Here is a 72089-nt window from a genome sequence, read left to right on the forward strand (position 1 = left end):
CAAGGGTAGCCAAACGGCAAAAACTACAACAACTGCAACTTTGTCGAACCACTCATTTAAGACACATGCGATAAATGCCCCCATGGCAGGCATCCCACACCAAGCAAGGAACACTGCAGACGAAAAAGGGGTTGAGGGTAGTGCGATGGCCAACGGCATCAAGGACCCACAAGACAGAAAGGGCCCACACTACACCACTATATTACTTAAAACAAATGCCACTCAAGAAATAAATGCACGCATTGCATTACCCTCGAGACCTGTCAAGCCCAACCTAACTCCTCCTTTATCTAAGAAGTTCAGGAAAATCAGGATAAGGACTGACCTTATCCAAATGCCCCCAGATCATGGAGAATTCTACAACCTATATCCTGAGAAGAAACACAAAGGACACAAACGTGGGCTACTAGGTCTTGCAAGGGTTTCGCAAACAGCAAGACATGGATTGTCCCCTTCCGAACGCCTCAGGACAATGACTCATCTTCTATCCCACACACCGTGGAAGAGCCCAAAAGCAACGGGGTGGGATTTATTTTATTTATTTGGAAAGATTTGTATAGCGTGAACATGACCCTAGAGGGTATCAGAGCGCTTTATATAGGGATGTGACATATATGAGGTGGCAATCATGGCAGAATCATAGCAATTGACAAAAAAAAACAATAGTTAAGTGACGACATAGTCAAGAAAATAGCAATAGTTACATAACGACTTAATGATGTGCACAAGAAATAGTAGTAGGCTAAGGCGAGAGAGTCATCAGCATGATAGTAGATGTGGTGACTTAGACCCCCCAACTGGACTTCAGGATAGGCAAATGTTCTTCAGTAGCGCTTTCATGTCCTTTTTGAAGGACAGTGTTGATGAATTCAGTCTCATTCCATTGGAAGGGAGTTCCAGATTCTTGGCTCGGTTCCTGAGAAGAAGCAGTTGTATATATTTTTTTTTATTTCGTTTAAGTAGGAAGGTGCTGAAGCTCCTGGAGGTATGGGTGCCACCCGTCAGCGCAAGTGTTTTTTACAAGGTAGAGAGGTGTGTTGAAGTAAAGGGCCATGAGGGTCATGCAGGCAAGTTTTAGGTGTATCCTTGCTTCTAAATTAGCCAGTTGAGAGTTTTCAGATCCGGGTAGATGTGGTTGTACTTTTTGGAGACTGTGCTGAGCCTGGCTGCCGCATAAAATGAAGCTCTGAGGGGGGCCAGCCTGTATTTAGGCACACCGCAGAGTGTTGCACTGCCACATTCCAGACGTGAGATGACTAAAGCTTGTACTGCGGACTTGAGGTCAACAGGGGGAGGAAAGGTTTTAGTTTCCTTAGGATGCTCAGTTTGAGGTTCTCTCCTTTGGTAGAGGTACTAATGTGATCCAGCATGTTCAAGTTCCTATCCAGTACTATACCCAGGGATTTTGTAGAGTCAATGATATGCGGTGTGCAGTTGAGAGCAGACAGATTTTTTTATGTATTCCTCAATGATGAGTGCATGCTTGGGCAGGGAAATAAGGAGGAATTCCATTTTGAGGGCGTTTAGTTTGAAATGGTTGAGGGTAAGCCAGTTAAGGGTTTTGTATAAGGTTCTGTTCAGTGACTTGATCATCAGGTGAGGAGATTTTTACGTACAGCTGGATGTCGTCTGCATACATGTGGTATTGTATGTTAGATGCTTTGAGGATTTCGGTGAGGGGTTCAACGAATAGGTTTAAAAGTGTGGGTGAGCGCGAGGAGCCTTGGGGGGACCTCTAGGGTGCAAGGACTGGGATGGGAGAGGGGTTGGTTTAATTTAATTCTCTCTGTTCGGTCATGTAGAAAGGAGGCAAACCATTTTAGTACTGCACCAGAGTGCCCCATCCTATGTTCCAGAAGGCTCAGGAGTTTGTCATATATGACCGTATTGAAGGCTGAGGAGAGGTCGAGTAGGATTAGTAGGCAGGACTTATTCCGTTCAAGTAAGGTACGCGTGTCATCAACTATGAGAGAGAAGGCTGTTTCAGTGCTGTGATCCTGACGGAAGCCCGATTGAAATTGAACTAGTAGCTGGAATTCCTCAACGTGGTTACTTAGTTAAGTCTATACACATTTCTCAATTAGCTTAGCCAGAGTAGGGGTGTTAGTAATTGGTCAGAAGTTATTCAGATCCTCAGGGTCCGCAGTAGGTTTTTTGAGAATGGAGAGCACTAGCATGGACTTTAGGCAGTCAGGGATCTCAAATTGAAGTAGGGTGGCATTAACGATCTTGGTCCAGAGCAGAACTAGAGGCCTTATCATTTCTTTGAAGAAATATGAGGGAAGGGGGTCGTTGAAGTGAGTTGAGGGTTTCAGGGTAGAGAGAAAGTTGAGAATGGGAGTGTCATTGAAGGTAGAGAATTGATTCCAATATGCATTGTTTTTAGGGGAGTGTTAAGTAGGGAGAGGTGACAAGGAGTTAGGTGGGAGTCTGGTGAGGATGATAGTTCGAGAAAGGCCGACATTAGATCAGATTCAATCTTGTTGGATTTTTCGCGGAGGAAGACAGCAAAGTCCTCGTAGTTAGGTTGGGGATTGGCAGTGATCGTCGATTGAGTGGATGTGTTATTGGATTGCTGTCTGATCAGTTTAAACAGCATTTTGGGGTGATTTCTGGCTTTTTCCAGTTGACTTCTGAAGAAGGTCGCTTTTGCAGTTCTGAAGTGTTTGTTGTACCGACTCCTCCTTGCTCTCAACCGTTTGAGGAGTTTGACAGATGGAGAGGACCTCCAAGCTCATTCCCCTAGTCTTAGGTTGCGCACGTCTGAGTTTAGGCAGTCATTTAACCAAGGATTGGAGTCTTTGTTGGATTTTCATTTTAGTTGAAGGAGGGCAATTACATCCAGTACGTTTAGCATGGAGTAGTTGTAATGATCAGTGAGTTCATGGACATCTGCCATGAGCGTGGGTGGAGGCAGGGACAGATTACTGCATGATATGAGGTTGTCCATGTTTGCATTTTGCATCAATCTTTTCCAGTGTTTCAATTTCTTGGGTTTAAGTCTTTGGGTGTTCCATTGTTCAAGTATGAGGATCTGACCAGTCACATGGGGCTATCAATTCAATCCGAATGGTGTCAGGGTTGGAGATGATTAGATCAAGGGTCGATCCCACGTTGTGTGTTGTGCTGTCACAGAATTGAGTCAGGTTGAGGTCAAGTAGGATTTTTTTAAGACTGTTCACAGCCAGGTCATTCGGGTCATACCAATGAAGGTTGAAGTCTCCCAGGAAGATCTGGGGGCAGTGATGACCTAGATTGGATGAGATGGTTACCATGATTTGTTCAGTCAGAAGGAGGTCATTTCCTGGTGGATGGTAGAAGATGTGTAGGTTGCATAGGGGTTTTTGTTTGCTGAGGATGTTGATGCTTAGGTACTTACAGGATGAGATAGAAGTGGACAGAGACTGTTTCACTGAGAGACTTTTATGGTAGATACAGGCTACGCCTCCCCTATACATTTAGCTCTGTCAAGTCTGATAATGTTGTGGGTAGGAGGAACTAGGATGTCCAGGACAGGACCAGAGGAGACATTAAGCCAAGTTTTGGTTAGAATCAGGAGGTCAAATTCCTGATCAAGGATGAGGTCAGCAATATCTGTGGCATGTTTCACTGTGGATCTGAGGTTGCGAATTATGCATTTCAGGTGAGTTTTGGAGTCAGTGGGAGTAGACTGTGTAATGTGAACTTGAATGAGGTTTGCAGAATTTAGTGCATTGGAGTTATAAGTGGGGGCTCTGTACCGATTTAGAGTAATGGTTTGAATAGTCTCCGGAGTGACTGTCAGATGACTAGGATCCTTAAAAGAGGCTAGTGGCATATCTTGAATAGGTTTGGATCCGACTGGGCTGTCTGGTTGAGTGGTGCTGTAGGTTAGAAGAAAGGGGAGGATGTCCGGGTCAGAGAGATGGCTCTTAAATCGAATGGGTCTGGCTATGGCGTTCGGGTAGGGAGTAGTATTCCAGGACCGGATGAGGGATGTATGCTTAGGGACCCTCCTCATCTAAGCAGGAGGAGTGGGTGTCTTAGGGTAATGGTTGGGCGTTTGCAGGTAGGACTGAGTGGTCTTGTTGGACGATAAATCTGAGGCCAGCTCTGTGGTGATGGCTATGATCTTTTAAATGTAATTTTGGAGTTTTTATAGCTCCCAGTTGATTTTGTTTAGTCTGGCAGCTGCATAAGGCTGAGTGTCAGTGAGCGTGGGGGGGTTGGGAGAGGGGTCAGACCCAGGTGTGGTAGAGGTAGGGAAAAATATGCTAGGATGGTAATGTGAAGGGTTGATCCCGGAGGGGGAGGACTGTCGGTGTTGGCCATGTGGGAGAGGAGGGGGGCTAGATGTTTTGGAGTGGTTAGTAGGCTTGGGAGGCAGAGGGTTTCGGTTTGTGGGATGTGAGCTGTGAGCTGTTCAAGGGAGCAGGAGAAGTCATTAGGTGATGTAGGAGGATTCCTTGAGGAGCCGGAGGTATGGGCGAAGGACTAGAGTCCCATGATGGTGGGGGAGGGACATTGTTATCGGGAGAAATGTTTATGTCGGCATTGAGGAAGAGAGTGTTGTTCAAAGTCTCAGGTTAAATTGTATGGTGCTTGGAAGTAAGAATGCAGGCTACATGGTGGTCCTGATAAATGGATGAGGGATTAGAGTTCCCTGGGGCTTTGGGAGAGGCACTGTTGCTATGGGAGTTCTTAATGACGGCGAAACATTCATCAAATATTTCTAGGTTACGATTTGCGGCTTGTATCAGGACATTCCCATTATTATAAATGGTTATGGTAGCCGTCGATTTGAACGTGGGTGAGGAGACTACAGAGAATCTTAGGCCATGAGGAACTTTCTTAGTGGAGGAGATACTGAGTAGTGAGTAGAAGGTATTTCTCCATTGTGTCCTTCGTTTAGAGTAAAAGAACAGGTCATTTGTGATAGTTCCTTTTTTGAGGCAGGAATAAGGGTCAGAGATTAGGATTTGGGGGTTTTATTTAAAGAGTCTGTGTTTAAGAAATGTGGCTGCATTTTTTGATTGGTTCGGTGGTTCGTTGATTGTGTAGCTTTTCAGACCTAGCCTCTTAAGACTGGCGTCCCGACTGCTCGATGCATAGGATGCCATGGTACATTAAGATGTCGAAGGGATGCATTGAGGAGACTCAAGAGTAGGGTAGCAGATGGGTGGTGGAGTCTAGTGAATCCTCAGTGGCGTAAGTGGGCATTGGTATTGTCTGAATAAATGGATCTGCAGGCAACAGGAGGCTTACGGAGGAGCCCGTTAACCCTAATGATGGTGTGAATCGGGGGTAGCAGTAGTGATAGTGGAGTGCTGTGACAGTGGCCCAAGTTGTGGGTGTAGGACACCAAGAGGATGTTGAGGGCGTATGTGCGTAAGTAAATGTAAATGTAAATGTACAGGAATTTATATAGCGCAAATCACCGAGCGGTTTCCAAGCGCTTGCTTAGGGAACCCGTCCTGGTATTCCCCTGTGAGATAACCCCAGCAGGGTATCCGCAAGGTGAAAGCCAGGCATCCCGCCGCGAGGGGCCGTTGTGGAGATTAAGCAAGCTATTGCCCAGAGTCGCAGAGTGTGAACCCGTGAATCGAGTAGGCACCGGAGCGAGAATTGTCGAGTCCATGGACATTTTAGGACTCAAGACCCCGCCGAGCCGGGAATTGAACCCTGGTCCCGGGCTGACCTCGGCTTCCAGGTCTGCCTCCTCTAACCAGTGAGCCACACTGTAAGGACAGTGGTGCTTCATGGTGAGTAAACTGGGAGGGCAAGGCTGACTTGGACAGTAGTGTTTGTCTATATTAGGCCACGATGAATTTGTGATTATGATTTGAGTGTGGCCTGCAGCTCAACTAGGATCACCTGGGTCTGGAATAAAAATCTCAGGGTTTCCATCCTCTGCCGACCACCAAGCATGTTGGGCCTCAAGGTATATGATGCAATTGTGGCTGCAATGGGGTAGATCTCCAAAAAACTGCCCCAGAAGGCTAACAAGTACCACCTTGCTTCATCCAAAATATCGCTACAGGGGACAGGAAAGTATCTTAAATCGAGGGAGCATACTCAGACTTTTGAGGCATATCCCCACCTTGGTAGGAGCCCCACCAGCTGAAATAAAATCAGTTCAATTAATCAACCCCAGTCCTGGGCAATACTGTGACTCTACTAAAGTCACCTAGAAATAAGCTAACAAAATAATGCTTTGGCACAGAGCAGTTTGGCTTAACTTGAGAGGCAACGTATTTGAGCAACACTTAATTTTCAGTAACTCAATGAAAACATCACATAAAGACTACACATAGGTTTCGAAAAATGGAGAATATTTATCTGAGTAAAACAAGAACAAAGCAACAAAACTCAATAAGTGGAAGTCGAGATATTAATTTTTAAAGATCAAATATGAAAACAATGCTTAGAAGTCACTAGAGGTCAAAAAGTTACTTGCGGTTTAAGGGACCATGCAAATTCAAAGTTCAGGTCAACTGCGATGGTGGGAGGGCAATTGGCTAGACTCAGACAGATCCAACTGAAAAATTAACTTGGATGGAGCTTCTGTTGATGTCAAAAGTCTACTTCGTTGTCATTGAGCTGTTCAAAGAGGGTCCCGTGACCTCATTGAGCTTCGTTGAAGTGAATGCGATGCTTAGTCTTTGAGCCGCACAGAGCATCATCATCGAGCCGTGCAGTCTGTAGATTCATAATCGTCAAGCAGCCTCTGCATTGTTGTTGAAGTGCAATGTGGCGAAATTCTCACAACGTTGAGGCAATGCATTGGTTTTTGTAGAAATCAGCTGCAGAACCCACTTCTAAGACCCAGGACTGGAGGGGGCACCTCATGCAGAATTCAGCAGCACCAGAAGGATAACAGGAAGTCTTTTGTGTACCTGAGACTTCAGAAAACTTAAAGCAAGCCGGCAGGGGCTTGTAGTCACTCTGGGTTCCAGTGAGATGGGTCCACTCCTTGCCCTCAGCAGGGTGGAGATCAGCAGGCAGCAGGGTAGCTTAGCAAAGCAGAGAAGTATTTCCTCAGAACAGATGATCACATCAAAGTGTCAATCCTTATAGCAGTCTCTAATCCAGCAGAGTTCTTCGTAGGTCCAATAGTACTGATTTGTAGGGACATATCCCTGGTATTTGTAGCCAAAAGTGCCTTTGATGTAGGGGGTGACTTCAAAGGAGTTCTCTGAAGTGCACAAGGATCCTTTCCAACCCAGTCCTGTCGGCCAGGCTATCTGTAGGGGGGGGGAGCAATCAGCCCTTTGTGTGAGGACAGGACACAGCATATTCAGATGGAAGTGTGAGCCACCTCTCCCTATTCCTGCCCAGAATGACTATCAGACTGCATATGAATCCTGTGTTTGGAACTATCAAGATGGAATGCACAAAGTGTATTGGAGACAGGCTGCAGGCACATAGAGCAAAGTTAAGAGCAGAGAAATAACCATTTTCTAAAAGTGACATTTCTAAAAATGTAATGTTAAATCAAACTTCTCACTAGAGAGGATTTAACACTACTATTCAAAGATATGAAACATGATGTAGCTACTCCCTTCTGATCAGGAATTACAGCTTAGAAGGTTTTTTAAGCAATCCTCAATGCTAACCTATGAGAGGAGTAGGACTCACAGCAGTGAAAAATTAATGTCTTTTTTTGTCACTGCCAGGACATGTTGAACCTAAAATGACATGTCCTGCCTTTTAGTTACTCCAGGGGTGACTTATGTGTAATAAACATGGAGTGTAAGGCTTTACAAAGGGTCTCAAATGCCAAGTCGAGGTGGCAGTAAACTGCACACACAGGTCCGCCAATGGCAGGCCTGAGTCCGATTTGAACGACTACTTGTATAGTTGGCACGACCAGTGCTGTGAGCCCACTAGTAGCATTTAGATTACAGGCCCTGGTTATATGGGATACCACTTTACAAGGTACGTACAGGTTAAGCAAAATATGCCAATGAGGTGTCCACCAACATTACCATGTTCAGGGGAGGATCACATGCACATTAGCACTGGGCAGCAGTGGTAAAGGGCTCAGAGTCCTAAGGCCAACAAAAAGATACAACAACAATTAGAGGGAAACAGACATAAAGGTGGGGGAAGACCACCCTAAGGATGACAGGTCTAACAGGGTTGTTGCAAATTAAAGTCACTAATTAAGAAATATTACTGAATCCTTAACCAATATTGCTGGATGGTTGTGTCAAGCTGTCTGAATTACAAGTCAGTAATGTGGTTTGTTTTGGGGTCCCTGTTTACACTTCTGATGAGCGTGCAGAAGTGGAGATAAAGGTAACCTTGCTCTCTGTTTGGCTGGATTGATATCCATCTTTTCCTAGTGCTATTGTCTCTTATCCATTATGATACATGAATCCAGTTGAACAAGCATAATACACCATAGGAGAAAATAAATAGTTTAAGTAATACCGTTCATCACTAAATATTGTCTCTGAAGACTTTAAAACGTCATCTCTGAGGGACGGGTTTGCAAAGTCATACTGTGTGCCCTGTGCACCCCCATTTTCTGCTGACTGGTACTGGTCGTAACTGACTCTGACTGTCTCTGGCGTATGTCTAATCTGGCCAGGACCAGTGCTATGTAGAAAACACAGTGAATCGCACACATGCAATAGGGTGCACTATGTATTAGGGTACACTTACCATTGGAATGACCTACCCTATAAATCCCTAGTAGATAATAGGGCAGGGGGATTAAGACTACCTATAAGTCCCTAGTACATATTAGGGCTTGGCATATTAGAAGCCAGCAGCACTTTCTGCACTTGCATGTGTGCATTGCTGAGCATCTGAGGTAATTTTAAAAGCAGCTCTGTCTTGCAGCACAGTTTTTAAAAGTTAATTAACTGCAAACTCGACTTTAATAGTAAGGGCACTTAAAAAGTGATAATTTGTTTAAATGTTCATTACTCCCACGGTCTCCACTAGGTGTCCCAGCAATGGGTGGTCATGTAATAATGAGCAATGTCCATATAAAAGATTGTTTAAATGTCATGTGGATAGAGAAATTGCACATTTTACTTCTCCCATTGTAGTAAAGAGCCTCCCAATATAAACTTTAATGCTATGAGTACTATGGAGGTAGGATCCACAGTATTTTTGCATGTAAAGGACCCACAAGGAATTCCCTAGGTGTCCCAGGAGTAGGGCCATATAACTATAAGCAGGGCCCTTATAAAATATGTTTTATACACCCTGATGATAGAGAAATTGCACATAGCAGATGTCCTTGTCTGTGAGCCCTTATTCAGCCTTCCTGCAGTTTTCCCTGATTGGTCAGAGTTTACTTATTTATTTATTTTTGATATTTGTTAAGCGCGAACAAATGCCCGTGGGCGTCTCGGCGCTAAGACTCAGAACGTGACTCTCCGATGCTGGTTCTTTAGATGGATTACTGGTTGAGCAACCAGGTTTATAGCCTTTTGCGGAATAGCAAGAGAGAATGACTTGACCTGATCGAAGATGGAAGGGTATTCCAAAGTCTGGCTGCCGTAACCATGAACCGCCGGTCTCCCCAGGAGACTGTCTTAGTGCGAGGGACCACTAATTGATACATTGTTGTGGATCTGAGTTGTCTGGGGGGACAGTAGAGTGTTAACTGGTCTTTAAAAAACTGTGGACCCTGCTTATGTAAAGCTTTGAATGCTATGCAAAGTGTCTTGAATTGTATCCGATTTTTAATCGTTAGCCAATGGTACTTCCGGATTGTTTCAGCGATCGGCTTGAATTTGGGGGTCCTGGAAAGCAGTCTTGCTGCGGCGTTTTGTATTGTTTGCATTTTGTTAACAACCCGAGATTGTGCATTGGCAAATAGGCCATTGCAATAATCCTGTGAGGATAGCACCAGAGTGCTTACCAAGGTTTTTCCGGCACTGTCTGTTAGGAACAGGATTATTTTTCTTATAAGTCTCAGCTTGTGAAATGCTGTTGCTGCTATTTGATTGGCGTGAGCAACAAAGTTGAGGTTTTCATCGAAAACAACTCCCAAGTTCCTAACCATGGGGACCGGGTTAGGTAGAACTCCAAAAGATGAGGGCCACCAGGCGGGAGACCAGCCTGGAGAGAGTTTTCCAAAAATGACAACCTCCGTTTTCTCGGAGTTAAGCTTAAGGCAATTGGAGGCCATCCAGTCTCCAATTGCAAGCATGCCTTTTTGGAAACCTTCTGCCACCTTTTCTCCATCATTATTAATGGCAAGCACTAACTGAGTGTCGTCTGCGTATGAGGTAAGGCTCATCCCGTGCGATTTGATGACTTTGGCTAGGTCCGACACATAAATGTTAAAAAGTGTCGGACTCAGGGATGAGCCTTGAGGAACCCCACGAGGCAGAGACGGATTAGCCGACTGGAAAGGTCCTAGGGTGACAGCCTGTGTTCTTCCGGATAGAAAGGATGCAAGTAAGTTATTTGCTTCCTGTTGAATACCCATTTTTTCGACACGGTCGATCAGAATAGAATGATCGACCGTGTCGAAGGCCGCGGATAAGTCCAGCAGCACAAGCAATGCTGTTCCTCCCTCATCACGGATGACTCTAATGTCCTCAGCGGCTTTAATCAGGGCAGTTTCTGTGCCGTGGAATTTACGGAACCCAAATTGAGTATTATGCAACTGGTGGTGTTCCTCAATATATTCGGACAGCTGCTGATTCATGGCTTTCTCAGCCACCTTTGCCAAGAAAGGGAGGCTGGCTATCGGTCTATAGTTTTTTATTCATCTTTGTCCAGATGCAGTTTTTTTAAAAGTGGTTTTAAAAGGGCATTATTCAACGCGTCTGAATAGATTCCTGATCTGAACATAATATTACATATTTGTGTAATTACAGCTATCAGTGAATCCATGACCAGGGTGAGGATTTTAGGAGGGCAGGGGTCCAGAGCTGATCCTGTTTTTATGGGTTTGATGAAGTCCCTTAACAAGATTAGACAAGCTGCTTTGATTTAGTGATCATTGACTTGCCCAGGGAGAGGCTATCTGCTGGAGAAATCTCTGCTACATAGGAATGGGTATGACAATGCCCCCAACTCCCCAAAAATTAGCCAAAGGCTTTCTGCCTACCCAAGGCAGATTCCAGAACTTTTAATCACAGAAATGTGAGGAAAATCTGTTTTTTTTACAAAGTTTGATGTTTGCAATGGATTCTGGGTAACAGAACATAGTGAGAGCCACACAAGTCACCCCATCCTGGAATTCCCTGGGTGTCTACTTTAAATAAATGTAGAGGACAGATCCATGATCATTTTCAACACTGTCCTGTCCGCCAGGTTAACAGTGAATAAACTGCAAACTAGAGGTTTGGTAGGTTTTCCTAGGTGCTGGCTCAGCAGGATCAAAAATTCACAGCTAAGCACATTGTAAAAACAGGGTCCATTTTCACTGGAAAAATGTTGTGTCCACGTTGCGAGTTGGCTTGTTTCCTGTCACAGGCACAAGGTACCATTTTTATCAGGACACTTAGGGGAAGATAGCATTGTAGAACAAGTGTTATTACCATTGACTTTCTTTGCATTTCTGTCTTTCAAATGTAGGACAATGTGTAAAAAAGAAGTCATTTTGAAAAGTGTCCTCTAATTCACATGCTTGTATGGGTACCCACAATTTTGGAGATGTGCAAAAAACCACTGCTAATAAACTCTATATTTTGTTCCCATTTCGGAAATATATAGATTTACTAGGTACCCTATTTTTCACTCTTTATAGTTTACCAAATGAATTCCTATATACCTGGTAAACAATGAAGAACCATTGCAAAGTGCAGCTTATTTATTGGCTCTGGGTACCTCGGGTATCTCCGCAACCAGAAGGGGCCGAAGGACTTAACAGTATATTTCAATTTAAAAATCTGACATACTTAGAAGTTACAGGTGAAAATGTTGGCACAGATGGCTGTTTTTTTCAACTCAATTCCAATTTATTTAAATTTTATTTTCTTTAGAAAAACCTTGAAGGATCTACACAAATGACTCTTTGCCGAATTCAGAATTTTGCTTACTTTTCAGTAATGTATAGATCTCTGGGATCAATTATTGGTTTCACACCCATTTCTACCAATAACTGGAAGGAGGTTGAATGCACATAAAATAGGGTATGCCCCATTAAAATGCCACAACTGTGTAGAAAATGTTAGTTTTCTGGCAAACATCTGCCTGTTCCTGTTTAAGAAATCCACATCTGGGATATGGACACCTGCTTGTGTGCTCACTGTCTTCTGAATACTGATGTTCATTGTTACAATTTGTAGAATAGTGCTGAACCCTTTTGTGTTTAATGTTGTCATATGATTTGCTCCTAGTTGAGGAGCATAGAGGGGAGTGCTCCTTGGTTCTTTTCACTACATGATACATCAAGACACTTTTCATTGTCAGGTGCGGTCTCTTATAGCCTCTACCCTCATTTAAAATTGCATTCAAGTATTGGCAAAGCTGATAGATCGTGTTTTAAAGGAATGTTGTAAGGGAATGTGAAGGATTGCAAGTAAGTAGCCTGGAAATGGATATGTATTGGTGTAGAAGCAAAGAAGTGTATGATAATATTAGTGTAGGTTAAAAGGTCAAGTGACAGTTGCACTGTCAAGCCAGCCTTTTAGAATTCATGTAGGTTAGTTACCGCCCTCTACCCATCTGAGCTGCTGCCAGGGAAAACACCATAAATTATCTGTTACGCAAGGTGTTTTAGTAGCAGTACCATGTCATGCAGTTGCCCCCGAAACTTCAAGCTCATGCAACTGGATTAAAAAAACAAAATGATCATAGCTGCATGGAAGGGCAAGCTCTTTTGTGTGGAAGCACACAACTTCTGCTGAATCATGTACTCCTGGCTCCCAACACGTGGGTGGAGCCAACGCCCCTCTCCTGTTGATTACCACATACTTGTCTGGCCACAGCTGCAATGTCAAGCCAGACAATAGAACGTAGACATAATGTTTTTTTTCAGCAAACACAGTGCCAGCAAATATTAATGACATGCCTCAATCGGGTACAGTGCATTTTACCCATGATTCGACTTTCTGTTTTTAACTGCTCCGAAAAATATATACACACCTTAGACAGATTAAAGTCTGCCTTTATTTGCTAAACAATTAGTCCACAAACGTATTACTAGGTATGTTTTCTATGCTCGCATTGTATGCATGATGAAGTGTGTCTCATTCCAATGTGGCTGACAGTAATAAGAAACCCCAATCACTTCATAGTGGTTAAGACGTTAACCGTCAAAAGAGAGCAAGAAAGAAATAGGAGTTTTCCCTCTTTGATCTCTTCGCTTCCTCAAAGCATGCATCTGCAGTGCTCCCTCATGTAAAGAAGTGACATTTTGATGAATAGGCTGGTGGAAGAGCACACGTAGCACTTATCCCAAAAACAAATAGGTGTTAGATATTTCAACTGTTTTAAACGTATTCCAATTGAAACATAATTAGTTGTTTAGCAACTCCGGCTGTTCGAGCCCACAGTTATCACACGTCGGGAATAACAAACAATTTGTGCAATAATCGTTCAAGTACAAATATACTTTTTTTGTATTTACAGTCCTGTTCTGTTTGTACAATAATAATTCCTGTCCCCCAACGTATGAACAATTTCTTTGAAACAGACATTGTATATGCGCATTACTGAACGACAAGACATGCTTTTCTTATATGGTGATTGATTCTGTTAGTCATATTAAGGTATTTGTGACAATATTCATAAAAAGCAACATTGACATCTAGTGGTGTACTGCAGACATTTCTAGTATCATTTCGACTTAAAATTCCTAATCAGTCTGCCACAAATTCAAACGGCAAACTATCCACAATCTATTACATTTTTTATTTTTAAGAAAACGTTACACAACACGCTGTGCATACGATTGTTACCAACATGAATACACATTTTTATTAACAAAATAACTTAGATAGGAGTCCAACTAAATATCTGGATTCACTAAGATCAAGATGAGTGTTTGTCAGAGTTACATACATTTCATATTTTAGCAAATTGATAAAATACATATTTATGACATACCTTTTCCAAGGAAGAAATGCATAGGATTGTTTGTTATTCTGCATCCAAGTAGATTCATAAATACTGAATAGTAACTGTGGCATATGAGCTTTTCTTTACTTGATTTGCATGAAGAAACAGCAACTGTCTAAATAAAGGTGAAAAAGAAATGACATAGATATATCTGCAATAGTATTAGATATTATCTTTTGCCGAACTGGTACAGGAAATCATCAGCAATTCTGCGGTCATTTTTTTACATATATGTTGCTTTTGTTACCTATACTTCAAAATATAAGTTTCAACTTACAATCAGTCATGTGATTGGAAGTCCCACATACTAAATAATGTCATTCAAAACATGTTGTCCCAGACTACCTAACTGCTTTTTGCAAATGGAACAGTATTTTGTATTCTGGCCCATGTAGAAATAGGCCGTTTCGCAAAACACAGAATTGCAGCCAGTCACAGAAACAACAGCCTAATAAGTATTCATTAGGCTTGTCGCAATTTTCAAACCCCTCTGCTATTGGCCGCCATTACAGGGATCATGGTCTGTAAAGGTCAGCACTGCAGGCCACCATGTCTGTGATTGTGTATACATAAATAAATGGCGTTCAAAAGTTGGTAATTAGAATCAGTAAGTAGGCATCTACCACTGGCAATAAGGCCACTAACACAGCCTAGGGCTCAGTATAGGTCCCAATAAACTATTCCAATGCTCAATCCTGGATAGCTTGGCTGGAAGCAGGCAGGCTTAACTTATGAGACAGGTTTGTAAAGCATTTAAAAACACCAATTCAGTCAATAATACACAACACACAATAGAAATCCAAACCAATATATAAAATAGAAAATGATTTCATCTTCACAATGATATCAAAATGAGAAAACTCCAATGTTGGGAACTGGAGATTACAATTTGAAATGATTTAACAATCTATAGTGCCTAAGAACCTATAGAGCCACTCTGGGACATCTGGTTGTGCTTAACCGGGATGAAGTTAAAGTTTGAAGCCGACCGCGATGGAGCCCTGCTTGGATACCCCTCGCGATTGGGCTCTGTCAAAGTTTTACCTTCTGACTGATACATTTTCTGGAGCTTTTTGTGCCTGGGTTCCTTGAGGTAATTCACCAGTCCGGATTTGGTGAAGGTTTTCCTGCTTGCTTTTCAGGGAGCTTCTGGTCAAACTCTGAAAGTCGGACCTCTGAAGCTTTTCAGCAGTAGGAACCAGCAGGTCAGGCTGGCTCTCACGGTTGAAGATGGCAGGCTTGGCTCTCGTAGTTCAGCCGGTCTTCTTGTGGAGCTTTTCTCCAAAGTTGATCCAAATTTCTGGAATTTCTTCCTGAAGTTCAACTTGATGGTCCACAGTGTCCAAAATACAATCCATGGGAATGGAACCTTCAATATGGTCCTTGAAAGATGAAATCACAATTCCAACAATGCACCTGGACAAAACCCTTACAAATCCAAAGGATGCACTCCAGGCAGTGGGGTCTTGGTGGTGATGGATCAGGTAAACTCTGGTAACCTGTAGCTTGCAGGGAGTCCTTTCTTTACTCCTCTTGAAGTAAGGTACATCAAAAAGGCTGTAGTTCCAGATAATGCAGCAGTCTCAGTCAGTCAGAATGCAGGGCCTGATGGTGTAAATCAAGTTTTCAACTTGGCAAGACATCTTCTTTTAGTTTCAAGCAGTAGATCTGAGAGGCTCTGCTCTTCTCACATATTTATTCAGTGTTCTCTGGGGACAAGCAGGAAAACACTCCTGGCCAATGAGACTCAGGGCAACACCCCGTAGTGTTGTATGGCATTTTAGGATCCGAGCGAAAATTGCTGATTCATACCCTTATATAGATATAATTCACATTGCCCTTTTATAGACATAGAAATCATACCCATATTTAGACATAACCCATCCAGTCCAAAAAGCCACAATGATTTCTTGGAAAACTCAGCTTCAGCAATCAGGGACATCCCCTTACTTGAATATTGATTTGTCCTAGAAATCATGGCGTTTTCAAGGAACTACCATTCCCTTGGGGGTCTTTGATGACGTTATTATGTCTGACTTAAGGCCAAACAAGGCACCTTCAAGGTATAAATATGCCTACCCTTGCCCTAGCAAACACACGGTGGTTCGGAGCAGCTCGACCATCTACTTCCCTGACGCAGCTCGCTACAGCAAGTGCCGAAGGAAGCCGGCCCTCCAGCTGACGCACTGACAGAGAAGCTGTCCTTTCTCTTGCTGAGAATCCAGCTCCAGTGTTTCCATGCTCCCCTCGCGGGGTGTTGAGAAATCGAGTCCGAGACAGAGATACCAGACCTCCTTTACTCTGAAACCAAGGTACGGAGCTGATTAGACCCTAAGTGAAATCTTGGTTAGGTTCTTGGCAAAGAAAAACTAAACCTATGCTACACCTCACTTACTTCTTCCCGCGTAATAGACTTAGGTTAGGTACCTTGGGGTAGGCGTATTTTAGGAGCACAAGTTGAGTACTGCCTTTGTTATTGATGTATGTAGTTATCTATGGTCTAGGAAACATGCTTTTACAGTTTTATTTTATAATACTCTTCTTACTGTACGCATTATACTTTGCAACCAGTCTTACGATTGTAGCAGTTCATTTTACTTGTCTGATAAAGAAGACTGTTCAATAAACCCCTTTATTGAAAACGCCCGTCTCTCTATTTCTCTGCACCTCTGATGAAATGAAGCATGCACGATTGACTGAGTAAAATATCTATCTATCGTTTCCACAACTCTGAAGATTAGTTTTATTCTTGGGGGAACAAATTTGTCATGTTTATGCGGTTGTCAGAAATGAATCCCTTCTTGTTTATTCGAGAAAGTTTCTAGTGACCTCTCAGCTAGCTGGCACTTTTAAGTCATACATATTTGATAGAGTCCTAGTAGACCTAAGTCCTACATCAAATCTATAGGATATGTTATTCCAATGTGCAGATCCTATTGGGAATAAAGGAACTACACCACAGTAGCATGTCAACTTCATCCAAAGCGTGGCATAATCTTCTCCTAGAAAGCACTACTCTTCTGAAATTTAGTATGGCTGTAATCTCAGCAGAGGAACAATAACTTGCTGAAACAACCTCCAGTATGGCTCATTTCAACATCTCTCCTCACCCTACTATCTGCAGATTCCTTCCATAAGCCTACATCTCACTGGGTTAAAGGGGATCGGGGTAGCTAGACCAGGCCTGCTCCTCCCTTGTGGCTCATGCTTTATGACCCTACCCCATGCTCTGGCATCCCTGTGCAGCAGGGTTCTCTCCAACAGATAGCCCCTCTCTTGTTGAGCCACTTATCACTCCATCAAAGCAGGCTGGCCAATCATGTTAACTCTGACCAATCAGGGAAGACCACAGGAAGGCTGAATTTTGAATTACAGAGAAAAGTGTCTCATATTTAATTTTCTGCATATTTTAGGATATTTTCAACAATAGCATATTATTGGATTTATCAACGAAATTCTCCAAAGTCCTTGAATTATTTTTCTTTAATTCCTAGCGATAGTTAAGCATTCATAAACTATTGCCGTGTTATCTTATGGGGCTGGACATGTCCAATGGGGAAACTGCAATGGACAATTTGTCCATCGCCAGGGCATGTGAAACATCTTTTATAAGGGTCCTGCTTACAGTTGCAACCCATGGAACACCCAAGGGATACTTTATGTGTCCTGAATATGCATAAATTGTTTCACAGTGCTCCTAGCACCAAGTTCGAATTTGGGAGGCACTTTACTACAATGGGGAAAGTGAAATGTGTAATTTATCTGCCCCCCAGGGCATTTTAACATTTTTTATAATGGCTCTCTTCATAATGACATGACCTCCCACCCCTGGGACACCTCAGAGGGACCCTGGCTATACCTAAAATGCCACCATATTGTAGTCTATCACTTTGCGAGTGTCTCTACCAACAGAGTTGAGTTTGGACACAATTTACCTTAAAAGGCAGTGCTGCAACACAGGGCTGCTTTTAAAGCGACCTCAGGCGGCTCTCAGCAGAGCACACATGCAAGTGCAGAAAGGGCTGCTGGCCTCTAAACTGCCATTTCATATTAAATATTAGGGACATCAAGGTATTTTCTGAAGGTAAGGAGGCTGAACCTTTACCTGCAATGAAGAAGAATTGAGTTACAATTAGTTGTAGTGAGACCATGAAGCAATTGCTTCTGTGCAGGTGTTGTTTGGAATTTTGGTACCTTCATTTTCAGGGTACTTGTAATTCTGAGCCTCTCAGTCAACCCATGATGTAGAATATCTCTGCTAGACAGGGTGGAATATTTTGGTGGATGGCTTTGCTTTAGTCATTTGGTGCCTTTGGCATGTCTCTGATCACATGAATGGGTGCATTTGTTACTTGGACTTTGTATATTCCTTCTAGAGAGCCACCCACAATGTGAGCTTAGGTGTGTCTTAATGGGCCATCTCTGGCAGGATGCGAGGGAGTAGCTGGGCCCAGCCTCACTCCCAACTCAATAGGCTGTGTCTCGTCCACACACAAAGGCCTGCATACTGTCCTATTATGAGTTTGGAGCCAGGTCAGGAAGGGAGGACATAAAAGCTGTCTCTTTGAAGCCTCCCCCACTTCAAAGGCAACATTGGGTATAAGTACTGGCCCTCAGACACCACCACTCCAGTACATTTCTGAAACTGTGTATACCCTGCCATGAAGAAGGACTGCTGTACTACTGAAAGGACTATAAAAAAAACAAAAAATAGTGAGGCACACTCTTTAAAGACTGTTATTAAATCCTTTGGTTCAGTAAACGTCTTGGGTGCACAATGGGTATCCCCCTCTGGCCCGAGGGAGTCAAGTCAAAACTCTGAGTGTAGTAGTACGTTCGACGTTACTTAGTGTCCCCTTAATGCACTCCGATGTAGGTTGTAGTAACCTTTCTCAATTTCAAAATAAAGTACACCTTCACTTCGATTTCTTTTTAAAAAACAGCCACGCACATTTCAGTGACGGACACCGTTCGACTCTTTATCGGAATATGGCCGCATAGACCTTGTTCGCTGTACTTTCACCTAATAGGTAAGCGTTACACATACCCGCTCCATACTTGTTTTCAGTTTTTCCAACACACTTATGTTTAAGGATCTTTGTATATCCTTTTTTTCAGACTTTGAGATTTCGTCACGGACTCAATTTGTTTACTTGGCATTGTTGAGGTATGTCAGCTCTTTTTCACCACCTCTTTTTGTTTCTTACCTAAGTTTTTATCGTTTTGTCCCTTTAAATTATCAACTGGCCACTTGGGTCTCGATGTATTTTTTGCACTTTTTCACCACTGCGTGGTTTAAATCTTACCACTATCGCACTTAGAACCTTATAAAACATAAGAAATGCCTTGGTCTCCTCGGTAACTCAGGCCATTATTATTTTTCTTCATCTACGAACACCACGATTAAGCGAGCACGTTCACCCACATCACTGAGTCACTGTTCTTTTGTGCACTTGCCACATTTAGCCCTATATGATATTGCTAAACTCTATACTGGACAGAGGGGTCCAAATGCTTGATTATTATTATCCATTTGATTTCAGGAAACACAGTCCCTTGATGAAGGGTCCAATGACCCAAAATGCTCTACGACATACATGCATCTATGAGAGTTCATCATAATGATGTTTTGAATACGCAATAAAATAAAATTCATTTGATAAGAAGAAACTATGAAAAAATTGTGGACTTTATTTTGAAATTGAGAAAGGTTACTACAACCTAAATCGGAGTGCAACAAGGGGTCACTAAGTAATGTCTAACTTAGTGCTACACTCAGACTACTGAAAGGACTGCCTTTCTGCTGGACTGGACTCATGCTTTGCTGTGCCGGCCTGCTTCCTTCTTGCCTGCGTCAGAAGTACTGGACATCACCTGACTCCAGAACCCAGAGTGACTTCAAGAACCAGTTGGCAGGCCTACTAACTTGAATAATCAGTGACGTAACAGGCTTCCAACTCCTGCTCCTAGACTCTCTCATCTGTGAGTCTAGCATGCCAAGTGGTGTCATCCCAGTACTGGACCTTTGGAAGGGTGAACAACCTTTACAAGGCAACTTTTACCACGCAGTGCCTTTACGACGCAACTTTTACAACGCAAACCATTACAACGCATTGCGCTGAGGGGCGCTCTAGGATAGGTAATATGTTTAATGTACTATCCAACACCTTCCCTACTATCCACGGGGACTGGAGTTGGAATAGTAAATTAAACTATTCACTATCCAGTGCCCAAAAGCATTATGCGTTGTAAAGGTATTTGTTGTAAATACCGCGTTGTAAAGGCATGCGATGTAAATGTATGCGTTGTAACGTCATACATCCTTTTGGAAGTGGGTCTAGGGTGCGTGCCAGTGGAACCAGGGCATCATCTCTGCTGAGCAATGCATCCCCGAGCAGAACCAATCCATCTCCTCGGCTGAGCGAAACATCCCCAAGCAGAACCAACTCATCACCGCTTCTGCGTGGATTAGACCCATCGCAAAGAACATGCACCACCACTGCAACACGCACCTTGAGACCAACGCATCACCTTCAGTACTGACACTGGATGATGCTTCCCGGGGGGAAGCTCCTAGCATATCTCATCGACCACAGCTTTGACACCGACGCTGAAACCCTGCACTGCAGTTTCACCGCTCATTTGAGCCAACACATCACTCAAGCTGCACCTGGCAACCTCGACTCTGCATCACAAGCCTAATCAACAGGATTTCGACAATCGATGCATCAGCTATTCCCAGCACATCCTCGCTGCATCTTGGAACTGATACATCGCCTCGACTGCATGACCAATCTTCAATGAGGATCCTAGGAATGATCCATAACCAGGATCTAATGAACTTTGTTCAGCAAGTTTATCTGGGTAGCTGCAGCCATCACACTCTGCAACTCAGTCAGCCTGAATTTGTGACCTTGTCCTGCTCCGGCGCAACCAGATATCCCTTGTTGGTGCTGAATTACCAACTTTTGTTGGGAAAGCAGGAGAACTAGCATAGGGTCTGGCTTTGAAACCCAATGAATGTAGCTGGCTTTTGAGAATAAAATGAATATCAATTAATAAGTTAATGTATTTTCCTACTTCAGTCTGTGGGTGGTTTTTGTTGAAAATCTTTTGGGATGCATTTATCGGATAGCTGAAGAAAGTTTTGAGAGAGTTAAATACCATATGTTGGTGTTGCTCTTCATCTGGTCAATCTTTCCTCTCAAACTAATATGGCCATTAGGAGAAAATTGTGCAGAGCATGGCTGAAATCATGGCAAAGTGTCAAGTGCCTGCTCTGCTCAGTTCAAGAACATGAGCAGTGGTTTATGGAAAAATGGGTGCTGGACCCAGGTATTGGCCATAGGTGTGACAATATGTAAAGTCACTAATGATGACATTTGCGATGGAATCTTTTATAACATTTGAAGGGTCATTTGAAATGAATTGAGGACAAGTTATTGTGGTGTTGCTGACAGTAACTGGCACATTTGAGTGGTTTTAAGAGTAAATATGACATCTGTATCATTTATTCACGTTCCGTGCTTATGATGGAACCATGCTGTCATGAGCCACAGGCAGCGCGTGTTCATGATGGCGTGGTTCCGTAATGCGGCTCCTGCTCCGCCCACGCGGCATTAATTCCCCGCCTGTGCGGGCAAATTAATGAGTGGGCGTGGCCATGATGGAACCATGCCGTCTTGAGCACAGGCCGCCCGTGACTCATGACGTCGTGGTTCCGTCACAAGAGAGGGGTTGGCCTAACGGCTAAGGCGCTCGACCTCGGACCTGGGGATCTGGGTTCGAGACTCGGTAACGACGCCAAAAACCCCCTGTGATTCTGGGCAAATCACTTAATCTCCCGTGCCTAAAAAAATAAAAAATAAAAAATAAAATAAAATGAATGCGTGTCCTCATGTAACGTAACTGGTGCTATGTAAAGCGCTCTGATAACTGATTCGGTTCGGTTCTAGTTCGCGCTATATACAACTCCGAGAAAAAAAGCATAGTGTCTCCGCGCTCACCCCCGCCCACCCCCCCGCTCCGCGGTGAAATTTGTGCCGCCATGAAGGGGTTAAAGGGAATGTCTTTGTCTGTTTATCTAAACACTTCAACTTGAGTAGACTTTAATTAGAAATTGGTTTATTGAACAGAACCAAAAAACATACCTGCCAAATTACTTGACAATACTATGACAACAAACTAGAGAAAAACCTTTATAACAAACACAGCGATCAAACAACATACTGCAATATTGTTAGAAGAAACCTCTATTTGCCCATTGAAAGGATTTGAGGAAAAGGGGTCAAAGAAGTAATAGCAGTGGTGGAATAACTAGAGCCAAAGCCCTAAGCCCACGCACTCTGTGTTCCACTCCTCCAGAGGATTCCCATTCCTAGGCTCACTAGGCCAAGGCCTCAAGTGATCACCGGCTCCCAAGATCCATGCCCCCCATATCACATAGTCAGCCTCTCCATTAACTTTCCCCTAATTTCTCTTCTTTGATAGTCCAGAAACAGCCCAAAGAGACAACATTTTGATTCCCAGAATGTTGCTCCATGACCTTCACAAAGAACCCCACCGCGCCAACTGCGCCATGATTAACCAACTCTGTTTTCAACCTAAAATGCTCAGTTGTTACAGAGTTTTTTCAGAGTTCAAATCATGGAAGACATGCACCATTTTAGTGCTCCAAGTGACAAACAGTGTTCTAAATCAAAAAGTTTAAATCCCTTTCTTTTCATTCTCTCAACATTGAGCAACCATTACCATTACTTCAAGTAGCTTGAGGAGAACCTCATATACCTTCGCCACTCCATTTCCCGCAAACCTATCAGGTCAATCAACATTTTGTTTATCTGAGCTGTGCTGGATTCAGCAGGTATGAGACTTGGACATCCACAAACTATTCAGCATCTTGACCCATGTGCCTGCCTTCATAGTTCTGGTAATAACAAAGGTGTAGAAGGCAAGTGGTTTCCTAATCTAACCAGCATTTCTCCTGACATCCCAATGTCTGAAACCTAACTGATGCCAATTCTACACCATTCCTAGCACCCTATTATTCAGACCCTTTAGCTTTCAAATCAATGGTTTTAGTTTTATGTGGTATCGACTTACAGTGTATTTATAGATTACATCAGTACTGACTAACATCTACGCTTCTCATCGTCTTTAACAAAGTCTTCTGATGTCTCTCTGTGTTATTTTTATACATTGATCTAAAAAGTTTTAAAGAAAAAAACCTTTGTCTTCCAATTCACTGCTGTTTTCCCTAATTCACTTATGCAGCTGAAAAAGATAACATCCTAATGAAGCACAGCTTGACCCCCTAACTTTAAGCTTTAAGTAGCAGGAAGACAACTGAATGTCACAAGTTGTTGGGAGAAATAATTTTCAGCAAGCAGGATGGGGTCCCAACCCAGAATTGGGTAATCTCAGAAAACAGAGGCCATCAGTCACAGGGGCAAAAATGCAACACTCCAGGGCCAACTGATTACATTTGATGTGTAGACCAGCCTCCTGCTCGAGCCCCGTCTCTTGGGAGCAACGTGCCACCTCTGCTCCTGACTAATTTTCGCTATGCTCCCGATCCCTGCTGCCTCCAGAGCCACCTTTGACTGTTACCAAAGAATGAACAATGTAGCTGGCTGGTGGGTAACAAGACAAAATATTGAATTCAAAATATAGAATTACCAAAATATCGAAGTCAACATATAGAATGGACAAAATATCGAATGCACAGAATATAGTGGTGAAAAATATCGAATTGAAGGTAAGTAATTTAATATCGAATAGTAATTTTTACCCCTACGCTATCCAACGCTTTCTCTACTGTTGCACTCTCTGGAGTGGGAATAGTAAATGTTATATTTATTATTTCATTAATTCTAAATTACTTTTAAGACATTTAAAAAAAATTGATTTTTTGACTAACTATATTTTTTAAAACTATATTTTTGATTCAATATTTTTGTACTTACCTGTTTGTATATAGGAATTCAATAGTTTTGCATTCTATATTTTTTCTTCAATATTTTGGTAATTCTATATTTGTGAATTCGATATTATGTCAGTGATCCGGCTGGTGTTCTACCATAGTCATCACTTAACACTGTGCATGGAGCAAGACCATCTGATAAGACATAATGAGTAGGTGGCAGGCCACATCAAACATGGCTGCAGGAGCCAACATATATTTGCAGCACCAATGAAGAACAGATTCCTCACCCTAAAAGCTGCTCTGGTGGAGTCACATAATGGTGTACATACACATGGGAAGATGAGGCATGTTAGTTTCGGGAACACTGGAAATCTGCTGCAATATTAAACCACGCCATGCTGTGCTCCGCCACGACTCTCTTTTAATAAAGTTTATTTCAAATAATTGTTCAGGTTTTTTGTGCTTTACTTCATTCAGCGGGTTTTGTGAGCAGTGCCTAGCATTTGGTCATGCCTTGCACGGAGCTCCTATTTCACCCAACCAGGCCGCCACATCCTTCAGCTATAAACTGCATGTTGTTTTTCCGTACCAAATAATGCACCCCCACAGTCAAGAGAAGACTAAAAATGAGAGCATATTTGTTTAATAAAATAATGTAAGAACAGGGAAAATGGTCTTCGAAAGCTGAATTATATTGAGACTGAAAAAGTGTGCAAGCAATTTCTGCCATTGTTGAAACAAGTAGATCAGCCTGCTGCATTCCTACTGCCTTTCATATGCACTGATACATTCCTCAGTGGGTATATTTGTGTCCTGTCTTTACAAATGAATAGATTTGCAGCAAGATGTTTCTGAAAGGTTTCACATTTCAGAAAGCCAAAAAATGTTCAAAAATGTAATGCATTGTATGTTTGTACTTCTTTTCTCAAGTTTCAGACTGCACAATTTTTTATTTAACAGTCCTGTTTAAATCCCCTGTAAGGGAGATTGACCATGTGTCTTTGGATGTAATTTAGACCACAAGGTAAATAGGGCAAGGTTGTATATTCTTCTGTGAATAATTCATGATTTGTGGTCATTCACATTTTAAGGTAAGAGAATTACGGAATTTCATTTACGGAGGAGAGGCTGAGCTCGGCCGGTATTCAGGGTCTAACCTTTAAGTGGCTGCAGAGCTTTCTGCAGGACAGACATCAAACTGTCACCATGGGCCCCTATCAGTCCAAAAACACTCTGCTGGACACGGGTGTCCCCCAGGGCTCCTGCCTTAGCCCCACCCTTTTTAATATCTATATGGCGCCATTGGCTAAGGTGGTGGAAGCCCTGGGGTTCGAAACGGTGTCATACGCCGATGACACCCAACTGGTGTTCAATTGTGGACCAGATAGAGAGGCCGACAAACACCGATTCTGTACAGGTATGTTGGAGATTTCCAACTGGATGGAAAAAAACTATCTTCATCTCAACCCAAGCAAGACAGAAGTTATGCTTCTGGGCAAGGCAGGAGAGTCATGGTCCTTGGACTGGTGGCCGTCGCAACTCGGTGCCACTCCTGTGCTGGCACAGAGTGTTAACAATCTGGGCATCAAACTGAATCAAACCCTCTCAATGCAAGACCATATATCTTCAATAGCCGGGGCTTGCTATTTCAGGCTAAAGCTGTTGCAAAAAATCCTCCCCTTTATCCCCATGACTTATCGAAGGACGCTGACCCAAGCGACGATCATTAGCCGGCTAGATTATGGCAACGCCCTGCTAGCCGAGGTCAGAGTATCCCACTTGAGAAAGTTGCAGGTTATTCAGAACACTGCTGCCAGACTGGTTCTGAATCAACCAGCTGGCACCCCGTCACTGCCTTTGTTAAAATCCCTCCACTGGCTCCCAGTGAAACAGCGGTCCTTTTTTAAGGTCTGTTGTTTGACATTCTCTGCCCTTCAGGGCTTAGGTCCTGTGTATCTGCAAAAGAAAGTGGTAAGATACAGACCCACCCGGGCGCTGAGGTCTCACTCGATGCGATTACTCCAAGTGCCACTCATCAAGCGCAGCAGGTCGGGGGGTAAGGCCTTTTCTTACTTAGCCCCTAAATATTGGAACAGTCTCCCAGTGGCCCTGCGTGAAATCTCCTCCTATTATGCCTTTAGGAAACACCTCAAAGCATACCTGTATTAGTGGCCCTAACTTCTGCCCTGCCACTTTGCTCTCCAGTTGTGACTGAGGAAAGCGCCGAGATGCCCCCCGGTGATTTGTGCGCGATATAAGTTCACAACATAACATTTACATTTTCATTGAAAATAAATCTAAATACAAATTGGAGAATTTGCTGGGTTGTGAAGTAAGATCTTGACCTTAATAAACAACACAAATTAGAGAGCAATGATCCAGAAGGGATGATCTGGCAAACTATTAACATGCATTGTTGCTTAACTAAAATTGTAGGTTACTAGGGGTAGATGATTACTGAAAGTGTCCTGGCAAAGAGAACAGCTAATTTTACTTTTTTGGGTGACCTGAACTTACACTTGGATAGCCAGACAGAAATCAGTAGTTTTCTGGCAGACCTGGCAGCCTGTCAACTAACTCAATTAGTTTCAGGTCCCACTCATACCGCAGGCCACTTGCTTGACACCGTCTTCTTCAACCTCCCGTCCCTTACTGTTAATACACCTAGCCCATTATTTTAGACTGACCACTTTCTGATCTCTGTGTCCCTCCCAACCTCTGAACACGTGCACAGAGCTGCTCAGTAGTCCTGCCATAAGCGCCCTTGGCGAAAACTGAATCTTGAGCAATTTCACGCCCTGCTTGCCCTAGAAACTTCTAACCTGCCTAACGATCCAGATGCGGCATATAAAACCCTCTGTGACTGGATTGTTCAATCATTGAACTCTCTTATTCCGGCCACATGGTCAAATTGCTGCAACTCCAACTCCAATCTTTGGTTCTCTGATAGTCTGGCCACATTGCATAAAGCCTGTAAAAAACTGGAGTGGGATTGGGGAAGGTATAACAATCTGGCAGCTAAGAGACGCTATCAGGCCAACATTAAGAGCTACCATCGGGTTATACAATCTGAGCGGGCTGCCTACTATGCTAATGAAATTAAGTTCAGCAGCAACCCAGCCAAATGTATTTTCGATATACTCAACGATCTTAAACTAAGGAAAACCCCTACGGCGTCTGTGATTACATCTAAGCAGCACTGTGAGGGACTTGCTACTTTTTTTGTTATGAAAGTAGAAACTATATATAAATCTTTCCCTTTGGTTTCTGTCCATCCTAGTCCTATAAACACACCCCCTACTACTCATACTCTTACGGCCTTTCCCTCGGTCTCTCAGGATGTTCTCTGTCTGCTATGCAGCAAAGTTAAATCTGGCTCTCCTGCAGACCCTCTTAAACCAAACCAGTTCATGAACTCGCTGCCTGTGCTCTTGGCACCTCTGTGCCAGGTGGTTAATATCTGGCTCTCCACTCCTGTGGTCCCTATGCTGTGGAAGTAGGCGATGGTGGTCCCCCTTCTTAAAAAACCTTCACTGGATCCAGCCAAACTGGAAAACTTCTGTCTGATTTCCCTCTTACTTTGGGCGGCTAAGACTACAGAGGCACATATTAATTCCCCTCTTACGGCATTTCTGGACAGTCACGGTATTCTGGATCTCAAGCAGAGTGGTTTCCGCCCAGGTCTCAGCACTGAGACTGCTCTCCTTGCTGTGTCCGAACATCTGCAGGTAGTTCTGGATGCTGGTAACACCGCAGCACTGATTCTGTTAGATCTTAGCGCTGCATTCGATACGGTCTCCCACCAGATTTTACTACATCGTCTGGAGGAGGTCGGTATTGTTCGCTCAGCTCTAGAGTAGTTTAGATCTTTCCTCTCTGAGAGAACATTTCAGTTGACCGCTCTGCCTTTTCTTTCTCGTGTCCAGTCTATCGGACAGGGTTCGCCGCAGGGCTCTGCTCTGAGTCGTATACTGTTCAATCTGTATGTTCGACCATTGGCTGTGGTGGCCAGAGACTGGGGTCTCTCCATTGTCTCCTATGCCGATGACACGCAGTTGGTGGTGGTCCTCTCTGACGACATTATACGGGATGTTCCCAAATTTAAGAGTGGTTTGGCAGCAGTCGCGGAGTGGATGACCGCCATTGAGCCTCTAGCTCAATCCCAACAAATCTGAGGTGTTGCTGGTGGGGAGGGACACCGATTTCTGGAGTGAGCATTGGAGGCCAAAAATTCTTGGGTGCCCGCCCACCCCTACGTTGGTGGTGAAAAATCTAGGGGTATGGATGGACTCGACCCTCAGTTTTCAGGATCACACCAAGAAAGTGGCTGACACGTGTTTTGGCTTACTTTTGGGATTGAAACCCCTGTTGGGGTACTTTGATCTGTCCACCCAACAAAGGATTGTCCAAGTGGCTATCTTGTCATGGCTGGACTACGCCAGTTCTCTCTACCTGGGGGCTAATAAGGCTGATGTCACATGTCTGCAAAGAGTCCAAAATGCGGCAGCTAGAGCCCTGCTTGGGCTCCCTAGAAGCTGCCCGACAAATGGTGCCATTCGACGGTTACATTGGCTACCTATGGCCAAGAGTATCGAATTCAAGGCCCTTTGCCTGGCCTTTAAAATTCTGAAGACCTCCTCACCGGGTATCTTGGCCAATCTGTTAGTGCCTTATACACCATTGTGCCTTTTGCGCTCCTCGGGGCAATGCCTGGTCATTTTCCCTTGGGTGAAAAGTATACGTGCTGGTGGCGGTCGTTTCGCAGCCTAGTGGATACATTTTGGAACTCTCTTCCCTCCCAGATCTGCTGTCTGGACAACTATTTGATGTTTTGGAAGGCTATCAAAACCTATCTTTTCCCCTGGCTTAGGCCTTAGCCTCTATGTCTTGCTGCTGGCAGCGCCAGGATGCCTCTTCGCTGAGGCAGCTGTTGCGCTAAATAGGTTGGGTTAACATAACATAACATATACCACACCATATATTCCTTCATCCTACTTTATGGTTCACAAAAATCACCTACATATCACATATATTGTCCGCATGCTTGACCTCTTTCATACCTTGTCGAGCCATATCAACTATAGGTGAAGTGAAGTAACGTGTGATATTAGGGCATTTAAGATGCCAATCACAAGAAGTATGGGGAATTATGTCATGACTGTACCATCTTTGGTAACTTCTGCTGTGAAAGCTTTGCCTATTTTAGAGTCCAAAATTAGGGAGGGCAATATGAGGACCGGTGCAGACCCAAGCACTTACATCAAAAGCCTCCTATTTTTTTCACATCTTCATGTCAAATGATCTTGGCTGTTGTGACAGAATGGAGCTGCAACAAATTTATTTTCAAATATAATCATCAACTTTCACTAACTTAATGTTCAGTTAATGATGATAGGTTTGAAATAGCTTTAAGGCTTTAATTCTCATTAAGATATTAGTATTGTTTTGTCATGTTTATTCTCGTTAATCAGTTTACAGAAATAATAAGAAAAGGTTTTGTTTGAATCAGCAAAATATATACAGCTTGTTACATTAAGTAAATAGTCCCTATCTTAGCCAAAGAGTCCTAACCTAAATAGGAACCCATAAAGAGTCCTCTTGGAAAAGAGCAAGATTCTGGAACATTTAGTTAGCTAAATAATGAACTGCCCATAAAGGGTAATTATGGAAACTCCAAGTTCCCTAACAAGTTGCAGTAGCAACTTTTAATTAAATCAAAGAGAAGTAACCACAGCAGTAGCTATGATCAGTTGTAAGAGAACATCTACCCATCTAAAGATCAGGTTAATTGGAAATCAGACAGCAATCTGGGCAAGAATAAATAATAAATAATGCATAAAGCATCGAGGGTAAGGTGGCATGGGAAAGGGAAGTTGAATGAATAGCTCTCGACCTTGAAACATGTATGTATGAAAACATAAAACATTTGCAATATCCAGAACTGTTTTTCCAATGGAAAAAGGTCTTCCGATGGTCTGGTGTCTCTGTTCCCATTTCCCACTGTAAACATTCACACCAATGAGCAGTCATCTAAAATTTTCTAATAAGTCTTGTACAGAATACATGAGGGAAGGTTCTCATGAGAACCTTTGTGGGCCTATTATGTTAACTGTTGTCAGTATCCCATTGTGTGGACAAAGGGCTAGCCTAAAGCAATCAAACATTTCTTTCAGTAAGTCTTGATGAGACCATGCGAACAAATATCTTCAATAAGTACAACATTACTATTGCTCTATTCATTATAAAGATATAGCAGAATACATTGTTTAGTGAAAAGAGGGAAATCATATGGTGTGAGAAACCAAAGGAAATATATCATATGGTGTGAGGAAGCAAAAGAAATACATTTCTTTTAGAACAGTACATTTTAAACTGATGAACGATTTTACAGTTAGAGGATTAGGTCAACAGTTTTTGAAAGGCATTTCATTCTAATGTCATGCAGAAGTCAACAGAATATATTTCAGGCCTAGTGATAGTAGCACGTTAGGTATGAAAGCCTACTACTTATTTATGCTGAATGCTCATGTGTTACACATTCAAAAAGGAATCTTCTCCTATGCTTAAAGCTTTGTTTTATTTTTTATTTATCACGATTTAAAGAATAATGTTGTATGCTGATATGGCAGCTTGCACTCCCTCAGACCTAAGGGCAACAGTGCTCACCATAGCATTGAGATGTTGGAAACTAGTTACTCCCACCTTATATTCCAGTACTAATAGGTGGAAACAATAGTTGTACTTAGAAGCCTGAAAGTGCCGATGTGCCTGTAATTCTGATGACCAAAAGATTAACAGTGAAATCCTATTTGCTGAGTGTCTTCGGGGTGTGTATGAATATTTAAAAAGATATGAAAATACCATTTAGTTTCTTCTGAGACAAAGAAAGGAAGGAAGTGCAGGAGAAGAAGGCCTCTAAAGAAAAAAGTTTAAACTTCCTCAAATATAAAGTGACTTAATGTCTGTATTCTTCCTACATAACTCATCTGGGTGATATAGCAGGCCTCTTTACAAACAACATCAACAATAGTAGGAAGAAAGGAGTGCATTAGTATGTTATGAAGCATGAAGAATAAATCTATATATCAACCAACCTCAAAAGTTTAATTACTGACCCTTCCTGAATTACAGTTCCTAATATGTGTCCCCTGTTATCAGGAAATGTACTGGCTCATAAATTGGAAACTGCTTCTAAGCATCATATTGTCAAATGCCAATCGTTTTGCACGCCCAAGAATAAGGAAAACATAATAATTAAATTTAGATTATGGCCAATATAAAGAAGTTTAATCTCTTGATCACCAACCTTCTTTCCAGTCCGTCCCTATGAAGAAATTCATATTGATTTAGGCAATTTCTAATACTTTTTGTTTCAGTACAAACAGAAATGTTAATACCTCCCCTCCAACATTCATAGGCAATTGGGATATCCTATAGTTTCAAAAGGAAGCCATAAACCTACAGACTGAGATAAGGACATCATCCTTATTAGAACTGAAGACAGTTGCCTACTACATTTTCTCCTTTGAAATATTCCCCTATTCAGAGCAATACATCATTTTCTTATATTCTACATGAATGCCTTTCAGCTACTAGTTGAAAGGGGCTAATTCCATAGCTATTCAGCAGGTTTACCTCAAATATTCTAAGATTGTCTTTTGAAAATTTCTATTCCCATTTAGTACCTCATCTGTTTTAACCATTCTTCCTTTACTTCAATTTTTCTGGATGCATCTATTTAGTATTATTTTGTTTTTTATAAATCTCTGATATTGGTTGGGATGGGTACATCCACTGCATGTGTTAGAAATGGGGGTCTCTAGATGGCAGAGGTAGGTACCTTTGTCCAAATCGGGACCCTTGCTTCTAGTCTGGATAAGGGGGATACACACTTTAGATAACCCCTACTCCCCTTCTGGGTAGCTTTTCACGAGCACATAGACTTATCCCAAAGGCAATATGTGCAGTATTTGTACTCAAAACATAAAGTTATACAGTAATAACTGCCCAAATGGACACCACACCAGTTTAGAAAAATAAAGTATGTTTATCTAAACTCAACAAGACCAAAACAAAAAAAATCCACCATATATGTACTAAGAATATGGCTTTCAAAAGGTTTCAAACAACCTGGACCATAGAAAACTATGGATGAATGATTTCTCACAAAGTACCTGAAGTTGCTCACAGGAGGTTTGTGAGTAAGGGGATTTCAGTCTGGTATAACTTATTATTGGAAGAGGTTGACGGTGATTTCACTCTACCGGAGACACTGTGGAGCGCTTCCTTTATTGATCAGGACTTTGATAGCATCTGCCTGGCTGCGTAGGAATCATCTTTTTACCCTACACAGGGCATACTATTCACCACAGCGGCTGTCGAAATTTTCAATAAACTCCCCTGTAGCCTGCCCTAAGTGTGGGCTGCTAGCAGCTTCTGACATACACATGTTTTTCGAATGCCCACTCTTGCTCTCCTACTGGGATTCAATTAGTAAACTATTGACTACATCTTTGGGTGTAGCAATCTCAATCAATGCAATGACTGCACTTTTGGAATATTCTCGGGAGTTCGAGGCCCTGCTAAGAACCTTCTTTTTTACTGCATGTTATTGGCCAGAAGGGAAATCTGCAGGAAATGGAAAGACTCAGCTCCTCCTACGTTATTAGACTGGCGTATCTCAGTCCTGCAAACATCCAAAGTTGACCTCGCAAGATCTGGCAATCCTGAAAAATTTAAATTCTGGCTTCTCCTAAACTTGAATTAGTTGGCTTTTGACTGTGGTTTTTTTTTTCCCCCACTGTCCTATGATTAAGCTGCTTGGTCTATCCCTATTTTTCTTTTCGATATACCCAATGGTTTCCCCCAACGGCAGTGGGTATCGAATTGCAGCAACATCTCCCTGCTACGGTTATATTGTGGTGCTTTATGGAGAGATGTGATAATGCTGAGTGTCAACATTGAATTATCGGTGAAAGCACTACCAGTATATCTGTGACAGTATATTCCTCTCTCCCAGAGCCTGATGCGATATACCAAGGGCAAAAATTAGGACACAAAAAAAGAAAAAAAAAAAAGGACCTGTAGTTGCGACAAAATTCAGAAGGCCAAACAGCTGCAGAGATGGGAAGTGTCGAAAAAAAGGAATGTGTCAGTTCCTGAGACCATAGGGAGGTGATGTAACAGTTCTGCTGCACGCAAGAGAAGTGATGCGTTGAATCTGGTCTGTATGGGGAAGTGATATGTCAATTTTCAGACAATTCTGGTCCGCAGGTGATGTGTCCGGAAAACGTGCCGTACAGGTATGATGCGTGGAAATGCTGAATACATCTGTGTCGAGCAGCGCCGTGTCGGTTTCTTCAGCCATGACCCTTCGATGCATCAGTTCTTACAGTGGCGACAGGTGCTGCATCAGTTTCGCCAGTGGCACCGCGATGCGTGGAGATTCTTCTCACACCGCGGTGCTGTGTTGGAAGAACTGCCGCAAGAAGAGCGATGTGCCGATTTTCTTGTGATTGTGTTGGTTTCCCAGCTCCCAACAGCAGGAACAACCTCCTGAGGTCCAACACAGTCACAGGCACCTCGTGGCAAGTCAGAACTCCCAGCAAAGAAGTTCGAGGGAGCTGGGGTGAGGTCTTTGTGTCCCTGAGATTTTAGAACAGGAGGCCAGCACACCCATGCCTTTGGAGATCTTCCTCAATCTGGGGACACAGCACACATCAAAGTCCTACTCCTTTCCTCTGCAGAATCAGCTGATGTAGGCCAACCCCAGACAGCACACAGGAAAGGGGTAGTACTTCTCCTTCCGTTTCACTTGCTCTTCTCCTTGGAAAAGGTTCCTCTTGGATTCCAGAAATTATCTACAGTTCTGGGGTTTTAGGTCTAATACGTATACCCAAAAATGTCTTTGTTCTCTTTGTGCAAGGGTCTCTGAGCCCAGTCCAAACCAGTTCTGTTTTCATTGGTGTAGTATGACCACAGTGGATGGAGATAGCATTGTGCAAGAGAGACAGGCCCTATTCAGGTGCAAAGAAATCTCCTCCCACTTCTCTAAATTAAACCAAGGTCTACTCAGCTCAGCTTTGAATTATCCAAGAAGGGCCAGGCACACCATAACTCCCCCTGTGGCTGCCCACAGTAAATGGGTCTATTCAGCTCAGCTTTGAGTCTTCCAAGAAGGGCCAGGCACACCATAACTCCCCCTGTGGCTGCCCACAGTAAATGCACATCCCCAGCCCCTGTCAGTCCAAACTCAGACAGTCAATACCGAAACAGGCAGTGGCACAAAGAATGGTTAAACTAGACAATGCCTTTTTTTCTAAAAGTGGCATTTTCAAACATACAAATTAAAAACCATCTTTACTAAAAGATGTGATATTCAATTCTGGGTTCAGAGAGCATACATTTTATTTCTCTATTGTGTTCCAGTGGTAGATGATACAAAGCATTTTTGAATTCCATTCTATCGTATGGCGCATGATAGCCTTTCAATAGTGAAAAATTGTGAAAAACGAAATTGGTGGTATTTCACTATCAGGACATGTTACACACACCTGTACATGTCCTACCTTTCATATACACTGTAGTAGCCTGTACGAGTTTCTCTCCTGCGGGTCACGGTGTTCCTGGTTGTGGACCACAAGCAGTTGCACCACACCTTAACCTTTCTATGTTCCAATTCACAACCAGGAACACGGTGACCGCAGGAGAGAAACTCGTACAGGCTACTACATACAAGTCGTATCAACACGAGGTGTTTGTTATCCGCTCCCCATTTGCATTCTTTACCTATCCTGCGGTGCTCGCCGTACTTTAAAGACGCACACTGCGTTTTTGTTTAAATGAGCCACAACTGGCTCATCGCTGATGTAACCAATTCGAGTCACAGAAGCCTTCTAGGATTTAAAACTATGGTTCCCTATTATCCGATACATTTCTCACCCATCTGGCATATCATCACTTGAGTCTCGGGCCCTGCCGGGTCGGAATTATCACCGACGGAGCGACTACCCAATTCACGTTCACTTCAAATACAGCCCTGAGGAGTCGCGGAAAGACTATTCCACATGCGACCAAACACGTGTCGGCTGGCTTGTTTGAGAAATTAAAAGAGACTGAACTATTTATAAACCATACAAGAAATCTTTTTCTCCACACTGACACACCTTTTTATACTCTAGTGTTGTGTGCATGGGTATCTAGTTGAAATTTCACAGTACCTTACAAGAAGTCACCTCGGCTATAAAGGCAAGCAAGAGCTGCAAGGCTTCATGCCCAGATGGGGTACTAATTGACCTGTTTAAGTAAAATTTTAGAATGTGGGGCCCGATGTTAACATGGGTCCTACAAGCATGCTGTGCAAGGGGTTTTATAGGCACTTGGTCTGAATCAATTATTGTCCCTATTTTTACAAAGGGGGATTGGGCAAATCCTGCCTGCTACCGCCCGATATCTCTGTTAGATTCTCTTATGAAGGTAGTGGGCAGGATTGTTGTAGACCTCTTGCAGACGTGGGTGGAAGAAAAAAATATTTTAAGTGATGTACAGTATGGTTTTAGATTTGGTCTAGGTAAAATTAGCAGATTCTTAACCTTAGTATTTTTATTGGATGTAGAGTATGGTTTTAGATTTGGTCTAGGTAAAAATGAACAGATTCTTAACCTTAGTATTTTTATTGGAAAGTATACTCAGGCAAAAACGGGGACATTTTATTTGGCATTTGTTGATCTCACAGCAGCATTCAAATGTGCAATTAATAATAAGCTGTGGGGCGTTCTTAGTGATTTAAAGATTGATCCCATTTTAATCCAGTTTTTACGACAGTTATACTCTGGCGCTACAGCAAAAGTTTGTTACGGACTCAAGGGGGAGTGTACTGTGCCGTTTAATGTCGAGAGGGGAGTGAGGCAAGGTTGCGTTTTGGCACCACTGCTGTTTACTTTGTACACAAATGCCCTAGAACAAGAGCTGGGGTCAAACGCTGGGGATCCGCCATACATAAACAAACACTCATGGCACGTACCCAGAATGGTTTACAGAGGGCCCTCACTTTCTATACAAGTTTTATGGATAACTAGGATTAAGAATGAATTCAAAGGAAAGCTTTATTATGACCTGCGGTAGAAGGAAACATAAGAACAGAGGTTTTCAAGCCGGGGGAAGTGGGGTGGAATTTATCAGCTCCTTTAGTTACCTAGGTGTTCTCTTTAACCGCTCCGGGTCTTGGGCCCAAGCAATTAAGACTAGGAGCCTTCTGTTCATGAAGTGAAGCGCGGCCCTAATTAATTTTGCAAAACAATTGGGGAACAGACCACCAGAAATCCTTTGAAAAATTTACCAAGCTAAATGTGCTAGTATAGCAGTTTTAGGGGCGGGTATTTGGGGTTTTTATGACTGTTCACCACTCTAATATGTGGAAAATGCCTTTTTAAGATTCATATTGGCAGTACCGGTCAGTGCTTCAGTTTTTAATTGCCATAGTGAATCAGGAGTACCATATATCTCTGAATCAATTGAGGCACAACGGTGTTGCTCTGGCATAGAATTTGTATTTCTGTTAATACTGGTCTAAACAGGGAAAGAATAACTGACGCAATGAAATCAGATAATGCTAACAAAATTCCCTGGTTGAAGTATGTAAAAAATTATATGCAGGACATCGGCCGTCCAAAGTATTTTTTTCTACCCGAAAATATGAATTCTATTAATCGGAAGGATTTAATAAAAATCTGCATGTCTCATCTGAAAGAAAATAGGTTAACTCTGGAAATAAATGAATCTACGGGGGTTGAACACCAATTAATTACCATAACATATAACATTCAGCCATACTTGACCTGTATATCGGGGGGATATGACTGGTATGTGTTAACACGTTTTAGATTTGGGACCTTCCACTGTTTGATCAGCCACCCAGACATTAATAACTGGTCAAGGTAACTCTGTCGATGTCCTTGTGATAACACTTCTCCACAGACAACAATCCATGTAATTTTATTCTGTAAATTTTACAAAACTGAAAGGCGAAAATTGATTATACCGCTACTAAAACAGGGGGGATGGAGACAATGCTGCTCAGCTTTTGTGTATTTGCAGATGTTCGGTAACTGTCATTGTATAGGATCTATGGTGGGTACACAGAGCCACAAAATCGCTAAACATTTGAATGCTGGACGCAAAATATCTGTGAGAAATACAGAGATGATATGCAAAGAAATAGTTATTGTTAAATGAATTGATGTGAGATGATGTTTTAACTGTCTGCTTTTATGATTTTAATGTCAAAAATCGAATAAAGCTTGTCTTAAACTTGAACATGTCCAATCCTTCAACTACTGTATATAAGCAGTAACCCACTTTTGAACTCACCTGTATCACTGAAAAAAACACCACTGTTCTGGAAAGACTGGGAGCAGTATCTCCACGGTCTCCTACATAATTCCTGCTGTAAAAAAACACCATAGCTGAAGCCCTGATGATTATATATACAAATTGACTACCTTCTTGCCGCCCCATGCATAAAGGACTACTGCTTACTGTGACAATGAGTCGTTGAAGTATCAACCATTAAAATCTCTGTTCCCACGCCATGTACCGGAACCTTTATAGGTCGCCATGCAGCTAATGCTGTCAACGAAAAACAATAACCAATATGCTAAATGCAAGACTTGCTTGACAAATCTGTAAACAACCCATAACTGCTATTAATTAAAGCTTGAAGTACTCACTACGCAAGAGTCCGGTAAATGTTCTGTTCCTCTCCTCTTTGAAACGCCCATTCTGACCATGAGAAAAAAAGAGCGCGTATAAATCAAAACGCTTCATTACCGGTCTCATGACCATGTGACGCGGCATGACGCACTAAAACCTGTGAGAAACTGAAAAGGGACTGCGAAAGCATCCCGAGTAGAAGGAATAACACAAGATGTCTGCCAAAATAGTGTTTAAAGCTCAGGACCATATCTAATAGACAATACCCAATGTTTCTGTTTAAATAGGAGTACTAGCAATATTATTTATAAAATCATTGCTTTAAGTCAAATGAGCATGACATCTATCTTGATCAAGAAAATGGTTGGTAAAAATACACATGTATCATATTATTTTAACAGTGCCAACTGATCATCTAATCATCAAATATGTACATGTGAATAAATTAATACATATGGATATAAATGTGAAAACTATGAGTGCACAAATACTCGGATATGCATGAAATTGCATAAACATAATCATCCTAATCTGGGTGTTGGTAGCATATAAAATACATCTTCACTGACCGACAGCCAGAGAGAGCAAAATACAATTGAAAACAATGACATACATTATCATAAATCAATTGCGAACTGAACTAAAGAAGATAAAATTGAAACTGAAAATGAAATGATTACTTGTCCAAAAAACATCATCACAATCTCGAAGACACTAAGAGTAGAAAGATATTAGTGAAACAAAAGAATGTGAAGCTTGTGATAGTTCTGCTAGCTGATCAAAATAACGGTGTGCTATACTGTGCTCAATAAGATTTCTATGGTAACTCAAGCCTATATTACAAGGATGTTAATTGAGACAACATAGCCAATATGAAATGAAATATAGAATGGAAAATGACAAATACACTGCAGTTTGGACCTGCCTATTGACGACACTCTTAAATGAATCAAGTGCAGTGTGGATCACATAGCTACATCAAGTAAATGCCCAACTGGAGTGAATTTAAACGTGTACTAAAGTGTGTGTGGTGTGATGTGCTAAAAAACTGAAAGATTGATTCTGTTTTTGTACTTGGTGCTATGATGGTAAATATGACAAGAACATTCCCCACGGCAAACCGGAATAATGGTGACACTGCGGAGTAGCTATGGGTTTAAGTATCTCATAAAATTACAAGAAGCATGAAAGTTCTAACTTGTCATTCAAAGCTTTAGGCATCATGGTGTCCGAGAACTGGATCCAAAAGCGTTCCCGTTAGATAAGGAACTTGAACATATCTCTATCACACCTGCTTCTAACTACTTCCAGTATGGTAAATCTCAATTGGGCAATTGTATGGTGCTTTTCTGCCCAGTGACAGGCTAGAGAAGAACTCTTCGTGAAGGTTCTAACCCTGCTCTTATGCTCTGTGATTCTTGTGCGTAATGATCTTTCAATCTTACCAACATAGTGGAGACCACAGGGACATTTTATAGCGTAAATTATGTTCTGCTAATTACAGTGGCTGTATAGTTTAAATGGACTGGTTTTCCTGTCCATGGGTGCGAGATGTGTGCTCCCACTAAAACATTATTACAATGTGAGCAGTTGTAGTATTTCGGCATGCCCTTGTGTTGTATAATAGTTTCTGAATCTTGTTTGGATAAGATTTCTTTATGAATAGGAGATCTCATACACAAAATTTGGAGGATGCTGAAGCAGATCTTTCGATTCAGATTCCAACTGCAAAAGTTCCCAGCGATTAAGAATCACTCTTTTGATAGATGAGGACTGTGTGGAAAATTAAGACACAAAAACCTCTCTTGGTGCTGTACTTCTCTCTCTATTCCTTGGTAATTCTGTTCTGGGTATCATCAATGCCCGACTAGCAGCGCTTTCAGGGACCTCCTTCGGATAACCACATTCCAAGAAATTGTTTTTATACTGAGATAAAGATTCAGTGAACGAAGTGCTGTCTGAGAAACTGTGAAAACGGGAAAGGTCTCTTCAAAACTGGAGGAGGGAAACTGGTATACAAAAGAGCGTTGTTACGATCAGTAGGTTTTTTAAAAACAGAAGTAGTAATCTCAAGGTCTGCTATGGTGATCCGCACATCCAAATAAGAGATAGAATGAGTAAATTCAATCCTCGGGTTTCTTCCATTTAATTCAGTGAGTTTCATAGCTAAATCATGTTGAGTACACTGCCATACAATCAGTATATCATCAATGTATAGCTGTTATAAAATCAGGTGTGCCATCCAAAAAGTGGCATTTAAAATGAAGTCATTCTCAAATTTCATCATAAAGATATTGGCATAACACGGGCCCCTGAAAAACCCATGGAGGTCCCATTGGTTTGCAAAAAGAACCTTTCCTTACATTGAAAGTAACTGTGGAAAAGACAGTAATGGAAAAGCTCCAGTAAAAAAAACTCTATTAGCCATCACATTGTCTTGCTGAAGTAATGCCCATTCAATGGCTACAATCCCCTCAGCATGGGGAATAGATGTATATAGAGCAACGACATCCACAGGACATAATAGAAGATCGGCCACGTCGGGAAGTACCAAATCCTTTAGTAGGTTCAAAAGATGTGTTGTGTCTTGAACATATATTTTGCTTGACTGGACGATGGGCTGGAGAAACGTATCCAAGTAGTGACCGAGTGGCTCGTGTATTGATCCGCAGCATGACACGATGGGACGAAATGGTGGATCCAAAAGTAAGTAAGTAATTTTGATTTGCATAGTTAATTAAAACTGTTGCAATACACAAAAATATATTCAATTAAAAACCTGTCATATACATCCAGAAAACGTATTCCTTCGTGTTACTTATGTCTAACCATGCTAAGAAAGCTTGCTAGTTTTGAGCAAATATAGCAGCATAGTGACTTGTCAGTTTGATCTGCTTAAGTTATATGTTAAAAATGTCCTCGACCTGTTTTCTGACCTATTGAGTGTATACATTTGTGCAAATTGTTTCTAATTCTTGCATTGTCTTTCAAATTAATTCACCTTGGGTCTTTTTGTTTCAAAATAGTTATGTCATTTGTGGAGTGGTGTTGTGTTTCAGTGAGTGTGTCTGTGAGGCTGCTGGAATGAGTGTGGTAAGATTGTATAAACAGTTAAAATTTTTTTTTGTTCTTCTTTTTTTTTTTTTTTTATTAAAAGGTTTTTCACATTTCACCCCCCCCCCCCCCCCCCCATATTATCCATTCCATATTACAGCACAGGAAGAGAAAGACATACCACAAGAATAGAAAACCAAAAAAGGGAAGTATTTTCAGCATCAATATAATGCTGATAACAATATAAAAAAGAAAAAAAAAACAACACAAGAGCATAAACCTTACATAGCTGAGGTTGTATAGTCCCAATTGACGCATGTGTTCACTAAACTACTCTCTAATTGATTGATCTATTTTTCCATTGGTCAATTGGTAGCCAAATCCTTGCCCCCAATTTTTCTTGCTCTTCTTCCCTTCTTTTCATATATAGCTTTCTCCAAATTATATGTAGAGAGTAGCCTTGCAATCCAGGTTTGAAAAGTCGGTGGCCCCCTGTCAAGCCACGCCCTAGCAATTTCAATTCGGAATATCGCAGTTACCAAAAATAGAAATTCTCTAAAGTCTACCGCCTCACCCGTCAAGACACCTAAGATTATTAGTTCATCTGTTAATTTAATCTTAATTCCTAGTGGATTCTCCAAAAATTCCTCGATTGCCCCTTTTAGTGTGTGTAATTGTGGACATTGCGCAAACATATGTACAATATCTGCCTCTCTCACATCGCATCGAGGGCAGGTAGTCTCAGTGTCTCCCCCCACTGTGCAATTCTGGCCGGGGTGTGATACAGTGAATACACCGTCTTATAATGCTGCAATTGCAATGTCGCCGAGCATAACACTGTTCGTCCGAGGTCTATAGATATCTGTAGCCCCTCCATTGTGGAGCCCACCTTATCTATCCATTTACTGCCATATTTTACTCTATCATCGTTTTTCAAACAATACATCTCTGCGTATAACTTACGAATTGTGCTATGTTCACTCTTTTCAAGGTAATCTAATATTCTACATTGGTTAAATCCTAACGATCCTCCCCTTTTATTTGCCAGGTAGCTTCTTATCTGCAGATACTTAAAGAAGCTATTACCCGATATCCCGTGCTTCCTTTGCAAATCCTGGAATTGCATGACCACACCCGCTGTATCCAATAGATCCCGTATCTTCCTAATACCCTTGTTATCCCAATCCTTCATGGTTCCCACAGGGAGTGAACGGTTTGTGTACAACCTGGTATAAAAGCTGTATCTACCTATACCCAGTTTTTTAGACACCATATTCCATACATTATACACTGCTCGTAGGGTCTTAAATCTGGTATGTTTGAAGTAATTGTAGTCGATCGTGTTTAACAAACCATTCACAGCCTCCCCCCCCACCAATACCCTATATATGTTTGTAAGTCCTGTGTCACCATCTTGTTGCTCGAGGTCTCCACCACCCAAGAGCCCCTGTGCTTACTGTAGAACAGCTGCAAAATAATAGAGTCTGAAGTCCGGGGCCCCCCAACCCCCTTTCTCCCTAGGTAATACCATATATCTGTACGCTCTTCTAGTTTTCCCTTGAGACCATATCAGTCTATTAAGAACTACTTCTAATTTCCTAAACCATATTTGATCAAAAAATAAAGGTATCGCTCTAAAAATATACAAAAACTTTGGAAACGTAATCATTTTAATGACATTTATCCTACCCATTAATGTCAAGTGGAGATTGTGAATTCTTTCTGTATTTCTTTTTACCTTGGCTAATAGTGGTGTCATATTCAGACCTACGAGCTTATCTAGTTCTGTAGACACTTTTATCCCAAGATATGTGGCTTCAGGTACCACTCTAATATCACGATATGATGTATACCTATTCTGCACAATCTGTGTCTTACTTTTATTAATTGAATATCCAGCTATCTCCCCAAAACTCAGTGCCTCTTGCTCAATTTCCAAAATCGCTCCCGCAGGGCTAGGTGTTATGATAGCCACATCGTCTGCGTACGCGAAAAGCTTATAGTCCGCCCCTTGTAGCCTAACTGGGTGGATATTATTATTGCTCGTAAGTTTCCTCAAAAAGGGGTCTAAATATAATGCGAACAACAATGGGGAGGCTGGGCAGCCCTGTCTAGTCCCGCGTCTTATCTGAACTGTTTTCGTGTAGCTCCTATTTATTCTCACTCTAGCTGTTGGTTGAGCATAAAGAGCCTGGATTGCCATAATATAGCTCTCCCCTATCCCAAACCAGTCCATAACCCTCCACAGATAGTCCCAAGAAACCCTGTCAAAAGCCTTCTCGGCATCCAGAAATATGGTAGGTAGTGTGAGATATATGGTGATATGTGGTGTTTTGAAATATCCTGGTATGTTGATAAATGTTAATGATGTTCAAGAATTCATTCAAATAACTATGTGGATAAATACATTTTGATTGATTCAAACAGAGACCAAAGGTCTTGTGGTCACATTGTTTGGTTTCAATGTGGTACGTATAAAAAGGTACATTGTTTATCAGTATTGGCATTTTGTTGTTTATTGGTTAGTCGGGGCTCAGCCTTACTGATTGAGAGTCCAAACCCTTGTTGTCATTTGCCTTTGTTTAAGGTAACAGTTGAAGAGGTGTTGGCCTAACGGCTAAGGCACTCGACCTCGGACCTGGGGATCTGGGTTCGAATCTCGGTAACGACGCCAAAAAACCCCTGTGATTCTGGGCAAATCACTTAATCTCCCCGTGCCTAAAAAAAATAAATATGAAAGTGTGTTCAGCCACTGTGAATGGAAGCCTGTCCAGTTTTTCAATTTGCAGCATTGTATATTTAGCTCCCCTTTGTGCCTATGCTATCTGTGTATCAGTTAGATTGTATTCTGAAAACAGCGACGTACTGTTTATAAAACGCCAAGGCACAAAGCCAGCATGCAAAGATTGTAGCGTACAGCTCTATAACATAATAGAATGTAAATGTGATTGGCTGTGTTGTAATATGGCTAAATCCTGTTCTAGCATGTCAATAGCAGAAGATACAATGTCGCCCAATGAATATACTCCGGAGGTCAAAGTTGTTAACACATTATCCACCACAGCTAAAGCTTTTCCTAAGTTTATACGGTCTATTTCCAATATTCTCTCTGTGCATTCTTGTTGGGAAATCTTCCAGATTTCATTATAGGCAGCATATATGAAATGTTTTTAGTTGTTTCCTAGGGTCTAGTAAAAGTCTGTAAGATCCATGTCTTGTGTGAGTAAAGATAAGTGTTGTTTCACTTCTGCAAGTGTTGAGGTTTCTACCCATTCTAGGCACAACTTCTCAACACTATAGGATGTCACTAGCCCTGGATGTTCTCTCTGTACATATCGTGGATCTGGCCTATGCATACTGAGTCCCTTGGTGATGTGCAGGAGCGTTTATGACATGTGTTTGTGTCTAAGGGCCAAACCAACCACTCCTTCCAATTTGGGTCTGATCTATTGTACTTTGGTAAGTCATGATTTGTTGTCCCTTCCTTTGAAGAAGAATTCTGCCACCCCTGTGATGATGTAGGAAACTTTGAAGAGTTCAGGCCCGTTATCTTGGCTATTCCAAGACAGGATGTCTGTTGCACAGTATCATTTAAAAATATCATCTGCTGTGGAATGAGGCATGCTCTAAATAGTGCCTCAGTACCTTGGACTTGCCAGTCCCTTGAAAACCAAATCGATTTTGAGTAAATTTTGTCTTTCCATAGGTTGAAACACTGTTCAGACAATTGGGCCAAAAAGCAAGCAGAGCAAATCTGTTTAGTGTTTGTCAACATAATTTTTAGTGCTGATGTTGGTATAGCCTTATAATAAAATGAGGCTAGTTCTGTGGTGTTAAACCTTGAAAAGTATGCAAATTTCTGTGTAAACATTTGTGACCTACTTTTCGGTGGTGTTGGGCAATGTTCTCACTGATGGAACTCAGAAACATTCCTAGCCGAAATAGATTTGTGAAGGAAATGGTGACCATAATGTTGGTAGCAGTACAATATGTCATAGTCTGAAGAACCCCCTAACATTTCATTATTAGAAAATGCAGCCGTTTTCTCTAAATCAGACATCATGTTATTTACTGTTTTAGTGTCCCAGTCATCAGAAATTTAACTGGAGGTAATCAAATTACTCAATGAGATTCTAAATACATGAATAATTTTTAAAAGTTTGGTCGGTCAGAATATGTTGAAATCCACCTTGTCCCATACTATACCATCGGGTATAGGAACAGCTGTAATGTTCACTGATGACAAGTCTCTATGTTCACGATGTGATGATGGATGTGGTTTCAGTAGGATGTTGACCTTTTGGGCTGTGGAACCTTGTTGTAGATAGTGTCCATTGATAAGCATACTAAAAGTCAATACTAAACCTAGCCAGAAAAAGAAAAAGCAATATCCCAGAAATTACCCAGAGTTCAATCCAAGGTTATACCCGGTATGTTTTTTAAAGAAAGAGAAAAATGTTCTCTAATTCTTGTTTTGGCTGGCATTGTTTGCGGTTTGCTTGGATCCAGAGAAAACATTTTGAAGTTAATGAAATAGCCAGAAGCTGTTTGATCAGTTTTAGGAATTGCATAGGGATTAGATGAAATGTGATTTTTCTCTCAATGAGGAATGTTGATGTAGACATCTGTATTCGGTCTAATTGCAACTTGGGAAATATTATGATTTTCATTTTGAATTTGAATGTCTGGTTCAAGTGGAAAAAGTTCCATAGAATTGTTGCTTAGTCCTTCATTCCTTACAAGCGTCTCTTCCAATTTGATGACTCTTTCTGTTTGAACTTCTTGGATTGTAGCTAGAGGAGGGCGTCTGCTACAGTGAAGTCCACTAGGCCTACTGTTTAGTATCGGCCACATAGTGTGGTTTGATTGTCGATTTAGACAAATCTTTTCTCCTTTATTCCAGCAAGAGACAGGAGTAGCACAGTTCTTGTTCAGTGTACTGCAAGGACTGGTACAGGTTGTCTGTAAGAAGGTCCAAATTCCTTTTTGTCCGCAATTTTCTCCCTGACCAGATCCCCGACTTTTGGGATCCAGACAGGTCTTGACTTGACTACCTTGATTTCCTCAGTGGCGGTCTGAGGACATTGCTTTGTTTTGTCCTGGATTGATTTAGATCCTGTAAAACAGCCAAACGATCATGGATATCAAATGGTTGTTCATCCGCCACTGCGTCTTCACAATCAAGATCTCAAGGTCTGCTATGGTGATCTGTGTTATATTTAATTAAGCTAGTGCTCCTAGCTAATGTAATGCACGCGCGTTTTGTTAATTGCACGCGCGACCTGCCGGTGCATTGTGACGTCAGGGTGTTCTACCTGACCGCCCGCAGGATGACAGTTGAGAATGACAGTTGCGTTGAGTGGTGACTGCATATAGACGTGCCTTGGTGTTAGGACTATTCTTGAATAAAGGAGTTACAACTTACTTGCCTGACTGGTCATCTTTACAAGTTGGCGACGAGATGGGGATCCTGACACCACGAAGAACCCACAAAAAGCCTTCAAATCTGTTGTTTGGTACGTCTTATGCTGCAAAGTGTTGCCATCTCATCTGTATTCCGCAATAAAAGAATTGGCGATAAGCGGAATCTCCAGGATAACAGCTGTTCTACCACGCAAGAATTGCGTGTGGTATTGAAGTCGCGGATAGTGACAGCGGTACTACAGTGTTTGTGTTCATCAAGAGAACATTCCTGGAGACAGCATACTGGACGTCGCTCTATTCGCCGTTTTTAATGGGTGAGTTGGGATGTGTCCAGCTATTTGTGTTTGCCCTGCACGCTGTCAGGGTTTCCGTGGTTCACCCCCACCGGTACGAGTGAAGGAGTTTTGGATGGAGTTTTGACTGTTCAACAGTGCCTTGGGTGATTACCACTGGGAGGATACAAAAGACGAGAGCCATAGTCTGTGGAGTTGTTTTCCTGATTGCCAGCTCATCCACTGGCTGGTTTAATGGTTTTGCGGGTGTGGATGACAGTGCACCCTGCGTGTCGAGATCCTTCCTTCGGTGTGTGGAGAGGAGCGGATGCCTGAGGGAATCGGAGTGGAGCAGATGCCTGAGGGGATCGGTTTTCTGAAGGGAAGACTTCGCTGTTCGGCTTCGAAGTGTGTGCCGTCTTCCTGACCGGACTACACGACACATCCTGTGAAGAGGATTTTCCTGTCAGGATTTGGTGTGACGTCAGTGGAATGCATACATTCAACGACGTCGGGCGGCCATTTTGGAAAAGTCGGACGCTGAGTTTTGTGCTTGTCACTATTACGGTGATACGCACACCAGTCCTCATAAACCAAGCGTTTATTCTAGCACTAGTAAGTGTAATAAAGAACGGAAATAAACACAACAAAGCAAATAGTTGTGGAACTCGCGTGTTGCTAAATGCGGTGACACGCACACCATTAAGAGTATGTTTTTGGAAACTTAAAACTATTTGTTTACAAACACTACGCTTATCCCCAAGGTTTGGTACATTAAAAACATTAGCTGAATAACAATTTCATAGAGAAAACATTTACAAGTTTGTTGGATTATAATCTTAAAAGATAATTCAAACATAGAATTGTACTTGTGGGTCAAAAGTAGGTATTTACAAGGAAAAAAATACTTACTTCGAAATCTGTCCTCTTTTGGAAATAGAAGTTAATTAGCCATGGCTTCAGGAAATGTGTGGAATTTATCTCCACCCTTACCTTTCATATCCTCTACAGGTGATGATGCCCTTAAATGGGAAGAGTGGCGGGAGTACTTTGAGAACTATTTATCCACTTTTGAAGGTGATGAAGAATTGACCCCTGAGAAGAAAAAGAAAATTCTTCTGCATTGTTTAGGTGCTAAGGCTATGAAAATTTACAACCGTATTAGCAAAAAAACTAGACCAGGTGATGTGTATACGGTGGCATTAGAGGATTTGACCATGTATTTCAAACCCACTATTTCTATTTCTGTCAACAGATTAAAATTTTTTCAACGCAGGCAAGCCCCTGAAGATTCTGTAGAAGATTACGTTGCTGCGTTGAAAAATTTAGCTCTAACTTGCAGATTTGGAGCATTACATGATGAGCTGGTTCCTGACCAGGTCGTTATGAGATCCTCAAATAAACTTGTCCAGGAGAAACTGTGGGCAAAAGGTGAATTGCCATTGGAAGAAGTAGTAGAAATAGTTAAATGTACTGAATTAACTGGAAGGTATGCTAAAGCTGTGTTACAGGAAGAAAAATCCTTTACAGAGGACAAATCTATGGTGGCAAAAGTCATTAGTTCTAAGAAAGCAAATAGTAAGCATAATTCCAGTTACGTACAGAAAAGGGATACTAGCTACAAAGCTAAACTTTCAGATGACAGGAAATGTTTTAGATGTGACAGTAGATACCATTTGGCTAACGACAGATCGTGTCCAGCAGTAAGACAAAAATGTTCAAATTGTGGTATGGTAGGACATTTCAGTGCCATGTGTCCGAAGAAACAAAAAGGGGGAAGAAATGTAAAAGCAGTAATTTATGAAGAAAAAGAAGATCTTACATCTTCTGATGAAGAAGATATGAATTTATTTGTGTTGCATGTGGAAGATGGTGTTAACAAAAAAAAGAAACCAGCATGTGACATGAACATTGGCGGGGTAGATATATCAATTGTTGCTGATTCAGGCTCACCATATACTATAGTTAACGAAGAAGTATGGTTAGAGAAATTTGTTCCAGTCATTGGGAAGAAGTTAAAGAACATAGATATTTTCCCAAAATCATTTAATTATGAACCTATTGAAATGTTGGGTTACAGGGAACTACAGTTCCAATTTAAGTCTCGCCAAACAGTTGGCAAACTGTATGTCTCCAAGGTGGGTCCTTCTGTGTTAGGGTGGATTGACCAAGGAGAATTAGGTATAATGCTGGATCCTAACAGTCCGGATCCCGTTCTTATCTTACAAACAGAGGAAGAATGTAACAACTTCTTCAAGAAAAGGTATCCTAAGGTGTTTTCCGAGAACATTGGGAAACTTAAAGGGTTTGTCCATGAAATTAAACTTAAAGGAGATGCTGTGCCTTGTATACACAAGTCAAGAAACATACCGTTTTCAATCATTGGCGACTTGGAAGATAAACTGAAAAAATTACAGACAGAGGGCATCATTGAGCCAGTTGAATCAGCAGAGTGGGTTTCGCCTTTAGTTATCGCGAAGAAGCCCAACGGCAAGCTCCGTCTCTGTATTGATCTACGCGATCTAAATAAAAACATTCTGCTGGATCAATTCCCTTTGCCAAAAATTTGTGAAATGTTGTCCCATACTAATGGTGCTAAATGGTTTTCTACCATTGATCTAAGTTCTGCCTACCACCAAGTGGCTTTACATCCCAAAAGCAGGAGCCTTACCACATTTATAACGCCATTGGGGTGTTTCAGGTTTAAGAGAGTACCATTTGGACTGGCTTCTGCTGCGGCCATGTTTCAGAGATTGATGAGTGAACTCTTAAAGGGGGAAAAAAATCTCCTGATTTTTCAAGATGACATCATGGTAACAGGCACCAGCAGAGGTGAACATGATGCTAAACTTAACAGAGTCCTAGGGGTGCTAGAACATCATGGGCTTACAGCGGATTTGCGTAAGTGCAAATTTGCTGCAAATAAAATCACATATTTGGGGCATGAAATTGATGGAAATGGCATAAAACCAAAAAAAGAGCTGCTATCAGCAATTAGGGAAGCCCCCTCACCCAAATACAAGGAAGAGGTCAGAGCATTCCTAGGCCTTTCAGAATTTTATGCTAAATTTGTAAAGAACTTCTCTTCAAAAACCTTACATTTGAGAGAACTCATAAAACAAAAGAGTAAATTTGAGTGGAATGCTACTTGTGAAGAAGCATTTAACAAGATTAAAGAGGACATTTGCGATGCCCCATCTCTCCAAGGGTTCAACCCCTCTTTTAAAAGCATAGTGACCACTGATGCAAGCAATAAGGGGTTAGGAGCGGTACTCTCACAGGTTAACGGAGAAGGAAAGGAGGCACTAGCATGTGCATGGGGATTGAATCATTTTAGACAATACATTTGGGGATACAAAATCACCCTTAGAAGTGATCACAAACCCTTAGTGAAAGTGCTTTCTACAAAGGGACTTCAAGTTGCTTCTCCCCGTTTGTCACGAATTTCAATGAAATTGTTAGAATATAACTATGAAGTTGAATATCTTCCTGGTGTAAAAAACAAGGTTGCGGACTGTCTAAGCCGTTTACCTCTACCAAACAATGAAGATCAGGCTTCAGACATTGACACTTTCTGCATAGCTAATGTTGTAGAAGAGACACCATGTATCTCTGGTGCAGAGTGGTCAGACAATATGGAGGAGGATGATGTCCTACTTGAGGTAAAGAAATACATAAGAGCGGGCTGGCCTGAAAAGAAAAAAATTCCTGCACTATTGCGACCATTTTGGGAACTAAAGGACGAGTTGTCTATCGAAGGTGATTTGATTTTGAGAAATGGCAAGGTTGTTCCTCCCAAGGGATTACGCAGTAAACTCCTTGCTATTTGCCACGAGGGGCACCTTGGCATTGGTAAAACCAAGAGTAGAGTCAGGAATTCATACTGGTGGCCCGGTTATGACATAGAAATTGAAAGAAGTGTCAGGAATTGTACAGCCTGTGAAAATTCTGACAAGTCTAGACAAGCACTGAGACCACCTCTTCAACCCCTGTCTTGTCCAAACATGCCTTGGGTCAGATTGGGTATTGACATTTGCGGGCCAATTCGAGAACAGGGAGAACTGTTATATCTTATTGTACTGGTAGACCATTTCTCAAAATGGCCAGATGTTGAAGTGGTACAAGACGCAGAAGCTAAAAGTGTTGTAAGTTTTTTGCGCAAGCTATTCCTAAGAGAGGGACTTCCAAATTGCATTGTGTCGGACAATGGCCCACAATTCACGTCAAAAATTTTCAAAGAATTTCTGATGAAACATGGGGTAGAACACAAAAGCACATCTGTTTATCATCCTGCAGGTAATGGTGCAGTTGAGAGGTTCAATCGGGTGATTAAAGGAATAATTCAACTAGCAAATCAAAATGACATGTCATGGAGAAAACAACTTATCAAAAATCTTTGGTCATTCAGGGTTACACCATGTGTATCAACAGGTACCAGTCCATTTGTACTCGTGAGAGGGAGGACTTCCATTACCAAGGATAACATAGGTTAGGCTACTCCCAAAAGAGAGTATTGGTCTCCGGAGGAGATACAAGGGAATGTACGAAAGTCACAAACCATTGGTAAGAAATATTATGACACTAAGCATGCTTGTAAAAAGGTCATCATCAAAGCAGGTGATAATGTGAGAGTGAAAAATACCAGAGATACTAGCAAGGGAAAAAATCACTACTCACAACCTATGGAGGTAAAGGAAGTGTTTTGTAATCCTGCACTTTTGAGTGATGGAAGAACTTGGCATGTCTCTGCTTTATCAATGTGCAAAGAAGGGAAAGGAATGGTTGGTTCTCAATTCACTCCGGAAAATAATAAAGTTTCCTGTTCTCAAGACTACGATTGGATTCTGGACCGTGAGGAAATTGGAGGGTCTCGACCAGATGGTACTAACATTGTATCCTTAGGTACAAACAAAGTATTTTCTGAGAGTGAGAACACTTCAGATGCCTCACGGGTGGAAGACAGTAGTAGTAGGCAGAGCAAGGAGATATCGGAAGAGTACAGGTATCAGACCAACAGCGATACAAATTCTGATTCAGATGATTTTGTTTATGAAGATGTTACGTCTTAGGACGTCAGTTGTGAGGATGAACCCACTGTGAGCAGATATGGGAGAGTGGTCAAACCTCCAGCTAAGTTACACGATTTCATATGTGATTAGCTGTGGTTTCCCCTCCTCACCCATAAGCTTCATTCATGCGCCCACGGTCCTTCTTGTTGTTTTGGGAAGGGAGATGTGTTATTTTTAATTAAGCTAGTGCTCCTAGCTAATGTAATGCGCGCGCGTTCTGTTCATTGCACGAGCGACCTGCCGATGCATTGTGACGTCAGGGTGTTCTACCTGACCACCGGCAGGATGACAGTTGAGAATGACAGTTGCGTTGAGTGGTGACTGCATATAGACGTGCCTTGGTGTTAGGACTATTCTTGAATAAAGGAGTTACAACTTACTTGCCTGACTGGTCATCTTTACAATCTGCACATCCAAATAGGAGATAGAATGAGTAAATTCAATCCTCGGGTTTCTTCCATTTAATTCAGTGAGTTTCATAGCTAAATCATGTTGAGTACCCTGCCATACAATCAGTATATCATCAATGTACCGCTGGTATAAGATCAGGTGTGCCATCCAAAAAGTGGCATTTAAAATGAAGTCATTCTCAAATTTCATCATAAAGATATTGGCATAACACGGGCCCCCGAAAAACCCATGGAGGTCCCATTGGTTTGCAAAAAGAACCTTTCCTTCCATTGAAAGTAACTGTGGAAAAGACAGTAATGGGAAAGCTCCAGTAAAAAAACTCTATTAGCCATCACATTGTCTTGCTGAAGTAATGCCCATTCAATGGCTTCAATCCCCTCAGCATGGGGAATAGATGTATATAGAGCATCTACATCCACAGTACATAATAGGAGATCGGCCACGTCGGGAAGTACCAAACCCTTTAGTAGGTTCAAAAGATGTGTTGTGTCCTGAACATATGTTTTGCTTGACTGGACGATGGGCTGGAGAAACGTATCCAAGTAGTGACCGAGTGGCTCGTGTATTGATCCGCAGCCTGATACGATCGGACGAAATGGTGGATCCAAAAGTAAGTAAGTAATTTTGATTTGCATAGTTAATTAAAACTGTTGCAATACACAAAAATATATTCAATTAAAAACCTGTCATATACATGCACAAAACGTATTCCTTCGTGTTACTTATGTCTAACCATGCTAAGAAAGCTTGCTAGTTTTGAGCAAATATAGCATCATAGTGACTTGTCAGTTTGATCTGCTTAAGTTATATGTTAAAAATGTCCTCGACCTGTTTTTTTTTACCTATTGAGTGTATACATTTGTGCAATTTGTTTCTAATTCTTGCATTGTCTTTCAAATTAATTCACCTTGGGTCTTTTTGTTTCAAAATAGTTATGTCATTTGTGGAGTGGTGTTGTGTTTCAGTGAGTGTGTCTGTGAGGCTGCTGGAATGAGTGTGGTAATATTGTATAAACAGTTACAAATTCAAGCCGTAAGTTGTAAAAAGCTGTGGTAGGTAGTGTGAGATATACGGTGATATGTGGTGTTTTGAAATATCCTGGTATGTTGATAAATGTCAATGATGTTCAAGAATTCATTCAAATGACTATGTGGATAAATACATTTTGATTGATTCAAACTGTAATCTTTGTGTCCTCAGGATTGAGTATAGAACCCTACCACCCCACGTCCGTACCTTGAAATGACGTAACCGAATCAGTGATGCTGTTAACCGAGGTTTATTCACAGCATATAAAGAACATTAGACTATCAAATCCGGAGGAGCGTATGGGCTGCTGCCCATCCTTCCAACCGTCCTCTGCACGAATGTCGGTCCCAACACTCTCCAACAGAGGACACCGTGCTAAGCAGTGGCCGACAATGCCACTCGATTGTTTATGGGGGAATAAGGATGTTTTCCTGTTTCGTCCTCCGCATTGATGTTATGCCTAACACCAGCCAACGGAGGGCAATTTGTAAGCCTTTCCCTAGCCCGGTTTTCTCCAATCGGTTAGTCTCTTTAATCCAACACAGTGAATCAAACCTATATTCGCGTGAGTCTCACGCTCGATACCCTCGAGCGGAGACTGTGGTTAATAGCGCGTTAGCGCGAGTCTCCAGGCTCGATAAACCCTCGAGCAAGGACTGCTGTAAATAGCACCTTAGCGCGAGTCTCCAGGCTCGATAAACCCTCGAGCCGGGACTGCTGTAAATAGCGCCTTAGCGCGAGTCTCCAGGCTCGATAAACCCTCGAGCGGGGACTGCCGTGAATAGCGCCTTAGCGCGAGTCTCCAGTCTCGATAAACCCTCGAGTGGGGACTGCCGTGAACAGCGCCGAGAGCGCGAGTCTCCATGCTCGATAAACCCTCGATCAGGGACTGCAGTAATTAGCTCTTTAGCGCGAGTCTCCAGGCTCGATAAACCCTCGAGCGGGGACTGCAGTAATTAGCGCCTTAGCGCGAGTCTCCAAGCTCGATAAACCCTCGAGTGGGGACTGCCGTGAACAGCGCCTCAGCGCGAGTCTCCAGGCTCGATAAACCCTCGAGCGGGGACTGCAGTTGTAGGCGCCTTAGCGAGAGTCTTAAAGCTCGATATACCCTCGAGCGGGGACTGAGGCTGAGAACGCCGGTTCTCACACAGGTATACAGAACACGCCTCGCGTGCAAACAAGGCTGTGGCACGATACAGGATTCAAGGGCTCACCTTGTTGGAGGTGTCAATTCGGTCCACGAACGGCAATAACTGACGCCTGCCTCTGTGTCCGTTGTGGGCTTTATGCTGTGTGATTGACAATCGCCGGCTCGCCGCTCGGCATTCTGGGTCCAGTAGTTCTCGCACCATGCGCTCTGGGGGTTGTAGTTCCTTCATCTGTCCGTCGGCGCTGTGTCTTCGTTCTGTGTCCTAACAGTACATCCCCCCTCACCCGCGGCGCCCTCCACCGGCCCAGGCTTGGATGGATGTTTCCGGTGAAATGCTGCCACCAACCGAGGCGCGCATAATCCAGACACCGGTTCCCACGAATCCTCCTCCGGCCCATATCCTTTCCACGCAACCAGGTACCACAACTTGCCCCTGCGCCATTTGGAGTCCTTGATGCAATCGACCTCGTATTCTCGTTCCGCATCCACCACCACCTTAGTAGGGGTGGTACTCCCTGCCGACCTCGCCGGTTTGAGCAGAGACACATGAAACACTGGATGTATATATTCTCATGCTGTCCGGCAATGCCAACCTCATGTTCACTGGGCTCACGCATTCCTTGATACGGTACGGGCCGATGAAACGTGGGTGGAACACGCTGTGTTTGCGAAACCGTAGGTTCTTCGAGGAAACCCACACATAATCCCCCGTTTTGTACAAAGGACCCTGCCTTCGTCTCCTGTCTGCGTAAGCTTTGTACACCTCCTCGGCCCCCTCCAGGCATTTCTTGGTTCTTGCCACTGTGTCCTTGATATGGGCTACTCTTGCTTTGGCTGCAGGCATGACCTTCTGGTTCCGAGGATACACCAAAGGGAGGAATCTGGGGTGATGTCCATAGTTGCTGTAAAACGGCGATGCTTTGGTGGAGCTGTGCGTGGCGTTGTTGTACGCGATTTCAGCCAGCCACAAGTGGTCCACCCATTCCTCCTTGCCCTGTTCTACGATACAGCGAAGGTATTGTTTCAACGTTTGGTTGAGACGTTCTGTCTGGCCGTCTGTCTGTGGGTGGTAGCTGGTGGATAAGGCCGTAGTGACGTGTAGAGCAGAACACCAAGATTTCCAGAACCGCGCCGTAAACTGCGACCCACGGTCCGACACGATCACGCTGGGCAGGCCGTGGATGCGTACCACCTCCTTCAGGAGCATGACCGCCAACTGACCGGCTGTTGGTACTCCCGCACAGGCGATGAAGTGACCCATCTTAGTCAGGTAATCTACCACAACCAGAATGGCCGTACACCCCTGGTCCCTTGGCATGCCCACTATGAAGTCCAAAGATATGCGCTCCCATGGTCTTGCTGGGGTGGGCAAAGGTCGTAAAAGCCCCTATGGACGGCTGTGATCCGACTTCATGGCTGCACAGATCGAGCACGCGGCGATCCATTCCCTCACGTCCGCCCTTACAGACGGCCACCAGAACTGACGCACCACGTAGTCTACCGTTTTCTCCAGTCCCAAGTGCCCTGCACTGGGTGATTCGTGACACCATCTGAACGCCTGTTTCTGCAGTCGAATCGTGGGGACAAGGACGCAACCACCGTGAACTGGGATTCCGTCTTTCACGGTCCATTCGTTGTGTCGGCGTAGCCATGTCCGCCATTCAAAGGAACAGATGCCTCTTTGTATGCCATGGAGAAAGGCCCCTGGTTGTATAGCTCCAACCACCACCTTAGGGGAAATGATGGCCTTGATGGTGGGCGATGGACGTCCCGAGTCGTTGGACTGTCTCGACAGTGCGTCCCCCTTCTTGTTTTCGATGCCCGGCCGGTATGTGATGGTGAAATGAAAGCCTGAGAAGAACAACATCCATCTCATCTGACGAGGAGACAGCTGTCTGGCCGCCGTCATGAACTGGAGGTTCCTGTGATCAGTAAACACGGCCACCACGTGTCTGGCCCCCATCAGTAAATGCCTCCATTCACCGAATGCGTCCTTAATTGCCAACAATTCCTTTTCGGCAACATGGTAGTTCCTCTCCGCATCATTCAGTTTCCTGGACATGAATGCCACTGGATGGAGCACCCCAGATACCGGATTCCTTTGGGGAAGGATGGCCCCCACCGCCAGATCAGATGCGTCTGCTTCAACAATGTACTGGAGATCAGGATCAGGGTGAGCCAGCACAGGTGCTTCCGTGAAAGCTCTCTTCAGGGCTTCGAAGGCCTCCTGGGCTTCAGAGGACCAAAAAAATGAAGACGCTTTCCGTAGCAACTGGGTGATGGGAGCCACTAGTCCAGAGAACCCTTCGATGAACCTTCGGTAGAAATTAGCAAAGCCAAGAAAGCTCTGCACCTCCTTAACATTTGTAGGGGCAGGCCAGGCTACCACTGCCTTCACTTTTCTTTCGGCCATTGTTTGTCCGTCAGGGCTTAGCATGACCCCCAAGAATTCCACAGTGGTTACGTGGAAGTCACATTTGCTAAGTTTACAAAATAAAGAGTTGTCCCTTAGTATCTGTAGGACTGAAGACACGTGCTTCACGTGTTCTTCCATGTTGTCGGAATACACCAGAATGTCGTCTATATAGACTACGACGTACACATCCAAGATGTCCCTTAGCACGTCGTTCAGGAAGAACTGAAACGCCCTAGGGGCGTTGCAAAGCCCGAAGGGCATCACTTTATACTCGAACAAGCCAAAGCGCGTCTTGAAGGCGGTCTTCCATTCATCCCCGCGCCTCATGCGGACAAGGTGGTAAGCCCCTTTCAGATCCAGCTTGGTGTATACCTTCGCGCTCTTAACCTGTTCCAGAAGCACATTTATGAGAGGCAACGGATATCTGTTCTTGACCGTAATGGCATTGAGCGCCCTGAAGTCCACGCAAGCGCGAAGTTCCCCATTGGCTTTAGGGATAAAAAATAGAGGTGAGGCAGCAGGAGATCTCGATGGCACTATGAACCCCAGCTTCAACATCGTGTCCAAGTAAGCATGAAGGTGGTTATTCTCAGGCTCGGACAGCGCATATTTGGTATTACTCTATCCCCTACTCCAGGAATCTGAGCATATGGAATGTTTTGTGCATCTAACTTGGAGTAGTATTTTACTGAAAATTGTTTAGATACTTCTGTGCTGCCTTTGCATGATTCGATGACAGCTACCATTATATCTCTGTCTACTCTCGTTTTATAATGAGTAAGCACAGCTACGGAAGCCGTGCGAACAGCCGCCTTTGCGGCTTCATCAGCCAATGAATTCCCTTCAACGTGAACGCCATCACGTTAATGACTCAGTGTATGGCTCACATGAGTCCTCGGTAGCTCGGCTTTCAAATCAGCTACCCGTTCCCATAGCATTTTGTGCTTAATTGTGCCACCTTTTGCGTTTTTAAACCCATTTCATTCCCAATGCTTTAAGTATTCATTGTACGACTGTACACAGTAAAAAGAATCACACACGGTTAGTGTGGGTCTCGATCCGTATTAACAAGTGCCAGTATAAGTGCTTTTAATTTTTCCAACTGAGCCGTGCAGTCTCCTAGAGATTGCATTTTTGTGCAAATAGGATGGAACTTGCCATCACGCATGTGACCTTTAATGATAGCACATGTTGAAAAATATTGCTGCTTACTTCCTATGGCCAGTTGTGCAGATCCATCAGTATAATTAATATATTTATACTTATCTAGAGGTAAGATTTCATTTGGTAGAGGATATTCTTGTTCATATTGCAGGAATGCTTGTTTTTTTACACTTGAATCAAATCTGTGTCCAAAGTCTGTTCAGTAAGAGAATTAGCCCATTGGATGTAATGCTTTTGCATTTGGGATGCTGGCCTTTGTAACAGCTTCTAAAGCCGGTACCGCAGTTACGGCAATAATGCGTTTCCCCTGAGCCAGTACTCTTTCTCTTTCAACAGCCGTCTGAACTGCTGTCAGGATTTTTTCTGCTGAAGTGACATTTATTTTTGCATTTGTGTACAGATGTGATTTGTAAGCGATTGGTACAGTTTCTCCTTCATTAACACCTTGGCTGCTTGGCAGATTCTTCTGCTGTGCTGGACCTTAATGTAAATGGGTGTGGTCATGACGAGGAATATAACTTATGTGGAACGCTCACCCTGGTGTCTGGTGTTTCCACTGTGATGTAATCATTCAACTCTGGTGTCACCAAAAATTCCTTCAGGTTCAGGCTAGCTATATTTACTTCTGCCGCACTGTCTAGCATCGTCAGAGCCCATTCCCCATTCAGAAGTTGCACCCCCAGAATTCTGGGCATGTCTGATTTTCAGACCATCAACTTTCTTTTTCTTAAAAGGATGTTTTGGATTTTGCTTATCATCTTTTTTAGAAGTAAAGTCTTGAGCGCGCTGCTTGTCTCTGGACTGTGTGTGTTCCTCTCTATTTTCTGACTGTCCTTCCCTTTCCGAGCTCTTCTTCGAGCCCTGAAAGGAGGGAGAGGAACGTGTATCAGTATCCTGATGCCTGTCAGATTTCCTAATGTTATCCCTATTCCTCAGGTTATACCTCTTTTCAGTGGGCTCCTGTGGACGAGACCTATCTCGGGATTGAGATCTCTTATCTTTATAATTTTCTTTTTTATTATCCCACTTCTTTTTAGATGAAGTAGGCTTAGTAGTGTCCTTTTTAGGACTGCCCTGTAGTTGAGGTTTTAAAGCTCTTTCCCCCAAACTATCTCTGCCTAATTCTGCATATGCAGTTTCAATTATTTTGGATAGTTCAGCCTCCTGAATTAAAGGGCCGACCTCCCTTAGGCATTGGCGGATTGCCACTGATGCTGCTTTCCCTTTAATATTAGCCAGTATTACGGCTGATACCTGGTCAGTGTTATTTAATAACTTCATCCCTAAGTTTAGGGCAGGTTTGCTGCATAGTCATTTTGAATTTGTCTTTATACATCTGGTATTACTGCTAACGCAGGGCCGCGGTCAGAGTGTAATGTGTTAACTGCGTATGTGTCAATAAAGAATCGCAAATCTTTTATAACAGTTCAAGCATCAGCAGAACACTGAGGCCATACCCATAGGAATCGCGAGCATGAATCCACTGCTACCATGATATATCTGTAAGCCCAGTCCATTTATAAGGGGCTGCAGAGGTCCAAGTACACACATGCGAGCCAGAGGTTTGTCTGAGTTTAGTAATAATGTCTCTGCCAGGTGTGCAATGGTGGAGCCTTTCATCTGTTGGCAGATGTCACATTTCAAGACATAGTCTTTAGTTTGCTTAGTTAACCCTGGCCACCAATAGCGCTGTTTCAGTAAAGAAATAGTCGCTGTAATGCCTGTGTGCACAGAGCCCAAACCCTCATGTGCAGCTAGTATTAAACCTTGCCTATGATCCATATTTGGTATTACTCTATCCCCTACTCCAGGAATCTGAGCATATGGCATGTTTTGTGCATCTAACTTGTAGTAGTATTTTACTGAAAATTGTTTAGATACTTCTGTGCTGCCTTTGCATGATTCGATGACAGCTACCATTATATCTCTGTCTACTCTCGTTTTATAATGAGTAAGCACAGCTACGGAAGCCCTGCGAACAGCCGCCTTTGCGGCTTCATCAGCCAATGAATTCCCTTCAACGTGAACGCCATCACATTAATGACTCAGTGTATGGCTCACATGAGTCCTCGGTAGCTCGGCTTTCAAATCAGCTACCCGTTCCCATAGCATTTTGTGCTTAATTGTGCCACCTTTTGCGTTTTTAAACCCATTTCATTCCCAATGCTTTAAGTATTCATTGTACGACTGTACACAGTAAAAAGAATCACACACGGTTAGTGTGGGTCTCGATCCGTATTAACAAGTGCCAGTATAAGTGCTTTTAATTTTTCCAACTGAGCCGTGCAGTCTCCTAGAGATTGCATTTTTGTGCAAATAGGATGGAACTTGCCATCACGCATGTGACCTTTAATGATAGCACATGTTGAAAAATATTGCTGCTTACTTCCTATGGCCAGTTGTGCAGATCCGTCAGTATAATTAATATATTTATACTTATCTAGAGGTAAGATTTCATTTGGTAGAGGATATTCTTGTTCATATTGCAGGAATGCTTGTTTTTTTACACTTGAATCAAATCTGTGTCCAAAGTCTGTTCAGTAAGAGAATTAGCCCATTGGATGTAATGCTTTTGCATTTGGGATGCTGGCCTTTGTAACAGCTTCTAAAGCCGGTACCGCAGTTACGGCAATAATGCGTTTCCCCTGAGCCAGTACTCTTTCTCTTTCAACAGCCGTCTGAACTGCTGTCAGGATTTTTTCTGCTGAAGTGACATTTATTTTTGCATTTGTGTACAGATGTGATTTGTAAGCGATTGGTACAGTTTCTCCTTCATTAACACCTTGGCTGCTTGGCAGATTCTTCTGCTGTGCTGGACCTTAATGTAAATGGGTGTGGTCATGACGAGCTGAGCTCGTCATGAGCACACGAGCACCGTGCCTCATGACGAGCTGAGCTCGTCATGAGCACGGAAGGGGTTAAAGGTCAAATAAGTGTACCCGCATTGACCCGCGATTATTCGGATCTCTAAGTGATGTACGTTTACGCTTGTTTGTAAGTGTTTGGAGGCAATCATGTCTTCCTGGAGTAAACAAAGAATATTAGTATGTTCTTGTGTCCAGTCTCTGGCTGAAAAGTCAGGCTTTATTAAGTCATAGAAAGGTTTTACCCTTTGCGCGTAATCTAAAATGTATGTCCTGCCGAAGTTCAGGAATCCTAGTATTGATTGTAAATATTTTAAAGATCTTGGAGGCTGGAGCAGCGCACACTTTTATATAAAATGTTAGCTGCAGACTTTTGCCTTCACTTGACAGCTCATATCCCAAAATAGGACATTTAGGTGGGCTATTTTTTAAAGTTGAATTTGTAGCCCTCTCCAGCAAATACAATAATAATGATTCTTACCCTAGTCAAGTGCCTCTCTAAGTCGTCGTCTGTCAGATATATATCATCCACATAGGGCAATGCTTCTTCATCAATTTTTTTAAGTAACTCTGTTACTCTTGCTGAAAATACACCCAGGCTGTTTTTATAACAGTATGCTAGTCGACAACATTTTCGTTGAGACCCTAACGCACTGAATGTGGTCAGATACCTGCTTTCAGGCGCTATATTTTGACAGAAAAATCCATTTGAGATGTCAAGTGTGGTTATGTAGTTTTTATTAATTAATGCAACACTATGTGCATTTTGGACAGCAAATGGCTGTGTGCATGAGTTTAAATGTCTGTAATCTAATACTAGTCGTTATGTATTGTCGGGTTTAGCAACAGGAAACAAAGGATTGTTCATTGGAGAGGTACATTTTTCAATGACCCCTGGTATTCAAGTTGATCTAAGATTTCCCTGACCAGTTTTTTAGCTTCTTGCTTCATTGGATATTGCCTCTGAGCATTAGGTGAAACTTTTAACGGGATCCCGTGGAGTTCTCATCCCACCCTGCGTAATTTTTGTACAATGCCGGAGCTTTGGCTACTGCCCGCTCCTGTGCATATGTATGTTTAAGGTGAACTGGAACGTGGTTGGAAAATGGAGGCCAATCTTGTTCTGCTAACAGGTTGTCATAACCAGATGATAAGTTCTACCAAAAAAGACCTTTAACTTTCCTGGGCTTGTCCCCCTCCAACCGGAGTGTTATTTCATATAACTTATGTGGAACGCTCACCCTGGTGTCTGGTGTTTCCACTGTGATGTAATCATTCAACTCTGGTGTCACCAAAAATTCCTTCAGGTTCAGGCTAGCTATATTTACTTCTGCCGCACTGTCTAGCATCGTCAGAGCCCATTCCCCATTCAGAAGTTGCACCCTCAGAATTCTGGGCATGTCTGATTTTCAGACCATCAACTTTCTTTTTCTTAAAAGGATGTTTCGGATTTTGCTTATCATCTTTTTTAGAAGTAAAGTCTTGAGCGCGCTGCTTGTCTCTGGACTGTGTGTGTTCCTCTCTATTTTCTGACTGTCCTTCCCTTTCCGAGCTCTTCTTCGAGCCCTGAACGGAGGGAGGGGAACGTGTATCAGTATCCTGATGCCTGTCAGATTTCCTAATGTTATCCCTATTCCTCAGGTTATACCTCTTTTCAGTGGGCTCCTGTGGAGGAGACCTATCTCGGGATCGAGATCTCTTATCTTTATAATTTTCTTTTTTATTATCCCACTTCTTTTTAGATGAAGTAGGCTTAGTAGTGTCCTTTTCAGGACTGCCCTGTAGTTGAGGTTTTAAAGCTCTTTCCCCCAAACTATCTCTGCCTAATTCTGCATACGCAGTTTCAATTATTTTGGATAGTTCAGCCTCCTGAATTAAAGGGCCGACCTCCCTTAGGCATTGGCGGATTGCCACTGATGCTGCTTTCCCTTTAATATTAGCCAGTATTACGGCTCATACCTGGTCAGTGTTATTTAATAACTTCATCCCTAAGTTTAGGGCAGGTTTGCTACATAGTCATTTTGAATTTGTCTTTATACATCTGGTATTACTGCTAATGAAGGAATACCATGAGTTTTGGTATATACGGCAGCAAAGACGGTATCCCTAGAGGTGCTATCCTCTAACTGTGGTGTAATCCCCAGGGTCATACAGATTGTTAACATTCTGTGTTTTTCAAATGGTGTTGTATTTGGAAATACTGCTTCTAACTGGGTTATTTTCTGAGCTCCCCAGAAAGAAATTTGTTCACGTTTTGTGGGCACCTTGCCCATTACCGCATGTAATGTTTCTGGAGTAATTTTAGTACTAGTGCCCTGTGTAAGAGTGGCAGTAGGTGTAATTACTGTAGGTTGGACTGCTAGTGTCCTTGAGACGAAGTGTGTTATGTTTCTGTAGAGTTTCATCAGTGTCTGGATGTGGTGCATAGGTCGCTAATATCTGCCATATTGCTCTTCTTCTTCCTAAAGGACCAAGCCTTGCATGGGATAGGGTGCCATTAAACCAGATAATATGTTCCTGGTAAGTAAGCGGAATCTCAATCTCCTCAAACGGAGTGTAAGCCGCTGGAACTTCTTAATGTGTGTAATAATGAAAAGTTTTTGTTACAGCATCTGTTTTTCCCTCCTACTCCAGACGTCTCTGGGTTGTGTAAGTAGGGTCTCTGAGAATAAGCATGACTGACCTACTCAGATTCTACTGTGTTCCCGTTCATGCAGGATCTACGTTGTTTGTGGATAACGTATATTGTGGGCTTGTTGGCAAACTGACTCTGTACACCGCCACAGAATATGTCAGCCTATGTTTTCGCATTAGCTAGCTCACAGTGCCACTAGAATTCCCTGTTATCAGAGATTCATTTTTGGCAACCTCAGAACATAATAACCTCAGATTTGTGGAAACAATATAGTACTTTTCACCCAGTCACTCATGCTTGATTGTTTTGCTATCAGCGAGATACACAGAAGAAACAGTTGAGCATGTTTACAATATGAATTCATTGTACCGTTGTTCTTCTCATGTAAAATAAGTGCGCTGCTACAACTGTAAAACAGTAGCAGAGATATAGAAAGATCAGTACAGTGAATAAAAAGGAATAGTATTGTTCTACCATTTTGCAGTGGTCATGAACACATACATGATTAAAAATGCATTTAAAAAATAAAGTGCATACTCCTAAGATGCCTGTCTAGATGCACCTAAGTGTACCTAGCATGTGAGTAGGTGCAAAAGAGCCTAAGCCTAAGAACCTAAGTCTAAGAGCCTAAGTCTAAGAGCCTAAGTCTAAGAGCCCAGAATCCCACTAGGACTTAGTCGAACCCCCATACCTAAATAGTGAGAGTGTGTGACTTCGTCCTTGACTTGAGCGGGACACCCCACAAGGGATTTGTCAGAACTCTGTCAGCTGGAGCGATAGCATGCCAGAGCCGCAGCGTCTCTGATCAGTGTGTCGTCCTTGAAGTCTTGGATCCCTCCTCCTTTCTGATAGCAAGAGGTGCTGTATTTATACAGTCTGTATGCATGTGTTCCCCATTGTTCAGTATGAGGATGACGTTGGGGTTTAATCCTTGTGAGTCGATGGGAGAGGTGAAGTGTACCTCCTGGAGAGTGTATACATAAATTATTCATATGTTCTAAGGATGACATCTTAGAAATATCGATTGAGAAAACTCCACCCTCGGCATGGAACTAGGTGAAAGGTTTAGTCTATAAAAGGCCACAGTCCTTATAAGGCGTTATGTCCATACAAGGCAGTCTGTCCTTAGTTGGAGTTATGTCCTTATAAGGCTTGTTCATATGAAATGACGGGGAGATGATGTAGGGAAAGTGTACGATGTTCCCTGGACGTACATCAGGGTACCGATATCAAGTTTCAAGTTCATTTATTTATTTATGATTTCGGAACTCAGAAGAGATCCACATAAGAAATAGACAACGACAAATACATTTTCATACAATCACAGATAAAAATACAGAAGAGAATACACATTTAAAACCCTCTAATATATATCTAGGAAACTTTTGAAAAAGTTACATTTTTTATAACAAAACATTTCATTGGGGGATTATAAATAGCGTCTAGAAATGCAGTGGCAGAGAGAATACTTAATTGAAGACAAATTGGTCTCAGCCACTTACACCTAAGCAGAAGTAGAGCCGGGCACACAAAGAGCACATGGGTGATATCCTGAGTTGAATCATTACAGAAATTACACATAGCTGAGGAGCCGTACCATCTGGACAATAGATTATTCAAAGGAAGTAGATCCTGCCTTAATAGAAACAAAAACCGACATACACCATGTGGGAGATTCCAGGTAACGTATGATTGCGCTTTTCTCATTAGGCAGGCATCAGTGGCCAGAGATCCACCTTTCTTCAAGATACGGGCTTCCCTATCCATCTTAAAGCTTAATTTCCAGGAAGCCATCTTCAAAATGGACTTCAGCTGATATGCAGATAAAGTAAAAAGAACAGAATCATCAAGTTGCAAAAGGTCAACTGCAGTTCTAACATTTTTTACAATTAAAGAATGTTCTTTGAAAGTTCCTAGCAACTCAGTTTGAATGAGGTGTCTTAGGGTACCTGGCTCTCCCCTTGCAAGGCTACAGACCCAGCGCACTATCCCAGCTAGGCCCTGAACCCAACTACTACTCAGGCCAAATTCTAACCTAAGAGCGGCTATAGAGCACGCTGTGTTAACCGTGGTTAGATACCGCAAAATTTTGCCTTCCATAGTATTTAAGAAACCCCAGTGTCTTATATCAAGTAATTCAATACCATAGAGTAACGATGCTGGGATTTTAGCACGATAAACCTCTAGCAGAATAGCGAAGAGTCTTCTACCTGTAGAATTATAAAGGGAGAATAAACTTTTACCTTGGGCAACTGCTTTCCGGGTGTTGTTTGCTATGTGAGCCTTTTCACTTAGATTACCAACAATAGTTTTTCCGAGGAAGACATAAGATTTTACCACTTCCAATCTTTGTCCACCTACAGACCAAGGAAAGCTCACATATTTCAACTTTTTTCTTCCCGTCATGCACATTACTTTACTGTTTGATACATTTATCTTCAGATAGTGTGCCTCTGCATGTTCATGAAGTACCTGTAGACGTTTATTTAATCCTTTTGGTGTTAAATCCAGAATTAATATATTGTCTGCATATAGCAAACAGACAATCAGTGTACCCCCCAGGACGGGTGCAATTCCTTCACTTAAGGACAAAACATGAGGGAGATCAGATATATAAAGGGAAAATAATATAGGGGCCAATAAACAGCCTTGTTTTAACCCATTGGCTGAGGAGATTACTTGAGAAAGTCCCCTTCCCCGCCTAACAAGACTCTACACCAGGTGTCAGAGTGGAGAGCCCTGACTAGCTCCATGAGAGTGGACGGCATGCCAAGGTCCGATAATTTCCTCCACAGCAAAGAACGATCTACTTTGTCGAATGCTGTGGAGAAGTCTATGAAAGCTCCATAGACTCTCCCTCCTCGGACCTTGATATATTTTTCTGTTATAACTTGCAATGCCGTCAAATTGTCCATAGTACCATGCCTTTGCCTGAACCCAGTCTGCTCGAGGGGTAAGATTTCACCTTTGGCCACCCAATCATTGATCAACTTAAGGAGGCATTTTGCAAAGACTTTGCCTATGGCGTCCAAAAGGGCAATTTGACGGTAGTTATGTGGAGCATCACGGTCTCCCTTCTTGTGTAGGGGGACCAATATGCTCCCCCTCCAGGAGGGGAGAACGGATTTGCGGGAAAAACAAAAGCTAAAAACCGGGAAGAGAGTTTTGCTCCACATCTCACTGTTTTGTTTTATGACCAAAATGGGAAGCTCATCCGGACCCATTGCACCGGAAGAACGTAAACCCTTAATGGCCAGTTCAAAGTCCTTTTCGGACGGCGGCCCATATGGAGAGCTATCCACATATATTCTACCAACTTCAATCACCAATCCATTGCTGGCATATAAATTCTCAATATACCCAACCCAAGTTTGCTCTTCAATGGGTATTGGCAGTGGTCTAGATCTTACTCCATAGCCCTCCCCAATAAGCGACCAAAATGTTCTAGCTTGACCCTTACATGCCACTTCCCGCAGTTTAATCCATAAGGTGTCTTCACTCTCTCGGTTCAATTTGGCCTTCACTCTGCTCCTCCTTCTTCTTAATAAGACTATTCTGTGGTGTCTTTCGGAAGTATAGGTCAGGTACTGTTCCCTTACTAATTTGTTTATTTCGATATTAAGATACCGAAGACAACTAGGAATTACTTTGGAATTTCCTATAGGATAAGGTTTTTTTGCAATGGAGGTTACCACATTCATAAAATCAGCAAAACATATTAATTCAAAACCATTCCAATAAACCAAATTCGCTACAGCGGCCTCTAGGATACTCGCCAAACCCTTAATAGCCCTAAAATTCCAATGGCATCTCCCAGATTTGTTTCCAAAACTCACCAATTCGCTATTTATAAACCACAAGTCCGTCAAAGGCGGATTTAAATATACGGTAGGGTACCGATATGAAATATAACACCCACTCCACCTTATACTTAACAATGATAATACATATTTGAGATACACATTTATAAGTGTCAGTGCACAAAATTATCAAGCAGTCATTTAAAATGTTTCTAAAAACGTTAAAAACATTTAAAAATAGTTTTTAAAAAGCAAGAAAAAAAATTCTTTGTGAAAGTATAATAGAAATACAAGGACTGCTAAGTCTTAGACAGAGTATGCACAACAATGCGCTTATAAAAGCATCTAGCAAAATGTTACTGGAGTATTTAGTGAAGTTTGATACAATCACACATAAGCAAAAAGTATTATGACACATGTAAGAAATGATAATTCAACAATTGCTCATAGTTTCATCAAGTCATTGCTTCATGAATCTTGATTTATTCTCTTGAATTTTCATATGAGTTGAATTCCTTACCACAGGAAGAATCATACGTAATAGGCGTAAGTCACTCTATCCCAATGCATTTCGGGTGCAGAGTGCACCCTTCTTCAGGGGATCTATAAACAAACAGTACTGCAATCAATACATGTAACAATTCAACCTCTTAATAGCAACTAAGTATACAATTGGCCTGTTTATACATGAGGAATGTAGATGAAAAACTCAGTGATGTAATGCGAGTGCATTATGCACAAGAAGAGAAAGTGATGGAGAAACAAGTCTTACTCAGTGAAATGATGCAAATTAATTATGTGCAGAAGAAGAAAGAAATGGAGAAACAAGTTTTACAGAAAGAAGAGTAAAACATACTGTACTGATAAATGTATTGGATGAGAAGGTGTTCCACGTGCTTAAGACCGCGTGTCCCTCGGGATACAATACCCGGCGCTAGACCACATTGCACCATGTCTACTTAAATTAATATAGATGAATCCTAACTGGGTATACAAAATCCAGTGCTCTACACCAAACCAATGTGCAAAATAAAAGTGTCCCAATTTAAAACAATCACTATGAACTGCTCATACCTATATTCCCATTAATCATCTGCCAGTTGCAGAAGAGATTCAGTTGGCGCTCCAAAGAAGGGGTACATTAAACAGTAGTCCAAGAAGGTACAGGATTGCTAATTATGTTCATGATAGGCATCACTAAAATGAAGAGGAGACCACTGAAATGACATGTCCAATCCTTCAACCACTGGATATCATCACTGGATTATAAGGCTCGTTCATATGAAATGATAGGGAGATGATGTCGGAAAAGTGTACGATGTTCCATGGACCTATATCAGGGTACTGATATGAAGTATAACACAATTTGACAGCTGCACGCTTCATCAACTGCTGCTGATAATGGAGAGTGAAGGACTGCATCACCACCAACCAGAGAGCTCAATCTGCCCAGAGATTAAAACTATCCAAAGATATCACCATGCAAAGATTCATACTGGAGACCAAAACTACCTTTCTTTAGCGCATTCCCATAGCCAACTAACAGGTTAACTGCTGCTTAGCCAGGCACTGCAACAAAGACCCACCTCTCCAGACATGTTTTGTAAAGTCATCCGGAAAGGCAGTTGTCATGGTCCCGCAATGAAGAGTGCATACAGTCTTAGCTTGCCTGGGACTATGGAGATCAATACGCATGTAAACAGCTAGGCATAGCATGCAGAAGGGGTCGAGAGTCATGAAACATGTTGACCAATCTGTCATGCCCACTATTAACTATTGTTTTTTGCCAAAAGGATGATGAACTGTTGAGCAGAGCTGGATACGTAGAACAGTGAGAACATTTGCGGTAACTGTTCTTTAGTCTATTCCAGCCTAAACTTTTTGATGGGTGAGAATGCTAATTGTGGGAATCATAGGTCCAACAGGAAGGAGGATAATTACTAGAAGAGAAGGGGTTGTAGCACCTTCCTGATAGATAAAGTATGCTACTACACTGTGTTGTTTCAATTGAATAGCACAGTATTTTGTTTTGCAGTGAGATTAAAAGTACTTTCTTTTTCATAAAGATAAGCACTGGCCCGAACATTACCTTTTTGTGTCTTTTGGTTGATTGAGAAGTTCTGAGCTCTTCCCCTACATACTTCCTCACTGAGAAGCCTGTGACTGCTCGCCTTTGCTACTCTGAGAGTAAAGCAAAATGACAAAGGGTTGTGCATTACCTACTTTGCAGAGCCAAGGTTGGAGAAGCCCCAGGGCGCCAGTAGCAGTCAACCTCAGGTACATGGGTAGGGCCCAATGACACTTGTGAGGCATGTGGACTCCATACAGTTTCTGTCAGTATTCTATTGTATTGACCTGATGCAAGTGTCAGAAGATCAGACAATCTTTTCATGAATTCAAAGGTGGCACCACTGACTAAGTCAAACAAAAATTAGACCCTCAATCTGACAAGAAAATAGGTGGTAATAGCTGTTGGAATAAGCATGAGCTAGAAGCAACAACCACAATCCTGTGTGAACCACAAAAGGCAATAAATAACCTGTGTTTAACCCTCTCATAGTTTAGCAAAAAGCAGTTAAGCTTACCTTAGAGGGTATGTGTATAGTTTTTATGTAGCACACAAACACTAATAAAGTGAAGGCACAAAACAAGAAAAATCCCCAAACAATGTAGAAAAATATAGTACATTATAATAAATGAATTCTACCACAACAACAAAACTCCAACCAGTAGAACCAATGATTTTGGCCTTTTAAAGTGTTCTGTAAAAATAGCGCCAAAATCACAAAAGAGCCAATTGTGGTTATATGGTTGCACAAGAACAGAAAAAAGTCAGTTTCCGACTGCGATGGAGCACAAACTGGATTTAGGGATCAGGTTAATCCTGCTGAGCGCTGTACCATATGTTCATGACGCAAGCTTTCGAGTCGCATGGCTTTGGTTTTGATCATTAGCTGCATGAAGGTCCTGAACATGAGCGGCTTGAAGCTGCGACAAAAAGTCCTGCATTGAGTTGTGTTGCGCTGTGTTGATTCCAATCAAGAGCTACGAGGGGCTGCAATGCTCAGTAGTGCAGTGAGTTGCATCGTGCTGCCTCCGTTTTGATGAGGCAAACAATCAGGAACGGCGAGGGGCAGTGATGCTAGGTCCTGCATCGAGCTGCATTGACTTGCATCAGACGTGATGGAACCCGTTGTTAGGTCGTGTAGCGTACACTTTAATGGCAGCCAAAATCCTGTACCTGGGGGCACCTCTTGGGACTCAAGAATCACTCCAGGTATTGGCCTGCAGAAGGGGTCTGCAACGCCCAGTGCAGCAGAACCGCTGGGCAGTTGCAGGTATGCCTATGAAACTTGTATGCTCCTGTTGCTCACAGAGGAGGTTAGCCAGCTGAGCCATAGAGTCACTATGCTTGGGATGAAGAGAGCAGGTTCAGTCTACCTTCTCATAGAGTACGGCATATCTCAAGCAGCAGGGAAGTCCCTACTCTGTGATATCCACAGGTCCATGAGTGTACTGAAGAGTGGGTCTGAGGATCCAATTATTATTAGAAAAGAGTGGGGTCCCTAAAATGCCTGTGTTGATCAGTTGTCTCTAAGGGGTTTTCGAGAACCCCTCATCCACTAGAATTCACTAGTAGCGTGTTTCATCATCGAGTCACCTATGTGACTGAGTACGCCAGACCTCCAGGAGGGAAGGAGCACTTCTGAATTTGAAAATTACCGGAATCTATGTAGGGTGTCTTAAAATGACTTCAAATTCCCTATTAGATTCATTTCAGTCTTGGGAATCAGGGTAAGGTCAAGAGCAAAGCAGGATGCTGTCAGGGGACATATCAATAGTCCTTTCATCTAAAATTAATTGCAATCTAGATGTTTCAGCCACCTTGACCCAGCTGGCTCTCAGCTGTCCTCAGTACCTTAATTTTAAGCAGATTTCCAGACTAAATATGGGGAAAGTGTCCAATACCTAGAGTGTCAGTAATCCATATTAATTACCTAATCGTAGATTCTAGAATGAATCTTGTCACTCATGTAAGTAATTACCTTATAGCTCCATAGGGTACATTTGGCAAATACCTCTATAGGGAGCTCATTACGTTACCTCATAGTGCAATAGTTGAGGTAGGCAGACTCTGTAGTGCCACATTCATCAAGGGTAGCAGCCCGGTCGCCTAACCTAATATCACCTAACACGAGGTGTCTCCAGTGCTGACCCAAAGCATGTCACGAGTGAATTCTAGTGGGTGAGGCTCACTAAAAAAAAAAAACTTGGAGACTCTGAATCAACAAAGGCATTTCTTCAAACCCTCTCTTTTCGATTGTGTGTCCGTCCTTGGAAGTTGAGTAGCCATACCCCTAATACTTCTATCTCCTCCATTGTTTGATCATTATGAGATCTTATTTGTATGCCTGGTTCGAGCTTTGAATTGGAAGAGACATCTGGAGGTTTCCACCACAGTTGGTTCTGGAATATCCTGAGGGTCACAAAAGGATAGTGTAAAGTGTTTTGTGTGTGTGTTGAAGCAACTTCATTGAAATGTAATTAAGGCCGCCCATGATGACTGCCAAGGCAAAGCTCTGTTGGACCCGACTCTTCAAGCTACATGACCACCATTGAAGTGCGGAAATGCAGGATCTGCAATTTGTACTTCAACTCTCACAGTTCACAGTGACAACAAATGCTAAGCTCCAGCATCAATGGTCCACAACTCCTGACAGTGACAACCATCAGCAACGCATGGCCTGCTCTTTACACTACAGCAACGACCATCCATGACGCTTTCCCTCCTCCTTCCCTGCATGGCCATTCACTCGACCAGATTTGGACTCTGAATATCCCCACCACTCCCCTCACCATTTCCCCCTGCTCCTGGTCGGACCACTTTTTAATTTCCTTCTCCCTTGCTCTAGCTCCAGCGACCAAACCCCCCCTCCCCAAGAACACCTGGGTTAGGAAATGGGGCAAGGCAGATATGCCATCTTTCTGCTCATCTTTACTCAATTCCTGCCCCGACCTTTCTGGCCTCGCCGCCCCGGTCCAAATGGCCACTATTGACAGCTGGCTGACCCAGGCAGGCGATGACTTTGCCCCTTTGAGGTGGATCATGGTTAAGCGAGCCCATGCTGCTAACCGTTGGTTCACCT

The sequence above is a fragment of the Lissotriton helveticus genome, chromosome 2_2, assembly GCF_964261635.1.
Source record: "Lissotriton helveticus chromosome 2_2, aLisHel1.1, whole genome shotgun sequence".
Classification (NCBI taxonomy): Eukaryota; Metazoa; Chordata; class Amphibia; order Caudata; family Salamandridae; genus Lissotriton; species Lissotriton helveticus.